We start from the raw sequence: 57,879 nt of genomic DNA, 5'->3' as shown, positions 1-57,879 counted from the left end.
AGATTTCACCTCATGTTCAGAACACGTGTCAAACCGGTTTTTTTATTGCTCAAGAATACTATGAAAACAATGCATTTTTACTATGAGTGGCCTGGCCTCTTCACAGATCTGACCTGTAACTTGCGAGTACCAAGCGTCACTTGTTGGTCTCCATTAAGATACGTTTAATAGCACACTGTGAAACACCTTTAAGGCAAGTTAGGTTTGAGCAGGACTAAACCTCGAGCATTTTGGTTGTAGCCGAGCACTCCAGTCGTCCCAGGTTAAGAAAAGAGTCCTTACAGTTTTATGGGTTAAAATAAATTGAATTAAAACAGACTGAAACAGCAGACGGACAATAGTGTTTGAACAGTCACTTTAATGACAATAATTACAGATCTTAGTCACAAAAATAGGAGTCTTGAGATAATTACATAGCAGAAACATTCAAATACGTACTCTGTATTCTTGCAACGCAATATGGCTCCTCATAAATATTCATGTAGATAAATAAACTCTCAAGAGTATACAAATAATACAAGGAGGTATGTATGTCCATAAAGCAAAAATAAATATGTTTGGTCTTTTGTACCAGATAGAAGCTTTAACATTAGTAGGAGGTGTAAATAACATCTTATCTGATTTGAATTGCTCAAATTAACAAACTATTTACAGTTTTACCATAATTTAGTCCTGGGCAAACAACTGAGAGCGAGTGAAAAAAGTTTTAATTCTGTCAACTTTACTTTGTCGAAGGAATAAATGCACAAATGTTGAACCTGATTGAGGAATTGGGTCCACAAAGACACTATAAATCATGGTAAACCAGGTCAAAACATCTGCATTTTGTCAGTTAAAAAACAAATTCTACCATTACATTTTTAGCAGCCTTTATGTGACGTCATATGTGTATTATTGTACATTAGGGCTGTGTCATGAATTGATTTAGATTCAGATCCAATCATTTCAAATCGTCAATGATAACAATCCTCTGTCAGTGAAAGTGTGTGGTTTGGACTATAGGAGGAGTGAAATGGCACTGAAGTCTTGTTTATGTTCCTGAACTATCAAACACCTTTGCACATGTATATGTCTCTAAGAAGAGAAGCTAGAGTTAAATGGAACAGTTGTACATTGATCCGCTTTACTTCTGCCAAGGCACTGGTCCTAAGTGCCTTGGCCTCTAGATTTCAACAAATGTTTTATTGTACTGCACGCTTGAGCTGAGCCATATATTGCATTTAGATTAGGATCCAATCATTTCAAACCCCCCGTCAGTGAAAGCATGCAATTTGGAGCAGAGTTCAGCTGTGGAGGAATCAAATTGACAGTTTTCTGGCACCGAGTCTCGTTTCTGTTCATGAATCCTATAATAAAAAGCCATTTTATATATGTTTTGGATTAATGCAAACAAAAAATGAATTAAAAAACATTGGAAAACGTATTCAGTTTTTGCCTAGTCCCGTACTACTCATATCGTTTTATTTCATTTGTCAGTATTAAACCCGCCGTGACAGAAATATGCATTTGCTCTTCGATGGGGACCAAATGTTTCCTCAGTTCTCGTGAATTCATCTCCAGCATTTCATCCGTCCAAAGGCCCGCTCAGAAGCCTTGATGTTTTCATAATGGCACCCCGCTAACGCCGCGACATTTAGCTGAAAGAGTTCTTTGTGCACGTGTCCAGTCACCTGCCAGAGTGAGACAACCTGCCCCAGTGCGATAGCCCGACCAGCCATCGCAACGCGCTCGAATAACACCGTAAAGACTCATTTGAGATGTTATTTACGAATATGAGACGGGGGAAAGCGAAGAGCACTTCCTCAATTTGGCAAGAAACTGTTGGACGTGCGAAATGAACTGGGCGAGAATTGGAAAAACATTCAGCAAAACTTTAAGAGAGTTGTGGAGGATTGTAGAGGATTGTAGAGAAGTAGAGCGCTGGCTGTTGAAGCCTGAAGGGCGAATACCACATTTAAAAACGTGAAAACCTGAAAAATGTGATAATTGTTTGAGACTTGGGCCTTGATCGTGATTGGACAGAACAGAATCCATCTGAGCCGTCTGAAAATAGTCCAAAAAAAGGTGCACCACGTCTACTCCATGGAGACGTTATGGAACGCTTCGCAGTACGGCATGTCAAACGTAGGGCATCTGTCCCCATAGCAACAAGCGGATTTATTAACGTCACAAAGCCAAGCACGTTTTTCTTCTTTTTTAGTTTTTGCACTAAAAAAAAAACGTCTGTATTTGAATATATGCTCGACGTTTAATGCCACACTGCGGAACATCCGAGCAAAGCAATAACACCGAACAGCGATGACAAATCTGACAATTTGAGGGAAATATATGAATATAAATGTCACTGGTTAGTTAATTATGTCAATTTGAACATCTTCTTCATGTTAAACTTTATTTATGTATTTAAAAAGTACATAAAATACACTTCTTTTGACTCGATACGTGTTATTAAGCTGCGCATGGCGTGAACTCGTGCTGCACAAAACATTAAAGCAGAAAAAAACGGACTCATTTAAAAGGAGGAAAAGGTTCACAAGAGGCCATTTTGTTGCCCGTGAATGCACATTACATAGGCGTGTTTCAACAGCAGCTCATATATAATTTCAGTCTTTAGCGTTTGAATGCACCGTTACCATGGAAGTGCTGTAGCTCAGTTCTGTCCAATCACAGCAAAGCACCGAGATCTAATTCCCAAACCGCGCCTCTGTTTTTGTGTGTCGTTGTTGTTGTTGTTGTTGCTGCCCTTTACAGAGAAACCAAGAGCTGAAGGCGACCACGCTCTCCAGTTACTGCACAAATACTAAAGGTGACGCTCACAAACTATAAACATTAGCTCAAATGACCTGGACGCTTAATACACTTTTTTCTTTCATTTTCAAGTTAAATCATCTTCTATTAAAAAGCTTAAAAATGCACACACCATTCAAAGTCGAGACTAAATGAATAAGTGTGATCGCAAGTCTTTAATTGAGTAGTTAAAATTGATTTGGTTATGTCTTTATTGATGTATTTTTTCCCTCTTTTAAGCTAAATGATCTTTTAGTAGTTTAACAGGGCTTTATTTAAGGGTTTATTAAAATATATATGTATAAAAAATGACTTAAGTACATTAGAATAACAAACTATTTTAAATCTTGGCAATTGTCTTGGCTACCGTCAAAATTACCGATAAGCAATCAAAATAACTCATTTCTAGATTCAAATTCTGTTTAAATGTTTTTGTTATTCATTAGTCAGTGTGTTTTTCTTACATCATTTTTGTGTTGTTTTATATGATTTTTTTGCGTGAAGCATTGAAAACTTAAACATTGGAATTCTATTTAAAGACAATTATGTTCACGTTGTTTGAACTGGCGTCGATTTTCGCAGCGTTCCAGAGACACACCGGTCGCGTTGAAGTCTAAAGCCCGACGACCGACCGCAAAACTGCAAAAACATCCACCGCGGCCGACTCCACCTCGGCGCCCTTTGATTCGTCTGTCATTACGGCTTCATAAAGGAACAATCCGCGGTCCGGGCGGCGCTCATTGTCCTGTGCGTCTGAGGGGCATTAGTTTGGGTTCACTAAACGCACCTCCGCTTTCATCTCCGCCGCACAGATCAATGGGAGATCAGAAGGCCGGACCCTCCATCTGCCCGGCGGCCGAGCCTGAGTGCGTCTGAGGGCTTCTCGCTCTGTAATTGGACCCGGGCAAAAAGCTACAAGTCCTTTATTGACTGTGGGGGTCCGTCTACAGTAGTTTGGCAAATGTAAACAAGGCGTAGCTGCATGTGATTTATGGATGCACGCGGGAGATATTGAAACATTTGTGATATTGCATTTGTTGCTCAGGAGATGTGCAAAATCAATCAAGCAAGCAATATCATCCAGCCTATATTAAAGAGTTGAGGAGGCTTCACGTAAAGTTTAGTGTTGAAATAAGAGCAGTTTTGCCTCCATAATTGCATGTTTTTCATGTTTTTACAGGCAAATCACACACCTGACACTTGACAGGCTGATCGATTAGTCTGACGATTATTCTTTCAATTAATCAATTTGCTGTTTCGAAAAGATCCTTACTACGTTTGTACATTTACATACGTTTATGGACAAAAGAGCGTTTTCATCAAATGCACTACATTTTCCTATCTTTTCATTTTCGGCTCAATTTGAGTCATAAGACGTGTTCTCTCAGCTCATGGCATGTTTTAGAACCTGTTTCGAGAGCAGTTAATGATTGTTTTATTACTAAATTAGTCGACAATTATTTCAATAATCGATTAGTTGCGATTAATCGGTTCACTTGATCAACCCTCCAATTTGAACAGAATAATTGCACATGTTTTAGAGGGACATGATCTTTTATGGTCGTTGCATGTTCTTCGCAACAGATTGAACATGTTGATATTAAAAGGTGCATGTCCTTATCTCAAACTGCCCAGATACTTTGGCGCTGCAGTTGCTATAGGAACCATACATTACAAACTGTTTACCTGATAATTACTTACTCAAAGTCCATGAAATGTATACATTTAAGCTGTTGATAAATGTTAGAATGGAACAGAACAAACATAAGAAGTTTGATGATAATGAGCTAAAAACAATCACTTTTGATTAAACTCTGTGAAAAAGTCACATTTTGATATAACGACATTAAACTGAGCACAACTTAAGGCCACAGAACACATAATAAACACGTTTTAAAGAGTATTTATAAAGCTCTCACAGGGATTTTGCCTGATTATTTTTAAGTATTGGTCAATGAAGGACATTCTTATTTTACATTCTCACAAAATCAGTCCTGAGCTCCCGGCCAATGGAACGCACCGCAAAGACTTTTGAAATAAAATGATTTTATACCTTTTAATGAATTCAGATCTCTGGTTAGAGACTTTCCACAGAAACCGTTGTTTTGCATGATTTGATCCCATTTAGTATTTGTATGTTTTTTAAGTATTTGTTAATTTGATTGATTGTTTTATTGGATGTGTTTCATTGTTTTATTTGTAGATGAATAAAATAAAGAAAATAAGTTTAATTAGGATGTGCCAAATTGGACCAGGCTCCAAATTGGGTCGTGACAGTGCAATTTGTCCGTTTTCTGGTGGAGGCTTTGCGAGCTGCTCGTCTCTGTGGAGATGTTACTGCTGCGTCGTAAAAGTGTACAGACAAAACACAAACGTGCAAACTTGAGGCTGAATTAGAACAGACTGCTTTTTTACCTTGTTTCTGAACTCGCCGCAAGCAGGGTTTAAGGTCTGCGGAGCGGGCCGCACAGTCCCACCACAGGCTCTCTTTTGTTACATCACGACCTTCCCGTACGTGACATTTGGGTACCTAGGCATGCTTTATAAATGAGACTCTCTCCACTCGCTAATGGTCAAGAATAATAATCATTTGACATGCAAAATACTGTGTTTACAATCCAGACAAAGCATTAACATCTCCATGGAGACAAGCAGTTGAAAGGTTACACGATGCAAGACAAATATGTTGAATTTATGGCTTCTTCAATACTAAAGTGAGTGTTCTTTTTGCCAGTGTGCGTCGTCGTGTGTAAATCCATGGCCCATAGTTAAATTACTAACCACTAAACGGGGAATACCAAAGCCTCAGTTAAATCTATGGAGAAAAAAAAAAGAAGCTGTTTGGCTGAAAATAACATTAATAAATCGGCAATTGGACACATAACAGTCTCTAGTTTGCTGGAAAAGCTTTAGGCTACTTATACTGCAAGAAAACAAACAGATTGGCCAACAGTGCTTTTTGTGGCAACAGAATAACAAGTAAAAAGAAAACATGTAAACCATTCAAAAGTTATATTAGCTTATACCAGTTTAAAACATAAGCTTCTGAGTAAATGTCTGGCGGCGGCAGCTTTTGTAAGGACGTTAATTAAGGGTCGAAGCTGCACAGATTTAACAGTCGAAAGTCTTTATTTCTTGGACAGCAAGTGACCAAACTGTCCAAGTGCGACTAATGCTAGAACCACAAGCTTAGGCTACGATCGCCATGTTTCCAAAGCAATGCTCAATAAGTCACGGACAATCAGGGAAATAAAAGGGTGTAAGGCTCAAAGGCGGTCGGCAGCTTCGTCCCTTTTACAAAGTCGTTCCTATAAAGTCAGCCATTTTGTTGTGTCCAAGCTGTTCACGAGGCAGTGCTGTGCCAAAGTAACGGAGACGTGTGAAGAGAAGTTATTAAACCAGAGCTATAGATGGATAAAGAATCATTTTTAGACTTTCATTTGAGACTTATCTGTAGACAGTGGTGGAGCGTAATGAAGTACAAAAGTAAAAGGACAGGACCTGTACGTTACTTTTACTTCACTACATTTGAGAGCATCTGTGCTTTCTGCACCACGACAATGTGTTTGACGAGTTACATTTCAACCACATTCATGATGACTGGATGAAAGGTTTTGATTTCAAGCTCCAACATTGAGAAAACCATGAATATCTACATCAAATTCACAAGAAAAAATAGGAAATTGACTGGAATTACTTCTGTTGAATAAAGATCGGCACAATTCTTTCATCAAAATCACTATATTTAACACTTTAACAGTGCTCAAAATCTGTAAATTACACTTTTTTACTCTTAAAGTACATTGTTAAACAGATACTTAAAGCAGATTTTGTATGTGCTTCTTTTACTGTGTCTGTACGTTTACTAAACAGACAGAATTGAATACCTTTTCCATTACTGTCTGCAGATCATTCAGAATGGCAGAGCTTGTCTCCAAACACAGATGATTTACCCCTGAACTAGTAGCATAGAATCCGGACACGACCATTGTAAGATCAGAGCAGAGTCTTATGGGTAGAGATCTTAACCCTCCAAATCATTCCACTTGTGACGTCTCCTTCCGGAAACCCTTGAGCACAGCACTGCACTTTCAAACCGGCTTGACACCTCCATCAACTCCAGAAGCCTTTCAACGTAAGTTTTTACATTTGAGAAATTCACCCAAAAACAACTTATCTTCAAAACCTCTACCAGACTCTACACTTCTGCTCCGGGTTCATCCGGCTTCCTCGCGGACACTGGAACGCTTCGGAAAATGCTTCGAAATTCTGGAGCGATCCGAGGACCCTGAGGGGTAAAACGAAAACAGACTGAGAGGACAACGTGGCCTGAGAGATGTTGTGAGGAGGAGGAGGGACGGCGAGGACGGTCCTGATTGCTTTAATGAATTGGCACAACAACAACAGTCTGCTCTGGAGGGAGTTCTGTAATAAAGTGAGTGTTTTCATAAGACAAAGAAGCAGCTGAGGCCGAGGCAGGGAAAGGTGAAGTGGCTCCTCTCCAATGTATTATGAAGGATGTTGTTATGGCTATGCTAAAGTCAAGGATATTATGTATATATATCTATTATGTATATATATCAGAACATTTCAAACACGACCGTGATACTGAGGAAAAGGCCTGACATTCCACACGGATTTTGATGAAATTATAAAACACAATATTTTAGTTTCTTTAATGCACTAGATTTTACTAGATATTTATACACTTTTTATACTTGTTCAAATTAAAATAATGTAGTTTCGATTATTATCTCGGTATTATTATTTTCTGTCAACCCTACACTAGTTAGCAAACTTGTCAAATTTGTTTTTTGACTCAATAACGCAACCATTTTGTTATTTTTTCCACCACTCATGTTGTGTGTTAAACAGGTTAAAACGCACAGCTTCTCGTTCAAACCACTTTGTTGTAGTTGAAGTTGAAATCCACCAAAATGACTTGTTAAGATAAGATCATAAGATGTCACTGTCCCGAAGGAGAAGCCATACACTTAACTGCAACTTATATTGTGTCATTTATGTCACTTGTGATGATCGAGAGGTCATCAGTGATCACATTTGTGCAGTAAAGCTAAAGGCATTTACCTGTATTCTAAAGGACTGTGGGAGTCTGTTTTGATGGACTGACTTGCATACTCCGGTCGATACGCTCCACACCAGACCTGCAAAAGAAGAAGTCAACTAAGTGTAACGTTCAAACTGGGAACTGGTTTCAAAATGCCTTCTTAAATAAAACAGGTATAAGCAAAATAGCAAACAAATCCGTGAATACAACCTTAGGCTTTGGGTCTATAATCAGTTTCCATACAGTTACGATTAAGATGATGAAAGCAAAGGATGGTTGGCTTGGCAGGCAATTTGTATTTTGCCTATTGGAATAATTAGACATCTGAGTTCCATTTAATTTATTGAACGTTTACAGCGGGACATAAATTTAGCTCTACTGGCCCTTGTAAAACCAGAGAGCGCCGCAACAGCAAATGGGCTTCTTGGTAATGTTCCTATAAAATTTTGAACCGTGTAAATCTAATCAGCGTAATTTAGTTTCTTTCTTTCACATTCTGTGGCAGCGAAAGGCTCTTTACTTTGGCACCAGCGATCCTCCTTTCCCCGTCACAGACTCCGTCCTTCCGTCTTCTGAACGTCCACCGTCCTGTCAGTCCACGTTTGACAGGATGTCGTGATGTAATGACAACGGCTTAATTCGGTGAAGCGGTCTTGGCACGGTTTTCAGGTGGTCTCATCCGTATGAAAGTCGTTTTACAAAAGAACTTCAGGTTAGATTCCTGCTTTGGACAAGTTCAGTCAAAGCTCCTTAACGACAGTCAGTGTATCACAATGACTTCTTTCCTCCTGCTGCTGCTTGTGGTTTATTAACTTTACATTATTAAGTTTGTGAAGGTAACAGCGACTATCAAGGCTTTAAACTGACAAATCCTGTGTCAAGTTGACCACATATTGCTCTTTAGTGATCAAAATCTGAATTAAATATGTTTACTCTTTACTCTAAAGGCAACATTTTAAACACAAACTTATCAAACAATAAACAATAAACAATAATTTTAGTTTTTTGTATGTGACGCGTTGACTTTACTTTACAACATTTTGGTTCCTGTATCTGTACTTTTACTTAAGTAACATGACATGGGTACTAAACTCCACAGGAGAAACGAACCTGAGTCAGTGTGATGTCAGTGTGATGTCAGTGTGATGTCAGTGTGATGTCAGTGTGATGTCAGTGTGATGTCAGTGTGACGTCAGTGTGATGTCAGTGTGATGTCAGTGTGACGTCAGTGTGACGTCAGTGTGACGTCAGTGTGACGTCAGTGTGACGTCAGTGTGATTTCAGTGTGATGTCAGTGTGACGTCAGTGTGACGTCAGTGTGACGTCAGTGTGACGTCAGTGTGACGTCAGTGTGATTTCAGTGTGATGTCAGTGTGATGTCAGTGTGATGTCAGTGTGATTTCAGTGTGACGTCAGTGTGACGTCAGTGTGACGTCAGTGTGATGTCAGTGTGACTGTGATGTCAGTGTGACGTCAGTGTGTTGTCAGTGTGACGTCAGTGTGACGTCAGTGTGTTGTCAGTGTGATGTCAGTGTGATGTCAGTGTGATTTCAGTGTGATGTCAGTGTGACGTCAGTGTGTTGTCAGTGTGATGTCAGTGTGACGTCAGTGTGTTGTCAGTGTGACGTCAGTGTGACGTCAGTGTGTTGTCAGTGTGATGTCAGTGTGATGTCAGTGTGATTTCAGTGTGATGTCAGTGTGATGTCAGTGTTATGTCAGTGTGATGTCAGTGTGATGTCAGTGTGTTGTCAGTGTGATGTCAGTGTGATGTCAGTGTGATGTCAGTGTGATTTCAGTGTGATGTCAGTGTGACGTCAGTGTGACGTCAGTGTGTTGTCAGTGTGATGTCAGTGTGATGTCCGTGTGTGATGTCAGTGTGATGTCAGTGTGATGTCAGTGTGATGTCAGTGTGACGTCAGTGTGACGTCAGTGTGACGTCAGTGTGACGTCAGTGTGTTGTCAGTGTGATGTCAGTGTGATGTCCGTGTGTGATGTCAGTGTGATGTCAGTGTGATGTCAGTGTGATTTCAGTGTGATGTCAGTGTGACGTCAGTGTGACGTCAGTGTGTTGTCAGTGTGATGTCAGTGTGATGTCAGTGTGATGTCAGTGTGATGTCAGTGTGATGTCAGTGTGATGTCCGTGTGTGATGTCAGTGTGATGTCAGTGTGATGTCAGTGTGATGTCAGTGTGACGTCAGTGTGACGTCAGTGTGACGTCAGTGTGACGTCAGTGTGATTTCAGTGTGATGTCAGTGTGATGTCAGTGTGATGTCAGTGTGATGTCAGTGTGATGTCAGTGTGATGTCAGTGTGATGTCCGTGTGTGATGTCAGTGTGATGTCAGTGTGATGTCAGTGTGATTTCAGTGTGATGTCAGTGTGACGTCAGTGTGACGTCAGTGTGACGTCAGTGTGTTGTCAGTGTGATGTCAGTGTGTTGTCAGTGTGATGTCAGTGTGATGTCAGTGTGACGTCGGTGTGACGTCAGTGTGACGTCAGTGTGACGTCAGTGTGATGTCAGTGTGACGTTAGTGTGACGTCAGTGTGATGTCAGTGTGACGTCAGTGTGATGTCAGTGTGATGTCAGTGTGATGTCAGTGTGACGTCAGTGTGATGTCAGTGTGACGTCAGTGTGATGTCAGTGTGATGTCAGTGTAATGTCAGTGTGATGTGTGTGATGTCAGTGTAATGTCAGTGTGATGTGTGTGTTGTCAGTGTGATGTCAGTGTGATGTAAGTGTGTGATGTCAGTGTGATGTCAGTGTTATGTCAGTGTGATGTCAGTGTGATGTGTGTGTGATCTGTGTGTGATGTCAGTGTGATGTCAGTGTGAGTTCAGTGTGATGTCAGTGTGAGTTCAGTGTGATGTCAGTGTGATGTCAGTGTGATGTCAGTGTGATGTCAGTGTGTGATGTCAGTGTGATGTCAGTGTGATGTCAGTGTGATGTCAGTGTGTGATGTAAGTGTGAGTTCAGTGTGATGTCAGTGTGATGTAAGTGTGATGTCAGTGTGATGTCAGTGTGATGTCAGTGTGATGTCAGTGTGATGTCAGTGTGATGTCAGTGTGATGTAAGTGTGTGATGTCAGTGTGATGTCAGTGTGATGTCAGTGTGATGTCAGTGTGACGTCAGTGTGATGTCAGTGTGACGTCAGTGTGATGTCAGTGTGATGTCAGTGTGATGTCAGTGTGATGTCAGTGTGTGATGTCAGTGTGACATCAGTGTGATGTCAGTGTGTGATGTCAGTGTAATGTCAGTGTGATGTCAGTGTGATGTCAGTGTGTTGTCAGTGTGATGTCGGTGTGTTGTCAGTGTGATGTCAGTGTAATGTCAGTGTGATGTGTGTGATGTCAGTGTGATGTCAGTGTGATGTCAGTGTAATGTCAGTGTGATGTGTGTGATGTCAGTGTGATGTCAGTGTAATGTCAGTGTGATGTGTGTGTTGTCAGTGTGATGTCAGTGTGATGTCAGTGTGATGTCAGTGTGTGATGTCAGTGTAATGTCAGTGTGATGTCAGTGTGATGTCAGTGTGTTGTCAGTGTGATGTCGGTGTGTTGTCAGTGTGATGTCAGTGTAATGTCAGTGTAATGTCAGTGTGATGTGTGTGATGTCAGTGTGATGTCAGTGTAATGTCAGTGTGATGTGTGTGTTGTCAGTGTGATGTCAGTGTGATGTGTGTGATGTCAGTGTGATGTCAGTGTGATGTCAGTGTAATGTCAGTGTGATGTGTGTGATGTCAGTGTGATGTCAGTGTGATGTCAGTGTGATGTGTGTGTTGTCAGTGTGATGTCAGTGTTATGTCAGTGTGATGTCAGTGTTATTTCAGTGTGATGTCAGTGTGATGTCAGTGTGATGTCAGTGTGATGTCAGTGTAATGTCAGTGTGATGTCAGTGTGTGATGTCAGTGTGATGTCAGTGTGATGTCAGTGTAATGTCAGTGTGATGTGTGTGTTGTCAGTGTGATGTCAGTGTGATGTAAGTGTGTGATGTCAGTGTGATGTCAGTGTTATGTCAGTGTGATGTCAGTGTGATGTGTGTGTGATCTGTGTGTGATGTCAGTGTGATGTCAGTGTGAGTTCAGTGTGATGTCAGTGTGAGTTCAGTGTGATGTCAGTGTGATGTCAGTGTGATGTCAGTGTGATGTCAGTGTGTGATGTCAGTGTGATGTCAGTGTGATGTCAGTGTGATGTCAGTGTGTGATGTAAGTGTGAGTTCAGTGTGATGTCAGTGTGATGTCAGTGTGATGTCAGTGTGATGTCAGTGTGATGTCAGTGTGATGTCAGTGTGATGTCCGTGTGTGATGTCAGTGTGATGTCAGTGTGATGTCAGTGTGACGTCAGTGTGTTGTCAGTGTGATGTCAGTGTGTTGTCAGTGTGATGTCAGTGTGATGTCAGTGTGACGTCAGTGTGATGTCAGTGTGATGTCAGTGTGACGTCAGTGTGATGTCAGTGTGATGTTAGTGTGATGTCAGTGTGATGTCAGTGTGATGTCAGTGTGATGTCAGTGTGATGTCAGTGTGATGTAAGTGTGTGATGTCAGTGTGATGTCAGTGTGATGTCAGTGTGATGTCAGTGTGACGTCAGTGTGATGTCAGTGTGACGTCAGTGTGATGTCAGTGTGATGTCAGTGTGATGTCAGTGTGATGTCAGTGTGTGATGTCAGTGTGACATCAGTGTGATGTCAGTGTGATGTCAGTGTGTGATGTCAGTGTAATGTCAGTGTGATGTCAGTGTGATGTCAGTGTGTTGTCAGTGTGATGTCGGTGTGTTGTCAGTGTGATGTCAGTGTAATGTCAGTGTGATGTGTGTGATGTCAGTGTGATGTCAGTGTGATGTCAGTGTAATGTCAGTGTGATGTGTGTGATGTCAGTGTGATGTCAGTGTAATGTCAGTGTGATGTGTGTGTTGTCAGTGTGATGTCAGTGTTATGTCAGTGTGATGTCAGTGTTATTTCAGTGTGATGTCAGTGTGATGTCAGTGTGATGTCAGTGTGATGTCAGTGTGATGTCAGTGTGTGATGTCAGTGTGATGTCAGTGTGATGTCAGTGTGATGTCAGTGTGTGATGTAAGTGTGAGTTCAGTGTGATGTCAGTGTGATGTCAGTGTGATGTCAGTGTGATGTCAGTTTGATGTCAGTGTGATGTCAGTGTCAGTGTGTTGTCAGTGTGATGTCAGTGTGTTGTCAGTGTGATGTCAGTGTGTGATATCAGTGTGATGTGTGTGATGTCAGTGTGATGTCAGTGTGATGTCAGTGTGATGTGTGTGATGTGTGTGATGTCAGTGTGATGTCAGTGTGATGTCAGTGTGATGTCAGTGTGATGTCAGTGTGTTGTCAGTGTGTTATCAGTGTGATGTCAGTGTGTTGTCAGTGTGATGTCAGTGTGATGTCGGTGTGTGATGTTAGTGTGATGTCAGTGTGATGTCAGTGTGTTGTCAGTGTGATGTCGGTGTGTGATGTCAGTGTGATGTCAGTGTGATGTGTGTGATGTCAGTGTGATGTCAATGTGATGTCAGTGTATTGTCAGTGTGATGTCAGTGTGATGTCAGTGTGATGTCAGTGTGATGTGTGTGATGTCAGTGTGATGTCAGTGTAATGTCAGTGTGATGTGTGTGATGTCAGTGTGATGTCAGTGTGATGTGAGTTTGTTGTCAGTGTGATGTCAGTGTGATGTCAGTGTGATGTCAGTGTGATGTCAGTGTGATGTCAGTGTGTGATGTCAGTGTGATGTCAGTGTGATGTCAGTGTGATGTCAGTGTGTGATGTAAGTGTGAGTTCAGTGTGATGTCAGTGTGATGTCAGTGTGATGTCAGTGTGATGTCAGTGTGATGTCAGTGTGATGTCAGTGTGATGTCCGTGTGTGATGTCAGTGTGATGTCAGTGTGATGTCAGTGTGACGTCAGTGTGTTGTCAGTGTGATGTCAGTGTGTTGTCAGTGTGATGTCAGTTTGATGTCAGTGTGACGTCAGTGTGATGTCAGTGTGATGTCAGTGTGACGTCAGTGTGATGTCAGTGTGATGTTAGTGTGATGTCAGTGTGATGTCAGTGTGATGTCAGTGTGATGTCAGTGTGATGTCAGTGTGATGTAAGTGTGTGATGTCAGTGTGATGTCAGTGTGATGTCAGTGTGATGTCAGTGTGACGTCAGTGTGATGTCAGTGTGACGTCAGTGTGATGTCAGTGTGATGTCAGTGTGATGTCAGTGTGATGTCAGTGTGTGATGTCAGTGTGACATCAGTGTGATGTCAGTGTGATGTCAGTGTGTGATGTCAGTGTAATGTCAGTGTGATGTCAGTGTGATGTCAGTGTGTTGTCAGTGTGATGTCGGTGTGTTGTCAGTGTGATGTCAGTGTAATGTCAGTGTGATGTGTGTGATGTCAGTGTGATGTCAGTGTGATGTCAGTGTAATGTCAGTGTGATGTGTGTGATGTCAGTGTGATGTCAGTGTAATGTCAGTGTGATGTGTGTGTTGTCAGTGTGATGTCAGTGTTATGTCAGTGTGATGTCAGTGTTATTTCAGTGTGATGTCAGTGTGATGTCAGTGTGATGTCAGTGTGATGTCAGTGTGATGTCAGTGTGTGATGTCAGTGTGATGTCAGTGTGATGTCAGTGTGATGTCAGTGTGTGATGTAAGTGTGAGTTCAGTGTGATGTCAGTGTGATGTCAGTGTGATGTCAGTGTGATGTCAGTTTGATGTCAGTGTGATGTCAGTGTCAGTGTGTTGTCAGTGTGATGTCAGTGTGTTGTCAGTGTGATGTCAGTGTGTGATATCAGTGTGATGTGTGTGATGTCAGTGTGATGTCAGTGTGATGTCAGTGTGATGTGTGTGATGTGTGTGATGTCAGTGTGATGTCAGTGTGATGTCAGTGTGATGTCAGTGTGATGTCAGTGTGTTGTCAGTGTGTTATCAGTGTGATGTCAGTGTGTTGTCAGTGTGATGTCAGTGTGATGTCGGTGTGTGATGTTAGTGTGATGTCAGTGTGATGTCAGTGTGTTGTCAGTGTGATGTCGGTGTGTGATGTCAGTGTGATGTCAGTGTGATGTGTGTGATGTCAGTGTGATGTCAATGTGATGTCAGTGTATTGTCAGTGTGATGTCAGTGTGATGTCAGTGTGATGTGTGTGATGTCAGTGTGATGTCAGTGTAATGTCAGTGTGATGTGTGTGATGTCAGTGTGATGTCAGTGTGATGTGAGTTTGTTGTCAGTGTGATGTCAGTGTGATGTCAGTGTGATGTCAGTGTGATGTGTGTGATGTCAGTGTGATGTCAGTGTGATGTCAGTGTGTTGTCAGTGTGATGTCAGTGTGATGTCAGTGTGATGTCAGTGTAATGTCAGTGTGATGTGTGTGATGTCAGGGTGATGTCAGTGTGATGTGAGTTTGTTGTCAGTGTGATGTCAGTGTGATGTCAGTGTGATGTGTGTGATGTCAGTGTGATGTCAGTGTGATGTCAGTGTGTTGTCAGTGTGATGTCAGTGTGATGTCAGTGTGATGTCAGTGTAATGTCAGTGTGATGTGTGTGATGTCAGTGTGATAATAATAATAATAATAATAACTTTTATTTATATAGCGCTTTTCAGTGACCCAAAGACGCTGAACATAATAAAAAAGGGGGGGGGTATTTACAGACAGGGGGGACAACACGTACAGAACACATTAATATACAGATAAAATGAACAAGACAGAAGAAGTAGAGAGAAAAAGATGGGGATGTAACAGGGGGTAGAAGTGTAGGCAATGGGGTAGAGGAGGCTAGGGGTAGGGGAGGTCATAGGCTTGGGTGAAGAGGTATGTTTTTAGGCGGGATTTGAATGTTGTGAGTGAGGGAGAGTGGCGGACAGGTTGGGGGAGGGAGTTCCAGAGTCGGGGTGCTGTTCGGGAGAATGCTCTGTCGCCAAAAGTTTTGAGTCGGGATGTTGGTGCAGTCAGGGTGAGAGAGGAGGAGGATCGGAGAGCTCGGGTGGGGCGGTGGGGGATGAGGAGGTCAGACAGGTAGGGGGGGGCAAGGTGGTGAAGAGCTTTGAAGGTGAGGAGGAGTATTTTAAAGTTTATGCGCTGCTTGATGGGGAGCCAGTGGAGAGAGCGGAGAACGGGAGTGATGTGATCACGGGACCGGGTGTGGGTGAGGAGGCGGGCAGCGCTGTGTGTGATGTCAGTGTGATGTGAGTTTGTTGTCAGTGTGATGTCAGTGTAATGTCAGTGTGATGTGTGTGATGTCAGGGTGATGTCAGTGTAATGTCAGTGTGATGTCAGTGTGACGTCAGTGTGATGTCAGTGTGATGTGAGTGTGTTGTCAGTGTGATGTCAGTGTGATGTCAGTGTGTGATGTCAGTGTGATGTCAGTGTGTGATGTCAGTGTGATGTCAGTGTGTGATGTCAGTGTGATGTCAGTGTGATGTCAGTGTGTTGTCAGTGTGATGTCAGTGTAATGTCAGTGTGATGTGTGTGATGTCAGGGTGATGTCAGTGTAATGTCAGTGTGATGTCAGTGTGACGTCAGTGTGATGTCAGTGTGATGTGAGTGTGTTGTCAGTGTGATGTCAGTGTGATGTCAGTGTGTGATGTCAGTGTGATGTCAGTGTGTGATGTCAGTGTGATGTCAGTGTGTGATGTCAGTGTGATGTCAGTGTGATGTCAGTGTGTTGTCAGTGTGATGTCAGGGTGATGTCAGTGTAATGTCAGTGTGATGTCAGTGTGACGTCAGTGTGATGTGAGTGTGTTGTCAGTGTGATGTCAGTGTGATGTCAGTGTGTGATGTCAGTGTGATGTCAGTGTGTGATGTCAGTGTGATGTCAGTGTGATGTGTGTGATGTCAGTGTGATGTCAGTGTGATGTCAGTGTGATGTCAGTGTGATGTCAGTGTGATGTCAGTGTGTTATCAGTGTGATGTCAGTGTGTTGTCAGTGTGATGTCAGTGTGATGTCAGTGTGATGTCAGTGTGAGTTCAGTGTGATGTCAGTGTGATGTCAGTGTGATGTCAGTGTGTGATGTCAGTGTGATGTCAGTGTGATGTCAGTGTGATGTCAGTGTGTGATGTCAGTGTGATGTCAGTGTGATGTCAGTGTGATGTCAGTGTGTGATGTCAGTGTGATGTCAGTGTGTGATGTCAGTGTGATGTCAGTGTGATGTCGGTGTGTGATGTCAGTGTGATGTCAGTGTGACGTCAGTGTGATGTGAGTGTGATGTCAGTGTGATGTCAGTGTGATGTCAGTGTGATGTCAGTGTGTGATGTCAGTGTGATGTCGGTGTGTGATGTCAGTGTGATGTCAGTGTCTTGTCAGCGTGATGTCGGTGTGTGATGTCAGTGTGATGTCAGTGTGATGTCAGTGTGATATCAGTGTGATGTCAGTGTGTTGTCAGTGTGATGTCAGTGTGATGTCAGTGTGATGTGAGTGTGTTGTCAGTGTGATGTCAGTGTGATGTCAGTGTGTTGTCAGTGTGATGTCAGTGTGATGTCAGTGTGATGTCAGTGTGATGTCAGTGTGTTGTCAGTGTGATGTCAGTGTGTTGTCAGTGTGATGTCAGTGTGATGTCAGTGTGTTGTCAGTGTGATGTCAGTGTGATGTCAGTGTGATGTGAGTGTGTTGTCAGTGTGATGTCAGTGTGATATCAGTGTGATGTCAGTGTGTTGTCAGTGTGATGTCAGTGTGATGTCAGTGTGATGTGAGTGTGTTGTCAGTGTGATGTCAGTGTGATGTCAGTGTGTTGTCAGTGTGATGTCAGTGTGATGTCAGTGTGATGTCAGTGTGATGTCAGTGTGTTGTCAGTGTGATGTCAGTGTGATGTCAGTGTGATGTCAGTGTGATGTCAGTGTGTTGTCAGTGTGATGTCAGTGTGATGTCAGTGTGTGTTGTCAATTCATGAAAGCCCCAGATTTTTTGTCGGTTGAATGTGATGTGAATGTGTTTCACAAATAGATGTTCCTCTCTGAGCTGAGCACATGAAAGTCCGTACGGTCCAGTCTGGTCCAGGCCGTGCAGGAGGAGGAGGTGTCCAGCAAAGAGCTTAAAGAGCTGAGTGTGTGACGACGCTGCAATGTTGGCGTGAGTGGAGAAAAAAACACATAAAATTTGATTGTATTCATTATTCCATCATTTATAATTTGTGTTATCTATGGCCATGACGGTAGTTTTATTATGACTATCTTGTCCATATGTGAACAGTAACACGACTCCAGTGCACAAGTTTTCAAGTTTATTCTGGCCACTCACAGAATACACCAGACCACGCCCTCAGTTTGCGTTACACCACCTCATATTTTGGCATAATCAGGCCTCTTGTTCAGAATTCCACCCCCTGCGCCCATAGTGTGCCCCCTGTCAGCCCCCTGTTGGTGTTTTTGACTGGGTCTCACTAAAAGGAGGATCAGAGACAGAGTAACTGAGCATCGATATGCCATTCACTCCATAAATTTAAATGATGCTATGGCGAGACACAACATAGAAGCTCACTCCACTCGAATGACTCCACCTAAAGGTGTCGGGTATTGAAGGCATCACATTGGATTCCAGGTGGGGATAAGATTCTACACTTAGAACAAAAGGAGGCTCACCAGACTGATGTCCTTAAGGCCACAGAATATCTACTGTATTTGTACTTTTTGTACTTTTTGATGGTGTTTTTTGGGGGAATGATTTAACCATCGTCTCACGACAACTCAAAAACTCTATTAGAGTTGAGTATTGGCAATTGTTCTTTTAATTAGAGATACTTTGAATGCAATGTTTTGCACAGGTCTAATTTCAGTATTTTCCAGAGTAAAATGGCCACGTACTTGAGCAAAATTGAGAAAAAAAAGCTGCTTGTGGTCCATGTCTAACCCAGGCAGCCGAGGTTCCTCCCCCTCCGTCTCGACCCACTTCAGATAGGCCTGTAACAAGCAATGAAAAAAGATACTGCTAATTACACAATCTGCTGTGCCAATAAAACGGTTTTATAATGAAGTTTGAGGGAAATGTCAAACCTTATACGCCTGCCGCACACCTCCGTTATCGGCTATGTTTTCTCCTAAAGTGCTGATGCCACTAACCTAAAACGACCCACACAAAAAGGATGAACATTAAAACTATTTATGCAAATTGATTTTTTATAACAAGCATTTGAAGTTAAATCTAAATGCAAAGAGAACATAAGCTGGAATTCTGACTACAAAAAAAATCTAATTCTAGGGACAAAAATAAAGACAATGATGACATTAAGTTTTAGAGGAGAAAAAATATATAAATCCTTGAAGAAGTTTCAGTTGAGGAAATGTCAAAGTAAATATTTTGAAATAAACAACATTCTGAGTAAAGTTTAGCTTCTTTAAACAGCAATAACAGTTTGCTTTGTTGTTGTGGGATCAAGTTTAATAATTTTTTGCTAAATGTCTCGGGCCCGTCACTTCCTGTGAGTCCAGTTCTGCTTAATCTTATCAAAGCTAAAAAGTACAATAGTATTTTTGGGAATAAATACGGGAAGAAAAAGCTGTGGTATAGACCGCAATACTAAATCTTGTACCAGATCTTAATAGAACAGATCATTATGATGAGATTTTTTCATCTTGAATTCAAAATGAATTCTGGACAAACTTTTCAAAGCTATCAAAATGTAAAGGACATGTACTTATTGTAGTATTGAATTATAAGTACAACATAATTTGACATTTTGTTAATTGTAAACTCCATCCATCCATTTTCTACCGCTTGGTCCCTTTCGGGGTCGCGGGTGACTGGAGCCTATCCCAGTGACTTCGGGCCTTAGGCGGGGTACACCCTGGACAGTGGCCAACTTGTCGCAGGGTCAACACAGAGACATAGACATTACAGACAGTTCACGCTCACATTCATTCACTAGGGCCAATTTAGAGTCACCAATTTTACCTAACACATGCATGTCTTTGGACGGTGGGAGGAAGCCGGAGAACCCGCAGAGAACCCACGGTAACACGGGGAGAACATGCAGACTCCACCCAGAGAGATAATGTGATGTTGGTCTAGTCCGGGAATCGAACCCATGATCTCCTTCTTGGGAGGCAAGAGCGCTATCCGCCTTTGCCACCGTGCACCCTTAATTGTAAACTGAAATATTAATCTTAAATGAATAAGTACATTTTTCATAACACATTTCCTTTATAGGAGACCTACACTATTATGCAAAATCAACTTTTATGAGCTTTCAACGTATTAAGTTGGTTTCCCTTCTCATTTAACCTTCTCCAAGTTGTATTTAGAGTGATTCATGCATATTTTTTATTGGTTTTCTTCTTCGAGCAAATATAAAAAAAAAAGGTCTATTAACAACATACTGTCCTTTTCTTTTGTACCTCTAAATGTTCAATCGCCACAACTCATAAAACCACCAGTACATAACTTACATTCTGTCCGCCTGCCAGTTTCCAGATGAAGTTGCCGTACTGCTGCACCATGCACTGGGACTGATCCTTGAAATGCTCCGCTGAGTAGTTACTCCACCAGTTAAACATGTTTCCGTCCTTGTCAAAATTACGCCCTGCAAGGAACGAAAAGCTGTGTTCATCACACTTACAGAAAACATGTAGAAGTCAATGTAAACGTAATCCAAGCAATGTGCAAAATCGTTCAAGAGTTCTATAAAACAATTTAGAATCAAGCTACTACTGTCACACAAAAGTGAAGAAATCGCATAAACACGACCTAAAAATAAGTCCAAAAAGTCAAACGTATTCCAAAATGTTACATAGATTGTTCAGCGTTAAATAAGATAAGATAATCCTTTATTGTCCACACAGGGGGACATTTCGGTGTTACAACGCAGTAGATACAGAGGAAAAGGACAGATAACAGAAACACACTCTTAATAGAACTCTTATAAACAAAACAAAAAAAAACCTTATTAACAAAACTCCTCTCATATCTTAATAGGGAATGGAGGAAATAAATAAATAAAATAAAAAGTTAAAGATAAAAAAATAATAATAATAAAAATAATAATAATAATACAATAAAATAAAGTAAAGTAACAATAGCTAGCATAAGACTAAATAATACTAATACTAATGGTAAGTAAACAAAACACTCTTATTTACATCAGTTGTATGCACATGAATATGGCCTTAATTGCTTGTGAGTACGACAGTAATTGCACATGAATATGACAGTATTGCACATGGTTAAGTCAGTATTGCATGTCTCACCGTTGTCGTCAAACCCGTGCGTGATCTCGTGCCCGATGACCATTCCAATCCCGCCGAAGTTCAGGGCCTGGTGTTGGCGTTTACTGAAGAAAGGCGGCTGCAGGATCCCAGCTGGAAACACTTCAAACGAACACGTACATTTGTTACACCTTAACAACAGCAGAACCAAAGTGAAATACCTATTTATGACTTTGAAATGCCTGCAAAAGTCATTGTCCAAGTGAGACTGTACATATGAAAACAAAAGCACAATTCAGACCACAATAGACATGAGTAGAACCCTGTCTGTTGTGTGTGTCAGGAGTTTGTTTTGTGGTGATTTTAGGCCAAACTTGTCTAGATGATGATCAAACACTCATGGAAAATAACAGCCTCAATTCAATTTATATTGGATCACATTTTTTCTTTCACTCTTGTAACACCAAAGGAACTGATTTTGCACGGATAAGTCATACTTAGCATTTAGAAACACAACTTAGTATTATTAGCACAGAAGGGAGATGAGTGGATTGGCCTCTTTCTATGTGAAACAGCAAAACAAAACTATTTACTGCGGCCAATATATATAAACATTAAATTGTATTTTTCTTTAAAAAAAAAAAAAAATCGATATCATAAATGAAAACGAAGCAGATTATTGCCATTTGACACAAATAATAGTACAATTTATTCTGAAAAGACTCAAAACCACCTGCTTTTACTGACAGGACTGGCCGTGGATCTCTCGATTAAAAACTCCAAAACTGAACCTCAACTGAAAGGTGGTATGGACGATTTTTTTCAGCAAATTTTTTATCATATTTCCTCGTGGCGTGGATAAATCATTTGTCCTGCCACGTATCAATCATAAAACACACCTACCGCTCACCTGCAGCCGCGTGTGGCTCATCCCCACGTTTTCGCGTGCCTAAGCGCATGGATCTATCGTAATATAGTTCCCTCAGTGTACGGGGCAAAATGAAGACGGAGAAAGACAGTTCGAGCTGACGCAGAAGTGGACGGAAATCTACGGGAGACGAGAGATGCGATGCGATCCGCTAATAAACAAACGCACGTGTGTGTTGTATCAGTCCGCACGGGGGAGTGGCATGCGCACTTCCACCTGCGTTCTCAAATCGCCGAAAAATCGTCCATTGTGTCTTTAAATTAAAAAAAAAAAAGATGAATTGCCCAGCTGGAATAAATATAAGGGTCAATTGTAAAATTTCAAATGGGATTTTGATACTCCGATAAAGGCCCAATTTCAATCCCACAATGGAAAAAACAACATAAAACGACTCTGAAATGAATAGTATGTAATATTAACATTATTATAAAACAATTCAGAAAGTCCAACTTTGTCCTTTTTGTGTCATCTAGTTTCAATACTAAATATGTATCTGGGTTCCAATACTTTTAACAACGCTACTAAATACATAGATTATGGATTGAAATCTTAATCTGGTCCAATTAAGCATGTTTGTGGAAATGGTAGATAGGGAAGGGTACAAAACCTTTAGAAAAACACCTTGTAATGTAATTTTGTTCTTAAATGGTTTTCACCCTGCCGTCCCGGTTCACCTAAGCAGAATTATTGAGGGTATGACAAGATCAAAACAAGTATGATTCAGACACTTACCAATCTGATTTCTGTTTGGAGAGTAAAAGGCATTGACCTCAGCAGCACCAATGATCCACCTAAACAGACACTACGCATTAAAGTAAGAACAAGCGAGCTCATATTTGGCTTGTCACGTTAAACTGGGGAACTCCACATCAAATCTATCCCAAGGACAAATCCTCCATGTTGCCCCTAACTACAGGTCTGAGTCTTACAGATCAGGGTCCACCGGCTCCCGGAGTTTCTTCAGACTCTTGTGGGCCTCTGAGCGAAGGTTTTCCAGGATGTTTTCGAAATAATGCTCCATGCTGAAGTTGAACTGAAATCACATTTACGTTGTGTCATTAATGCGTTTAATCTGTGCTGTAAAAAACTAAAGTACACTGAAGCGGGATATTTGGCATTTACATGGGAGTATTCTTGATCAAGTTTCTGGTTCTCTTCTTGTAGGATATGGTCGGGATATCCAATGTGTTCCTTTATTGACATTGCCTGGAAAATATTGAAGTGTCAGATGAATAAGCAGATGAATAATTAATAGAGACAAAACATTCTTGAGAAATGATCAACAAATTGCTTGCTGTCCTCTCCATTCTCTTCTCTCTCACCAAAATGTACCAGGTTTGAGCCGAGTTTAGTCCTAATACAGACTTAAGCTTGTTCTAGTCCAGGTGTTGTCATGAGTTTACTCTCATTTTAGTTCCAAAATGGATGTGTTGAGGTAGTTTGAATGCATCCTTATTAACATTGTCTTCATTTCAGCTTTCTGCCATATGTATTCACAATTTCACTTAGAGGTAGTCCAAAGAATTTGAATGCTGTTTTGAAGATATGCAACAATAAAAAAGCAGCAAAAAGAGCTAGTAAAACATAAAAATCTTATGTTGTAAACTTTCAAATAAGGTACAAAGTGATATTTCTGGACTTTTGTGGTGCATGTCGCATTTGCCTGATAATTTAACCTCAATTAATACGTTTAAAGACACAATTTGACGTCTGACTATTGATATTGAGACATTTTGTCACTGTCGCGCACCCTTAAATCCACAATTCCATCCCGATCTGGAAACTTTAACTTTTTTTTGACTTTCTCATTCCTAATCCTTTTCAATAGTTCCTGTCTGTACCAAACAATATTAGTAGTTTCACCATGTAATTGTACAACTTCACCTTTTCTCGCGCCTTCTCTTTCGATAGCGTGTCCATCCAGCTCAGCTCCTCCAGCATCTCCACATAAGCTTGTTGGATTTTGACAATAAGATCACTGACCTAAAAACAATCATAATAACTGTACGGTGAAATCGAAATTGCATGACGGTCCGTATACTCCACTGGACTTTTGGACCTCACCATCCTTTTGCTTTCTCCTGCAAAGGTCTCCCTCACGTACAAGGCTCCCACTGCGTTCACCATGCTGCTCTGGACGTACTGAACGCACTCACGCCACCAGGCATCCTCCGATGTCGTGCCATAAAGGGTCTGACAAATGAAAACACACCTATGATTGCTTTGACAATTGGCACCATTTGTCTGATCATTCATTCTGAGGCAAAAGAAGTTATTATGTTGTCGTCTGCGTTTGAGGGAAATCCATTCATTTTGATGTAGAAGAGATGTTCTAGCACCTGCTGTTTAATAAATACAGACACGGAGACGTGAAGAAGAATAAAGCCGTCCGAATTTGTAGAAATATCTGCGTCTACAGAACAATCCGTTCACTTTTTGGGGATAACATCAAGTCAACAACGTTTGTTAAGACTCAGTTGTGATTCGACTTTAATTAGTTGTGCTTAAAATACACATAATTTGTAAGTAAATGTAGTGTAAATGTGCAATTCCCCGTGTTCTTCTGTGTTTTTTGGCCCGTTTGGTTTATTTAACAGGCCGACTGTATGTGTTTGTTATCTTAAGTTCGGGAGCAGGACCACACCCCCTTCACGCCCCTTCTTGCAGCTACACTATTTAAGCATCCAAGTGTACTTCTAACTTCTAAACTTGAGATAATGGTGCAGTTCTACACGGCCATCATGGAGGAGGTGACTCCATCCTCACCTCCTCCATCACCGTGTGGTACGCTGGAGCCACAGCCAGGGACAAACAGAGACTACAGCGCATTGAGCACTCTGCTGAGAAGGTGATCGGCCGCAAACTTCCAGCTCTGCAGGACCTGTACGTCTGCAGGGCTCTAGGACGAGCAGGTCCGAACACAGCCGACCCTTCTCACCCTGGACACGGACTATTTGAGCCACTCCCCTCAGGCAGGAGGCCACGCCCCTCAGGCAGGAGGCCACTCCCCTCAGGCAGGAGGCCACTCCCCTCAGGCAGGAGGCCACTCCCCTCAGGCAGGAGGCCATTCCCCTCAGGCAGGAGGCTACGGTCCATCCGGACCAGAACCTCCCATCACAAGAACAGTTTCTTTCCCTCTGCTGTTGGACTCATGAACACTTCCTAAGCACCTTGCACTCACTGCACTGTCCACTTTTATTGCACTACATATTTTATTTTATGTACATATCATGTCTATTTTTAACTCTACTTACCCATTTCTAATACCCGGTTGTTATTTATTGTCCTTTGTTTTTGTATTTATTGTTCAGTGTTTGATGTTTGTGTTGCACCGAACCGCCAGGACAAGTTCCTATGTCCGTGAATCCTGTTCATTGATAAATGGCAATAGCTGAATATGTATGGTATTTTTCTACAATTTAGTGACTGTATGATGAGTACGGGTATCGGCAGGCCAAGCGAGCCGCGGCTCGTGCTGTCGCAGAGGCAAAAACCCGGGCCTGGGAGGAGTTCGGGGAGGCCATGGAGGAGGACTATCGGTCGGCACCAAAGAAATTCTGGCAAACCGTCCGGCGCCTCAGGAGGGGGAAGCAGTGTCTCACCAACACCGTTTACGGTGCGGGTGGAGGCCTGCTGACCTCGACTGGGGATGTCGTCGGACGGTGGAAGGAATACTTTGAGGATCTCCTTAATCCCTCAGTCACGTCTTCCGAAGAGGAAGTAGAGACCGGGGACTCGGAGGCTGGCTCATCCATCACCCAAGCTGAAGTCACTGAGGTTGTTCGCAAACTCCTCGGTGGCAGGGCTCCGGGGGTGGATGAGATCCGCCCTGAGTACCTAAAGTATCTGGATGTTGTAGGACTGTCTTGGTTGACACGTCTCTGCAACATCGCGTGGCGTTCGGGGACCGTGCCTCTGGACTGGCAGACAGGGGTGGTGGTCCCTCTGTTCAAGAAGGGGGACCGGAGGGTGTGTTCCAACTACAGAGGGATCACACTCCTCAGCCTCCCGGGTAAGGTCTATTCCAAGGTACTGGAGAGGAGAATCCGACCGATAGTCGAACCTCGGATTCAGGAGGAGCAGAGTGGTTTTCGTCCCGGTCGTGGAACACTGGACCAGCTCTATACCCTCCATCGGGTGCTCGAGGGTTCATGGGAGTTTGCCCAACCAGTCCACATGTGCTTTGTGGATCTGGAGAAGGCTTTCGACCGTGTCCCTCGGGGTGTCCTTTGGGGGGTGCTCCGGGAGTACGGGGTCCGGGGCCCTTTGCTCAGGGCTGTCCGGTCCCTGTATGACCGGAGCAGGAGCTGTGTTCGCATTGCCGGCAGTAAGTCAGACCTGTTCCCAGTGCATGTTGGACTCCGCCAGGGCTGCCCTTTGTCACCGGTTCTGTTCATAATTTTTATGGACAGAATTTCTAGGCGCAGTCAGGGGTCGGAGGGTGTCCGGTTTGGGGACCACAGGATCTCATCTCTGCTGTTTGCAGACGATGTTGTCCTGATGGCTCCATCAAACCCGGACCTGCAACATGCACTGGGACGGTTTGCAGCCGAGTGTGAAGCGGCTGGGATGAGAATCAGCACCTCCAAATCCGAGGCCATGGTTCTCGACCGGAAAAAGGTGGCTTGCCCTCTCCAGGTGGGTGGGGTGTCCTTGCCCCAAGTGGAGGAGTTCAAGTATCTCGGGGTCTTGTTCACGAGTGAGGGTAGGATGGAGCGTGAGATCGACAGGCGGATCGGTGCAGCGGCTGCAGTGATGCAGTCGCTGCATCGGACCGTTGTGGTAAAGAGGGAGCTGAGCCGAAAGGCAAAGCTCTCTATTTACCGGTCGGTCTACGTTCCTGCCCTCACCTATGGTCATGAGCTTTGGGTAGTGACCGAAAGAACAAGATCGCGGATACAAGCGGTCGAAATGAGTTTCCTCCGCCGTGTGGCTGGGCGCTCCCTTAGAGATAAGGTGAGGAGCTCGGCCACACGAGGGGAGCTCGGAGTAGAGCCGCTGCTCCTCCACGTGGAGAGGAGCCAGCTGAGGTGGCTCGGGCATCTGTTTCGGATGCCTCCTGGGCGCCTCCCTCGGGAGGTGTTTCAGGCATGTCCCACCGGGAAGAGGCCCCGGGGAAGACCCAGGACACGCTGGAGAGACTATGTCTCTCGGCTGGCCTGGGAACGCCTCGGGATCCCCCCGGAGGAGTTAGAGGAAGTGTCTGGGGAGAAGGAAATCTGGGAGTCCCTGCTCAGACTGCTGCCCCCGCGACCCGGCCCCGGATAAAGCGGCAGAAGATGGATGGATGGATGATGAGTACCTTTCTGTATCGCGCTCGGGCATCTCTGAACCTGCGACTCAAACCGTTCAATCTGTCGATGATGAGCTGCCACGTGAGGTAGTTCTGGATAGTTCTACAACCATAAAAATCACTTTGAATGAGTTGCGTGACACGTGACACATCTCTTTTACCGTCATACTGTACTTAACCCACCGGACGCTGTGTCGACTCAACACTTCGTTCATCTTCTCCAGATAGGGGGCGCTGTAGACCACCACCTCCTCCTCCGACTGGATTTCCACTGACACGCTGGAGAGGACGCCCTGGATAAATCTGGTCCAATTAAAACCCTACAAAAAAAGAATTTGATTTTTTGAAAACGGTGCTGCCACACACTGTTCAAATCCAGCAAACAAACAAACAAACAAACAAACAAACAAACAAACAACACACACTTTTATAAGATATTGACAGATTTGAGGATGCTAAAAAACATTCTAGATTACAACTTCAGTTTGATATAAATGTAGCATGTTGTGTTAAAGCAGACATGTCCAAACTACGGCCCGGTGCCCAAATGCGGCCCGCAGACCAATTTTTGTTGGCCCTCCAGTTTCCTGCTAAGTTGGTCCAAACAACAAAAAGTAGTACCGGTACTTTTTACTGTAAAATTGGAAAAAATCAAGCATTTTGATGTGATAATAACCTATTATCAATGTTCCAAGTATTAATAAAGGTGCGGATGCTCATCGATTCACTTTCAAATTCAACATTACCGGGTTGTTTGGGGCCCTCTGCTCCATAGAAGTTTCAAAATGCGGCCCTCGGTGAAAAAGGTTTGGACACCACTGTATTTAAGCATCAGTTTGACTTTTTAAATAATTTCAATATTTTATGATAAATAAAAAAGCTACTGTACAAAAAGCTACTGTACAAACATGAAACATAAAGGAACAAGACCAGAAAGCAAAACAAAGATACCGGTAATAATAATATTAAAAAATAATAATAAAGGCACAATGACAGAAACAAAATCACGACATAAAAAGTACAACATATGAGTCCTATTTAGTCCAAAGCTCCTGATATCTGTCTTTTTAAAAATGAAGTATGAAAGTCATTTTTTCCACGTGTCTCCTTCCACATTTTCAGTGTAGGAGTATTGGTCTACTTCCACATTTTCACCAGTCCAGTACTTATTGCTATGACCACAGGTTTGCTCAGATAAGGCACATTTTTGACTTCTTTCAAGACGATTTAGCTAGACATTTACAACATTTCCTGATCATTTAGTCAGAACATCAAGAATCAAGCTAATATTTCTACACCAATGAACTTGAGATTCCTATTGGAAGGTTCTTGTCTTTTTTGCAGATGACAGATGGCCATACGACAGGTCTTAAAATGGCCTGAGTGGTCTTAACATTGCCAGGCCAATTCCAACATCAATCATTTACATTCAGAATATGAACAGGTCATTTTCGTAGATCTGACTAAGTAGTTCATCTAAATGTAAAATCAGCAGTGCTCACGTTGAAGCTGTAAGTGCTCTGCAGCTCGCTCAGGGTCATCTTGTTGTAAAGGATTGTGACGTCTTGGCGCTCCTCGGCCGGAGACGTGGCCTGCACAAAACCAGAGAAGCGACGTTTACATTTACATAGCCACATCCATTCATCAAATCCATGCATCCCTCTGCACACAACAGCTGCAGACTCGGGCTGAAAGCTTGGCACTCGGGCCTGGGTTTACATAGCCAACGTGCCCCCAGATGCCCATTTACTGGAAGCTTTGACAACGCGCCCATACGTTTCCCTGGGTTTCGTCTCCTGTGGCAGGCAGTGGCACTCACGTTTGCGATGTCGGTCTCCAGCTCCAGCACTTGCATCATCTCTTCCCAAACGCGCTCGTCGTCCTGAGTCAAGTTCCTGTCCTCGCGAATGATTCTGGCGATAGAAGCCATGAAGTGGAGGTACGCCTCTCGAACCTGCGGGGCAATAAAAGCAACATCAGTGAAACGCAGTCGCTGACAGTCGTTCAGTTGTTCATTAATGCAAACGGCTTGTCAAGCAATTACAGAGCAGCGACTCTGATGAAGATTCATTGTCAAAGGAACTATTTCTTCAATAGTGATTTTACAAGAACAGGACTTGGACTTTTAAATCAGGACTTGTTTCCATTAGTGTCAGTGTGTCCCAAGCAACCAGCCGTTTCACCAAATAATGTGACTGAGATCGATTAATCGTGTGACTACTCGACTATGAAAGATAATCATAGTTGAACTGGTCTTTACAGACTCTAAAACAAAATACAAAAATACCTTTTTATAACAAAGACAGCAGCATTATTAAATCAAAATGTCAAGAATAAACTATTGATATTTTTTTATTAAATCAATAATACACTTTATTTGTAAATATCATCTTTCTAGAAGCCTTCAGCCACTATATTTTAACTTTTCTTTGGTTGAAAATGGATTTCAAAAGACTAGTTTGAATAGTCGACTAATCAAAATAGAAAATAATAGAAAATAATCGTTGCAGCTGCGAATAAAAAATTAACACATAAAAAGCTTGAACTTTCAGCACCATAATTTATCACAGTTGTTCTTATTCATCATAATAAGGCAGGTTTTATACAGGTCTAACGCTCACTCAAGCTCATACAGCCAGTGTGTCCCAATTCCTATTGTCAACTCTACTGACTAAACCCTGTGACGAGCTGGCCCCTGTCCAGGGTGTGCCCCGCCTAAGGCCCAAAGTCACTGGGCTAGGCTCCTGTCACCCGCGACCTCGAACAGGAACAAGCGGTAGAACATGTATAAATGTCCACTCCAGCAAAAATACATATGAGGACACATGTCGAATAATGCTTGTAGCAAACTGTTGCAGACCAGACCGAACAGTTTAATGTAGCTCAAAGTTGTACCCAATAAAAAGGCCTATACTTTATTTGTGTTTGTATTTCTGTCACTAGATATAAACAAAGTATAACCTTTTTGTAGTTCCCATCGTTGAAGTAATAGTCTCTCGATGGCATTCCCAGTCCTGGCTGATCAATCTGGACATGTCCAAAGAACAAAATGGTTAAAAGTTGCCGAGGCTTCAGACGCCTTTGCTCTGGTCTTACATAGATGATATGTTTCTGCGAGTCGCGGTCGTCTGTCCACACGTACATGTCCAGCACAACCTTCTTGTGAAAGCGAGCTGTGAGGACGGCGAGAGTGTCCTCCAGGCTCCAAACTTCCTCTGAAAATGACACCAAGAAGCAACTTTAAACCCTCCTGAATACCCCAGACCTATTGCTTCTCTTGCACTTTTCACAGCGGGTAAATCCTTATGTTGAGTAATTCTGTTTAATCTGCAGGCAATGATTACATTTAATTAAAGTGGAGCTGGAGCCGGAGAAAGTGCTGCGTGGGCTTTATTATTAAGGCACTGTCACTTGAATGAGAATACCTGTCTCCAAGCACAAAGCTGTAAAAGGAGGATTCCACAGGGCAGAGGTGACTATATACTTCAGGAACATATACTTCCAAACAATATGACTCAAGTAGAAGTACAAAGTAATGGTCCAAGAAATGACTCAAGTAAGAGTAAACATATTTGGGGAAAAGTCACTGTAAGAGGAACTATCTGAAAGTAACAACTCATCTATTATTTTAAGTTATATAATACAAGTTACTATAAAACCTTTTTTTTGCTTAATTCCTACTATTCCTAAGACTATTCAGTGCATAGAAAACCAGATAACAGCCCATGACCAAAAATATGAGTTAAAACGTTGAAATTGAAGGATGTTTACATTTACACACACAAAAAACCCTGATCTGCTCTATGAGAAATAGAATATCAGATCCAACACGTGTAAAGACAAAAGGCTGTGAGTTATAATCCAGACTTTACCAATCAAACTCTTGATTTATTTAAAAATTTATGCTTTTCAGCGCCATTACACAGTTTACAGTTGCAGCGCTGATGGAAATAGCAAATTAAGACTCTAAATGTGAAAAGTTACATTTTTTCCCAGATTTAGTTTCGTACCTGTTGGGTTGTTCCAGTCATCGGATGCAACGGGCCAGTCTCCGATACTCTCGATGAGCTCGAGCAGAGGCTGCGAATCCCGTTGCTCGATGAGACCTGAGAGTAAATGAAAAGAAATACATTAAAAAACACGTCGACTGTTCATTTTACGCCAGACTTTTTGAATCGTTAGTAGTTGAGTCTCACTTTCATTCATGCAGGAGCTGTAGAGCACTTTGGCCTTCCTGATGGCGTCTCTGTCTGCGTCGCTGGGTGTTTCCAGAACACCTGCAGAAATAAATACATATATAAAAAGGGCTTGAACACTGGTGATGTTTAAACTGTCTGGAACTTAATCATGGTCAAATCTGTTTTGTTTTGGGGTTCTTTTAAATTAACATTTTAATTAAATGGTAGCTGTATGAAAACAGGAGGAAAAAGTTTGCCCATCCCTGGACTAGATGAAGAAACACACTAGGAAATACAGGATTATATTGGATTAAATTGGATTAAATTGGATTAAATTGGATTAAATTGGATTAAATTGGATTAAATTGGATTAAATTGGATTAAATTGGATTAAATTGGATTAGCAATAGCAACGAATTTAGTTTCCATCCGATTTCTGATAGTAACTTTTTTTTTGTAAAATGCTAAAAAAAAAAAAGGAAACTTCTATACTATAAATAATTACACCTTGGGTAGAAAAAAAAGTTATTAATGTCAGTGTAACAACATTTTAATATAAATGAATCTAAAAATGTGATAAATATGTTATTAACAAAAGCTGTAATTTACGCTTTTTTGTATTCATATTTTTTGCATGACAATTGTGACTTGTCAATACCTTTTGGCATCAATCCATCCATCACTACTTTCTAAAATATTGTTTCATTTTCAGAGCAGACGGAGCTAAAGTGAGACTAGCTTTAGCGGTCAGAATGAGCACTGACCTTTGAGGACGATCTCCAGTTTGTCGCGGAGGATGTCAAAGACGCTGTGCCTGGAGCTGGTCTCAGGGATGACGTGCCGCTCTAACCAGCCGCCACAGGCAAACTGGTAAAAGTTCTCACAGGGTTTCACCGAGTTGTCCATGTTCTGCAGCAGCCGCGCAGCTTCAAGAGAAACAGGAAAGGTCAGATAAAAGCCATGTTCCTCCTTCATATTGTACTGAACTATACTTACACCTCTTGTTTATTACATATTCATCATTATGATTAAGTCCTGCGCATTGGTACCTATACTTCACTAACTTAATGCTAATGTTTTACCACTATTTTCTTAGTTTTTTGTTTGCTTGTTTTGTTTTTCATGCACAACTGAACAACTATGGCCAAGGAATTTCTTAAATTTTTGTTAATTATGGTGATAAATAATCAACACAAAATAGTGTTTTAAAAATATTATCATATGGCCTCATACTAGTTTTGTCCAATATATTTTTTTTTTAAACCCAAAAAGTGATAATGGTTACTGGTTTGCAACTACACCAATGCAATGCAGAAATTACAGAGCAACGGTTTGTACGTTATACTAATTTTGACTTCTTTTGGTGGGAGAATATCTGTAGTGAACACAAAAGATAATTTACACCTATCAAGTAGCAGTATGTGTTAAAAATGTTGAAAATGACATATTTATGACATCACACTAGGAAAACCCAGAATGCCATTTAAATGTATAGCACAATTTAGATGCAAATTACTTAATTTTGGTCCAGTGTAACATGGTTGCTAGGTAACAGTTGTGGAATTTCCTTGTGTGAAATCAAAGTAAAATTATATATTTAAAAAAAAAAAAAGAAAAGCCAAACTGGGATAAAATATGTAACTTAATCACAAATATTCTTACATCTTTATGGATACTAAAACAACATTTGACTTGTTCTATTGAAATAATGACATATATGATCACTTACCTGCAGTAACACAGTCAGCGGTGGTGCAAACACTTTCTAAGCTGGAGTGATCCTGCTGGCCTGGAAAAACAGACACTTTTAAAGTCATTACTGAGAAGACAAAGTGTAAAAATGTGTAAATAAACTGTGCTGTAAAGTTTCTGTCAGCAGCTTCTGTCAACCATTTCACATCGTCATGAAGTCAGAGAGGGGCAGACTTCAGTATCTGACCCATGCCAAACTATTATTTTGTGTTGTGTCCAAAAGCTGTGGAGCTGTACCTTCAAGTGTGGAGCCCCTGGACCCACTCGTCACACTCGGCCTGCTAGATTGCTCTGGAGAAGAGAAGATTCGCACGCAGACGGAGGTAATGTTACAAGTAAATAGCTGTGATTAGTGTTTTTGAAGACGCAAGGTCAAGACAGACTGCAGGCTCCTCTGAGGGGGCTTCAAATTCAGTGTAATCATAGGTTATTCAATAGTGTGTTCTGGTATAAAACAGAATGCTATTTTTTACCACCAAGCGTCACAAATGGGCCTCAGACTGTCAGAGAGGTGTGACATAACTTTGATGGATACAGTGAAAACAGTGAATTAGATCTCAACATGTAATGCAATGAAAGCACATCATCTTTGTGAAATAACCGGAGACTATTTAAGCCCAAAAGTGACAAAACTGTGACCTTGCAGAGGAAGTATTTATGAAAACAAAACAACTCAAAATGTTACAATTCAGTTTACGGCTCAAGGTAAACCACAATTACAGGGTGTTCTTCTTTAAATCATAAAAAACACCACAAAAAATCGTGAAACTACACCAATAGTATTTTTGTTGTAAAAGGAAATAGTCAAAACATGCCCTCCTACTTTAAAAATGGCAATAAACATATAACTGGGTGTCATTAACTGTCCTCAATAGAGATCTGGATTAAGGGCCAACTGCTTTTAGCCATAGCAACTCAAAGTGAAGCTCATTCTGTTCATCAGTTTAGAACCAAAACACAACATGGAAACAGAAACATCTTTTACATCATGTCAAATGCTTTTATAATTGTGAATACATCAAAATTATAGTCATTATCAGCTAAATCAACACTTGGTTTGAACATGTTTTCCTCATACTTGAGAATTAGTATGTAATGTTTATGAAATATTTAAGCAAAATACTACCTATAACTAACAATTTATGGGCAATGATTTTGACACCGAGCAGGCAAAGTCTAAAAGTGTGTCCTAAAAAGACTTAAGATAATAAAGCTGTCTATTCCACACGCCTGTAATCTGCTCAGGCCCATGTAGTTGTTCGTAGAGTTTTACCTTTCACTGCCGACGTGTAGAGGACCACGAGTCCAGCCAGGGCACAGCTGACCAGCAGCAGCAGCACGGACAGCCCGATCTCAGCCGCGGTCCAGCGATGTTTCCCAGGTTTACTCGATTTTTCCATGATGTCCATTTGGCTTTCAGATTTGCCCATTCTCCTGAGCGTGGACTGAGAAGCAGATGACACCGAGTTAGAGTGGGATGGATCCACATTCGCTCTGTATTTTAGGTGTCTCTGTGCTCGAAGCGTACAAGGTCAATATATTGTGTCCATGGATTCCTTTTACGTATAAAACTTTTCAGAAATACAGTTCCTATTTCAGTCTTCTCAGAAATGCTAAAACCCCTGGAAAGGTTGGAAATCTGTGCTTTGAGTGCAGTATAACTTTTCTGGTCTTCAGAAACGTTGCAATCAGACATCTTTCCAAAAATCGTTCAGCCCTAGTTTTGCCAATCTTAATTTCAGGACGGCACTTAAACCGGATCAGAGAGTTAATAAATGGAACCTGTTTCTGTCTTTGTTTGGTTTGTTTACTGCACTGGCCCCTGTGGCTCAGATCAGAAAATAGACTTTAAAGCAGCTCTGCTTGTGTACAAGTCTCTCCATGGCCTAGCACCAAAGTACATCTCACACATGTTAGTGCCATATGAACCATTTTGACTCTGAAGACCTCAGGGACCGGCCTCCTGCTGGTGCCCAGAGTCAGGACTAAACATGGTGCCTTTTATGTATAGTGCTTTGAATTACTTTGTGTATAAACGTGGCTGGCCTAAACATGTTTGTGATGAGCTATGTGTCAGGTCAGGCTTTTGGTCAGTAATAAGTCACCCTAAGGTTAAAGTTAGGGTTAGGAAAATGAATATTAAGTCTATTTCATGTCTGCAATGTCTCTGTGTGTAGCTGTATGTGTGAGTGGGCCGATCCATCTGCAAACAGGAGGCAGCTGAACCGCAGCGAATTCCCAACTCCTACAACTTCAGCGTTTCGCGTTATCGCACAGTCTGCAACAGTCTGTCACTTTTCACACGTCACTCTGACATACTTAAAGCTGCATGAAGTAAAATATACTTAGCCAAGCTTACAAGCACTGAACAAAGTGACCAGCATTTGATTTCAAATCTTTGAGTCAATAATGAATGCTCTATAGATCTTAAAACTTGAATGTCCAGTATTTTAATTTAGCTCCCCTTTACTTTTGGTGCCATTTCTGTCAAGTGATTCAAAACTACAGTTCAGTCTATAATTTTAATTCAAAATTGCCAATATAAACACATAGATGCCCTTTTCTACGACCAGAAATTGTTAAGACATTACAGGCTTAATTACCCAATAACATAGAACCGAGAATCCCAACTAAATTTACTTTGGCAAGGAGATTTGAACATAAGAAAAAAAATATTGGAATACATTATATTGTTGACAATCTGCCTAGACCAACAACAACAATAACCAATGGCGTTACTCAAGGTAAATTAAAGTTAATAATAAAATATTGCTCTCTACAAAAGCAGGTGTTTGTCCAAAGCAGTGACATCATATTCTCATCTATGAAAATCCTTGATAATGAAGCATTATTCCTTAAATGCAAGAATAGTTTGTAGATTAGATTGTGCCTCTAAAATAAAGGTTTGAACTTGGAAAATATAAAAAGAAAAAGTCCCTGGAGTCTGATGTTGTCTGTTTGAAATGCATTAGTGCCATAAAACAGCATTGGCATTCAGGAAGGACGTGTGATAAGGACACTTAAGGTCACTCTGTTCTGAGGCTGACACATCGTTCTTAACTGCAGTGCTTTGTTCGACTCCACTTTCTGAAACACCACCGACTTTTCTCTGAAGTAGCAGCTCAAACAACAGTTCAAAGTAATAAGTAAGTAAGTAAAGACATTATCAGAAAAAAATAAAAAATCCCCGAACATGTTATAGTTAGACTTTTAAAGGTCCAATAACATGCAAATTCGACTTTTCAGAGCTTTTAACCTTCTTACATTGCTATTTGTGCTTCATATATGTACCCAGAGTGTTTTTTTGATTGATTCCCGCAGTGTTTAGCTATAGTACAGACTATCTCCTTTCCTTGAATCTCCAAACTGACGGGGCGTGTTCACAAGACCGCGTCATAATCACAGGCACGCGTCATCATCCCCCCTCACCCTCCCCTCTCTCCACCCGCCTCCCCCTCCCGCCCCCCGCCCCCTTCCCCCCGGCTCCGCGCAGTCTCCTCATTCAAGCCCCAGAGTTTTTCTGCTTCGATTTACGAGGAAACACGGCTCAGTTTTCCAAAACTTCATTAATGATATCGCACTCTTTACTATTATCACAATGGTGAAGGTTTATGTGGCAGTTGATGCAGCAACCGGGAAAATAAACGGAGAGAAGTTCTATCTGATACCGAAAAACCAGGAAATAAGAGCGCGATGGACATAAGACATTTATATATATATATATATATATATATATATATATATATATATATATATATATATATAGATCTATAGATATATCTGTTCTGCGCACGCTGTAGAATAAACACCAGATTTATTTCGGCTCAAAGTAATGTTGATCTGAAGTTCTATCGTTTCTCACTCACTCCGCGCTGCTCCACGGAGCTTACAGCAGACAGCTGTGGGGCTACGTCACGGGTGGGCGGGGCACACAGCGCTCTGAGACTACGTCACGAGTTGGGTGGGGGAGCCAGATCGCTCTTCGCAAGGGTGGGGGCGAATCATGGATGTATTATCATATCTGGATAGGGTACGCCCCCTCTGCCTCTGGCTCCAAATTGAGTAGTGGCCACTTCGCAGAATGCAGCCTTTTGGTTTGACCATTTCAAGAGTTCGGCCTCTAAAATTACCTAACATGCTAAATTGTTTTTAGTCTAAAAATAAAATAGAAGGAATTTCACTCTTCAACTGTTTCTAAAATACTTTAAAAATAAATTTTTGACCTTCCGGTGAACGGTGTACGCGCACCGAGCGCGCACGTAACACTCATGAACAAGCATCGGGAGAACACGTGACGGAAACTAAACACAAGCAGAAGAAAGTGACGAGACCACGATACACGTAAGTCGTGTTTGTATGTCATTCCTCACGTTTCACACATCGTTCCATGTGAAGTGTAAATCAACGATTACACAGTTAACACAAGTTAACACGAGTTAACACGAGCCAACACGAGCTAACGTAAGCTAAAGTTTAGCTACACAAAGATGCAACAACACGTCATGATGGCTTGAGTTCTGCAAATAAATAACTAATTATTTCTCTTACTAAATGTTCTAAGAGACAAAAGGTTATGCACAGATCAAGGAAAACTAGAGAAAGAAGGGAAATAAGTGATGTTTGTATTATGTGCTATAAAACACAACCAATAATTCAAATATAACTTGTTGAAATGGGTCATATCTTACACATATAAATGTAAACGTATGTAAAAGTTTCAGTGCTGTACTTACAGGGGCTGAGACTACATTTGAGGTTTTATTACCCATTTAATAATGAAGTGTGATGTGTTTACACAGCAAAGCACACACTTGTTTTCTATAGGAATGTCATGGATTTACTTCCATGGAATATGTAGAGATTTAGCAAACATGTCAGTTATGTTCTAACTTCTAAGGTTTAAACTTATGCATAAGTAAATGACTTTTGGTTCTAGCTTTAAAAATGAATGTGAAAAGAGGAACTTTTGTGTTACAGAGCGAAATGTAAATCTGTCAATAACATATTCCAGCTTTTCTCTGTTAAATGTGCAGAATATATCAATGTTCTAATGAGTATCTTTCTCATCTTCAGTGCTGACCAGTGAGTTTAGTCTGTCTGTGCTGACCAGAGCTCTACAGGTCACTATAGGTCACTGCAGGTCACTACAGGTCACTGCAGACACAGAGTCATCTCAAGTAAACTCCTGACGACTCCAAAGCAAAAGCTATTTTAATAATAACTTGTTAAAAGTAAACAGTGTAGAATCAGTACTTTGAATTTATAAAATGTCTGTTTTGCTATGACCAAAAAAACTAAATGATAATTGTTCTTCAAAAGAGACACTGATGTGTCACATGTGTCTGTGACGCAGCTTCAGGACAAACATGTGAAGTGTATGTTATATGACTTGTATAATCTAAACATGTGAAGTGTATGTTATAAGACTTGTATAAATCTAAACATGTGAAGTGTATGTTATATGACTTGTATAATCTAAACATGTGAAGTGTATGTTATATGACTTGTATAATCTAAACATGTGAAGTGTATGTTATAAGACTTGTATAAATCTAAACATGTGAAGTGTATGTTATATGACTTGTATAATCTAAACATGTGAAGTGTATGTTATATGACTTGTATAATCTAAACATGTGAAGTGTATGTTATATGACTTGTATAAATCTAAACATGTGAAGTGTATGTTATATGACTTGTATAATCTAAACATGTGAAGTGTATGTTATATGACTTGTATAAATCTAAACATGTGAAGTGTATGTTATATGACTTGTATAATCTAAACATGTGAAGTGTATGTTATATGACTTGTATAAATCTAAACATGTGAAGTGTATGTTATATGACTTGTATAATCTAAAACATGTGAAGTGTATGTTATATGACTTGTATAAATCCAAACATATGAAGTGTATGTTATGTGACTTGTATAATCTAAACATGTGAAGTGTATGTTATATGACTTGTATAATCTAAACATGTGAAGTGTATGTTATATGACTTGTATAAATCCAAACATATGAAGTGTATGTTATGTGACTTGTATAATCTAAACATGTGAAGTGTATGTTATATGACTTGTATAAATCTAAACATGTGAAGTGTATGTTATATGACTTGTATAATCTAAAACATGTGAAGTGTATGTTATATGACTTGTATAAATCTAAACATGTGAAGTGTATGTTATATGACTTGTATAATCTAAAACATGTGAAGTGTATGTTATATGACTTGTATAAATCTAAACATATGAAGTGTATGTTATGTGACTTGTATAATCTAAAACATGTGAAGTGTATGTTCTATGACTTGTATAATCTAAACATGTGAAGTGTATGTTATATGACTTGTATAAATCTAAACATGTGAAGTGTATGTTATATGACTTGTATAAATCCAAACATATGAAGTGTATGTTATGTGACTTGTATAATCTAAAACATGTGAAGTGTATGTTATATGACTTGTATAATCTAAACATATGAAGTGTATGTTATATGACTTGTATAAATCTAAACATGTGAAGTGTATGTTATATGACTTGTATAATCTAAACATGTGAAGTGTATGTTATATGACTTGTATAATCTAAACATGTGAAGTGTATGTTCTATGACTTGTATAATCTAAACATGTGAAGTGTATGTTATATGACTTGTGTCATCTAAACATGTGAAGTGTATGTTATATGACTTGTATAAATCTAAAACATGTGAAGTGTATGTTATATGACTTGTATAATCTAAAACATGTGAAGTGTATGTTATATGACTTGCGTCATCTAAACATGTGAAGTGTATGTTATATGACTTGTATAATCTAAAACATGTGAAGTGTATGTTATATGACTTGTATAATCTAAAACATGTGAAGTGTATGTTATATGACTTGTATAATCTAAACATGTGAAGTGTATGTTATATGACTTGTATAAATCCAAACATATGAAGTGTATGTTATGTGACTTGTATAATCTAAAACATGTGAAGTGTATGTTCTATGACTTGCGTCATCTAAACATGTGAAGTGTATGTTATGTGACTTGTATAATCTAAAACATGTGAAGTGTATGTTATATGACTTGTATAAATCTAAAACATATGAAGTGTATGTTATATGACTTGTATAATCTAAAGCTGTGACATGTTCTGTTTGTGTCTCAGTCATACGATGGAGCTGAACGGAGGAGTTTACTGAAGTTCTTTTCACCAGAAGACTGCGTAGCCATGGAAACAAAGTCTTGTTAAATACTGAGATATTCAGTATTTAACGCAATAATGTCACATTCATGTGCATACAACTGATGTAAATAGTGTTTATTTTACCATTATCATTAGTATTATTTTGTCTTACGCTGTTTTTATTTTATCTTTATTTTTCCCCTCCATTCCTTATTAAGGTATGAGAGGTTCTGTCTAAGGCCCGAAGTCACTGGGATAGGCTCCAGTCACCCGCGACCCCGAAAGGGAACAAGCGGTAGAAAATGGATGGATGGATGGATGGATGGAGGTTCTGTCTATAGGAGTTTTTGTTTATAAGAGTTCTTCTATTAAGATCGATCTATTAAGAGTGTTTTTTAAACTTCCTATAAGTTATCTGTCCTTTTCCTCTGTATCTACTGTGTTGCAACAACGGAATTTCCTCATGTGTGGACAGTAAAGGAATATCTTATCTTATTCAGTTTGTTCTATTTGACTTATACAGGTTGTTTTATCATTGTTAATATTTTTATGTTGCACTGAATCACCAAAGCAAGTTCCACTGTTTGTGAATTCTGTTCTTTGACAATGGCAATAAACCTTTTCTGATTCTATTAATGATGATAATAATAATGAACAGTACACAGACTCCAAAACTCCTTAATAAGGGACTCCCACATTGTAGCTTTAAAACTCAACTAAAACTGGCTAAAATCAATTTATCATTTGTAGTTATAATCAGATTTGCATTTATTGAACAAGTTCATTCATGTTCATTATTATTATTAAATACATTAATAAACAAATGTGTTTTGTATTTATTAAAGAGTGACATGATAAAAAAAACGACACAAAAGGAAACTGAATATAATTAAATACTGCTTAACTCAATTATGTAACAGAATCGATGATTATATTTTATATTTCTTCTCATCTGATTAAAAAAATGCATATTGGCCAAATTATATTATGTAAATAAATAACTGAAAAGTTAACAACAAAATAAATACCCAAACCAAAAACTACAGAAAATGATGAGGACGTTATTAAACCTCTAAATGTAATTTATTGTCATTAAACCAGACTTTTTATCTTAACACTTCTTTATAATTCTCTTAAATATCAGAGCTTTACAACATGATACATGTATATTTATAGATGGATATAACAATCCATCATTATACGTTACGTAAACAGACTATTTCAAGCCGAATTATTCCAAAAGTCCGTGTTGACTCTTCTCAGTCTGTCGCACTGCTGTCGACGTGCGCGCTCCCGACGCCAAAGCCTCACGGCGATGACGTCACAAAAGTGGGAGGAGATATACCAGTGTTCAGGAAGTAATGCGGAACTAAAAAACTTTTTTGGAACCATGCGCCAATGAGCAGCTCCATAGGCTTCAATGGCGGCCATCTTGGCTTCCGGGGGCTTGGGGCAAATATCAAACCAAGCCGTCTGCATTTCCGGGTTGGTGAGGGGGTCCAAGGTCTGGGTGATATTTCTTAACTATTATGTTAAGGGTGTTGCACAACCCTTATTATTATCAATTATACACTTAGGATAGACTACGAAACGTGAAAAAAAGCATGTTATGGCACCTTTAATCATTGCCATCCAACACAAAAAGTAACCGTTATTCCTCCAAACTCTGCTCCAAACCACATGCTTCCATCGCTTGGCTGAGAAACTTCCGATTAAAATGAGCTAAAAAGAACCAAGCTGATGATTAGAACCGACTGAACCTCACTTAAAATTCAACACTGAGTTAAAATGCACTGATTTGCACAGACCTGTAGTGAAATAGGAAGTTTCTCAATATGTGAAGTATCAGCAGCATTAAACAAAAACATATTTATGCCTGTATTAACCAAATAAAATGACACAACACAGAAAACGGCCTGAATTTGACATAAAATACTGTGATCATTTTGTGTCAATGATCGTGGTCTCTGTCTATGCTTTTGTGGCAGTTTGATTTTACTGTACTATATACGGCCAACTGTTGTGCTTTTTAATTTAATAGCATGCACACTTCTTTTATTTTGTATTTTGTATTATTTATATATTTTTATTAAGAGCAGCTTTTACAAGTCAATTTCATAAAACAATCTCCAATTCTAGTGACAGCCAATCTTTGCTCAATGTTGTATAAAGTCTCACCATATCTCAAGGATTTGAATTCAGAACTTTACTGGAATTACTCTCTAAATGTTACATAAATATTTAAGAACTAAATCAGTAACAGAGACGCACAGATTAAATTAAAGATAATACTCCGACTTAGTGAGACGGTAAATACACCAGAAGTGTGTGTGGTTCTTCCTGCTGCCATTGTTGTTATAGTAACGGGGTTATCAAGGGTTATAGTAGTTCAGTTATGACCTGAACTATGGGGGTTCATAAGCTTTTGGTTTGTGACTCAGTAATTTCAGGAGTTCTTTACAGAAGTTCTCCCAAGCTTAGTGTTCTTTTGGTACAGAAAATCAATACAGTTGCAAACTATAGCATCTGTTTTGAACTCTCACCAATCAATCATCCCCGCTGCTTCCAGAATTTCCATTTCTCCAACTTAAGCAAAAGACAAAAGTCCTACTTACAACTTATACAACGCATTAATCGCATTAAAGCAGCAATAAATCCAGAATTTTTTATTACAACTTAGCTATGTACTTTTGTGTCTTTGTTAAGAGCTGGCTTTTATGTTATTTTATACTGAGTGGAAATTAACAATAGGTGTGTAAAAGGGAAAAAGGCGGGTCCATGCTCTACTGAGGGACCACTGAACGGTTCCCCTGTGATTGGTTTCTTATTACCTCCCGCTTTAAGAACAGTTTCTTTCCCTCTGCCGTTGGACTCATGATCGCTGCTAAACACCTGCCACTTTAACAACAATTTAATCAATCACTCACTGCACTGTTCACTTTTGCACCACATTCAATTCAATTTAAATTTGTGACGCCCAAAATCACAACAGTAGTTGCCTCGAGGGGAGACATCTGTAAATTTACCTGTATATTTTCTGTCAAAGTAAGCCTATTTTTATCTTATAGTAGATTTAAATTATTTTCCACAACGCCTCCCTCCTGTAGACGGACCCATCCCCGTCCGAGATGAGCCTGATGAGGGTGGTGTCGTCCGCAAACTTGATCAGTTTTACAGAGTCGTGGCTGGAGGTGCAGCAGTTTGTGTACAGGGAGAAGAGCAGAGGAGAAAGTACACAGCCCTGTGGAGCTGCTGTGCTGATAGTCCGAGTGTCTGAGACATTCTTCCCCAGCTTCACGCACTGTCTCTGATCCGTCAGGAAGTCAGTGCTCCACCTGCAGGTGGAGTCAGGCACATTGAGCTGGGAGAGCTTGTCCTGGAGCAGAGCAGGGAGGATGGTGTTGATGCAGAGCTGAAGTCCACAAACAGGATCCTGGGATAGGTTCCCGGGGAGTCCAGGTGCTTCAAGATGAAGTGCCAGGTTGATGGCGTCGTCCACAGACTTGTTGGCTCTGTAGGGGAACTGCAGGGGGTCCAGCAGGGGGGGTGAAAGACTTGAGGTGGGGAAGGACCGGGCGCTCCACCTAATGTCAATCAACTTGAACTCGGCTATTGATCTTTTTCTGCATGTGAACAATTATAACAATATTTTTATGGTAAATGAGGTATCATCTATTCTAAAATGACTAAATATAATGTCAACTTTGAAAAAAGTGTGAAAACTTACACCCACATTTGAAAGAAGCAGACAGCAATGCCAGTGTCTGGGGTAGGATGCAGCAATTGCACAAGGAGAAATATTTCTAGCTTTAAAATTAACATTATTTAGGGCGCGGCCGATGTTAAAATACAGATACACACACCTTTTGATGAACGGTGAGCTGTTTCCTCACAGGACTATAATAAAACTCTTTTTTTTCTCTGCTCCACAAAGTAAAAAATTTTCAAGCATTTGTATGTCCTTAAAAGTTATTCCTTCATGCCGCAAACTATTTAAAATGCTTTATCACTTTCCCCCAGAGACCCACTGTGTTTATTGAACGTGACAGCTAGCGTTCAAATCCTTCACAAACCCTAAATTATCCATTACTGTCATGTCTCCTAAAATATTCAGACCCAGAATAGTCTCTCCAGTTCAAAAGGGTGATTTCTATGCACAATAATTATGAAGGCCTGAGCACAATATTGCAAATGAGGATTACAGGGAACATTGACAATCACTGTTGGCTTTCAGTAGCATAGCGCTGCATCCATTCAAATGGCAGCACCTGTTTCTGAACACGCCAGTGCCATTGCCCTATCATTAGGCTTGACAAGGGAAGCTCTAAATCACAGGTTCACACTGCCCTGGTCCATTAGCCCACACTGATAAATACTCGCAAATCTGGCAACGCAGTAAAAGCAAGTGAAGAGAGGTTTTTAATGTTAGCTGACAGAACAGAAACAAGCAAAGAGGTAAATATCAGTTAGAGCAGTGCAGTGGAGGCAAAGGGGCACTAACTTTTCTGCTGAGGGGTCCACCACCTGTGTGTCTTCATGGAGATGTGATTGGATATTGTCTGGAAATATACACAGTATGATATCAAACCAATCAATGTTGCATTTATTCCATAACAGCTTTTTTTGCTGCTAGAAAAAACACTTAACGTTATGTAATTGTAAGTTTGGTAATCGTAAGTGTAAGTTGGCCTGGTGTTAACTGCCATTCTTCATGGGTTTAATGGGTAATGCTTTTACAAGTTTTTGTTAATGGCTTATTAACATTTATAAAGTAAGATAAGATAAGCCTTTATTTGTCCACACAACGGGGAAATTCCAGTGTTGCAACACAAAGTAGGTACAGAAGTAAAAGAACAGATAACTTATAGAACACTTTTAAAAAAAACACTCTTGATAGAAAAGCTCTTATAAAAAACCTCTTATATTCTTAATAAAAAGTTTAAACAAAAATCGTAACAAAAGTAACACTCTTATTTACAGCAGTTATATGGATGGGAATGTTGCACCAATATGATTGACATTATGTCAGAGTATTGCACATGAAAGTATTATACGGCATCTACAAACACAAATGCTAGTAAATGTCTGATAAATGTATAAACAAATAACTAGTGAATAGTTCACTAAGGAACCTTATTCTAAAGTCTTACTGTTTAATCCTGTGAACATATAGCATTAACATTTACATGGAGATAAGCAGGTGGTGGACCTTCAACCAGAAATGTTACGCATTGCACCTTTAAAACGGACAATGCAAGGGTTTTATCAAATGGTGATGGGTTCATTTCTACAGCAACAGTGCAAAATGTACATCAATTTGAAATAGAAAACATAACTTTGAAATGGGGGTAATATATGTATCATATAAATGCATTAACAATCTGGACAATCCATCAAATATAATAAAAATAAATGGGAAAGAGAAGAACATTTTAACGTCAGAACTATGTGTCTAGGCCTCACAACTCCTGCCAAGAAATGGATGGCACAAACTCAAGCAGCAAACAAGGAAAGACACAATAATTAACATTCGAAAAATGTAGATGTCATGTTTAAGACTTTGTGGATGAGTCATACAGTGGCTGGCTCTTTCTTTTGCCTCAAAACAATAAAATCCAGCGTTCAGGGTCATTTGAAGACTTTCTGTGTGAAGTTTGCATGTTCTCCCCATTCCTCAACTTGAAGTGTGCACTATGGACAAACACTTGAGCTCTAAAATGGCAAATGGAGTGATCACATCATATTTAAAGTAGGCACTGTAACGTTTGATTATTTTGTATGGTATAGTACTTTTTTCACCTGCAAGCTGATAAATGGAGTACAGATGTTGAATTATTATTATGACAGTTCTTGAAATTTAACTTGAAATTGACCTCACAAAGACACAGAAATCCTCACAAACAAGATGAAAACATGATGCATGACAAAAGTTACAGGGCAAAAAGTTGAGGTTTCTGTGAGCTACGTTGTTTGACCACAAATATTTCTGACATGATACAATTATTGTCATTTTAAGCTCAAAGTTGCAGCCACAATGGCATCATAATATGTGTTTTGTGGAATTAGACTTTCCATTGTATTTTGAAAAGCCACAGTTTATTTCCAAACCAAAGTCAAATCTGATGGATTTATCAAGCTATTATGGGCTAACCTTAAATATAATTGCATTGCCTGGCTCCTATTAGACCATTTTGAAAATATTGTTCAAACAAAAATATTGCTGATGTTTTTTATTATAGTTTGATCTGGAACAAAACCCCACCACAAAAACACAGCAAGAGTTGGCTACACTTTGTTATACTACAACATTAAAGTCACATCATATTTATACTGAGCATCAGTTATATAGTCATAAAAAATGGAATGGACATTACCATAACAAGTTTACATTGGAATCTTTCTTCAACACAAGATGTAGTCGTAATTGTCTTGGTTTGAATCTTCTTTTTGGATCAGAATCAGAATCAGAAATGGTTTATTGCCATTGTCAGTGAACAGAATTCACAAAAAGGATAATTTGGTGCAACATAAAACGATGAACAATGAATAAGTCAAAAAGAGAAACAGTTTAAATTTGCTATGGAATAAAAATAACAATAGGCTATAAGATAGAAAATAAGAATACAAATAAAAAATAGGCATAATAAGTAGACACATTTACAGTTGAGTTTACATAAATTATGTGGGAGTGAACAGTGCAGTGAGTGATTCAATGATGGTTAAAGTGAATCCTCAGTGGATCCTCAGAAGAAATAACTTGATGTTTCTTTCATTGTAACAAAATATGACATTTGCTGAAGATAAAAAAATACCTGGCACATGAAATGTTACAACAGTTGTGGTGAGATGAGGCTGGAAAACTCATCTTGGGACGACTATAAACAGTGGGAGAGCTTCATAGTTTTGTGGGAGAACTTATAAAGTAAATGTTGTCAATCCATTATTTAAGTCAAAGCTTTTCAATTGGCAGAACACATTACAATGAAGCCTCAATTTAATCAGATGTTATAATGCCATATATTATATTATTATTTTTAAGATCTTAAATATCCTGGTTCAGATCATGTGGTCTAGTCCTGGTTCAGATCATGTGGTCTAGTCCTGGTTCAGATCATGTAGTCTAGTCCTGGTTCAGATCATGTGGTCTAGTCCTGGTTCAGATCATGTGGTCTAGTCCTGGTTCAGATCATGTGGTCTAGTCCTGGTTCAGATCATGTAGTCTAGTCCTGGTTCAGATCATGTGGTCTAGTCCTGGTTCAGATCATGTAGTCTAGTCCTGGTTCAGATCATGTGGTCTAGTCCTGGTTCAGATCATGTGGTCTAGTCCTGGTTCAGATCATGTGGTCTAGTCCTGGTTCAGATCATGTAGTCTAGTCCTGGTTCAGATCATGTGGTCTAGTCCTGGTTCAGATCATGTAGTCTAGTCCTGGTTCAGATCATGTGGTCTAGTCCTGGTTCAGATCATGTGGTCTAGTCCTGGTTCAGATCATGTGGTCTAGTCCTGGTTCAGATCATGTAGTCTAGTCCTGGTTCAGATCATGTGGTCTAGTCCTGGTTCAGATCATGTGGTCTAGTCCTGGTTCAGATCATGTGGTCTAGTCCTGGTTCAGATCATGTGGTCTAGTCCTGGTTCAGATCATGTGGTCTAGTCCTGGTTCAGATCATGTAGTCTAGTCCTGGTTCAGATCATGTGGTCTAGTCCTGGTTCAGATCATGTGGTCTAGTCCTGGTTCAGATCATGTGGTCTAGTCCTGGTTCAGATCATGTGGTCTAGTCCTGGTTCAGATCCTGTGGTCTAGTCCTGGTTCAGATCATGTGGTCTAGTCCTGGTTCAGATCATGTGGTCTAGTCCTGGTTCAGATCATGTGGTCTAGTCCTGGTTCAGATCATGTGGTCTAGTCCTGGTTCAGATCATGTGGTCTAGTCCTGGTTCAGATCATGTGGTCTAGTCCTGGTTCAGATCATGTGGTCTAGTCCTGGTTCAGATCATGTGGTCTAGTTCTGGTTCAGACTCTGTGGTCTAGTCCTGGTTCAGATCATGTGGTCTAGTCCTGGTTCAGATCATGTGGTCTAGTTCTGGTTCAGACTCTGTGGTCTAGTCCTGGTTCAGATCATGTGGTCTAGTCCTGGTTCAGATCATGTGGTCTAGTCCTGGTTCAGATCATGTGGTCTAGTCCTGGTTCAGATCATGTGGTCTAGTCCTGGTTCAGATCATGTGGTCTAGTTCTGGTTCAGACTCTGTGGTCTAGTCCTGGTTCAGATCATGTGGTCTAGTCCTGGTTCAGATCATGTGGTCTAGTTCTGGTTCAGACTCTGTGGTCTAGTCCTGGTTCAGATCATGTGGTCTAGTCCTGGTTCAGATCCTGTGGTCTAGTCCTGGTTCAGATCCTGTGGTCTAGTCCTGGTTCAGATCCTGTGGTCTAGTCCTGGTTCAGATCCTGTGGTCTAGTCCTGGTTCAGATCATGTGGTCTAGTCCTGGTTCAGATCATGTGGTCTAGTCCTGGTTCAGATCATGTGGTCTAGTCCTGGTTCAGATCATGTGGTCTAGTCCTGGTTCAGATCATGTGGTCTAGTCCTGGTTCAGATCATGTGGTCTAGTCCTGGTTCAGATCATGTGGTCTAGTCCTGGTTCAGATCATGTGGTCTAGTCCTGGTTCAGATCATGTGGTCTAGTCCTGGTTCAGATCATGTGGTCTAGTCCTGGTTCAGATCATGTGGTCTAGTCCTGGTTCAGATCATGTGGTCTAGTCCTGTTCAAGATGCCTGATGTGACCAACACCGTGTTTAGTCTTGGTTCAGGACCAGGTCTAGTCCTGGATCTGCTGCTATGCTTTGATTGACACTGGGTTGACTTTGCTTAGTCCTGTTTTAGTCCTATTTTATGTAACAGAAAAACATTGTTTTAAAAAAAAATGTAATTTAGTGAAACATTCGATTTCTACTGAAAAGTACTATTGCAAGTTGTTCGTGGATATTGGATAAAAATAATAAAATTGATGCAATTTTATAGTCTGGCCCCAAGACAAAAGCCCTTCAAAAAATCTGGGCCCATGGAAAATATCATTGAATAGTCAATTCAATTCAAGTTTTATGTAACACTCAAAATCACAACAGCCTCGAAGGGCGACAGTGAAAAACAGATTACACAATGTTCATAGGAAATTAGCAAACGTCCCGATCTCCCCTGTCCTTAGACCCTCCTTCTTCCTTCTCGCCAAGGAAAAACTGCAAAACCCTTTGGGAGAAAGTCAAAACCACAGGAGAGATCATCCTGACATGGACGGACAGGCTGACACACAGTCCTGATCTGCGTCATGTCCCAGTCTCATTTAAACATGATATTATAACATTAAAATATTGACATTTTGAATATTATTTAAAGGTTAATTGGTAACCCTTGGAATTATCTGGAACTGCTTGTTTTTCCCTTAATCCAAACAAGATTACACGAGGTTTCTCGTTCAGTGACTGGTACAGCGCTTTGAAAACAAATCTAATTAACAGTAACTATGCAAGTAATTTGGACGGATAATCTGATTGTTGTTACAGACCAGTCAACTATAACTCCACATTATTGACACTGGCAACACATATCGTTTTAAAGATGATCTGTCACAAAAAAGAAAACCCGAAGTCACTCGAAATGGAAAAAGCTCATTTCCGCTAATCAAACCAAATTCAATCATTTACTACTAAAACAAAAGCCATTAAACAATAGTTAGTGAAGTGACGATGTTATGTCTTTGAAAGTGCGCGATGTAAGGTACTTGCTTTTCCTGGAATGTTCTGTCTGTCATTAAATGTAAGTATCTTTATGGAGACAAACAGGTGACAGTGTGGATCTGTGGAGAGGCGAGCCCGCTTACAGTACCAATGCAGGTTTTTCTTTTTTGCAATAAAACGGGAACATTCCAGGCAAAGCAATAACACTAACAATCAAGCTCCATGGAGACAAGCCGCTGGCCGACCCCCACCAGAAAATGACATAGTGCACCTTTAAAATCACAGATGATTCTTGTATATGAAGTGACAAACTTTAAGGCAAAACAAGAACCAAAGCATAATCAAATTCAATTCACTCAAAAAGGGAAAATTTTGAATAATATCACCTTTAACCTGAACTGTTTTCAACTATGGCCACATGTGGCTTTTTGAACTAGAAATGGGCCTCTGCTGCGTCAAATTCAAATAACATTCTCTCTGGCCTCTTATACAAGCTACGCTATGGATTTATTATGCATTTGTTTTGACTAAAAATGGGCTTTATCAAATTTAAGCATTGAAATAAAATGACAGATGTAGAAATTCATCATATTTTTATAACACCAGCACATCAGTCTCAAATATTCTATGCAGTCATCTTATCTAACTGACCAAAAACAACAGTAGCTCTCTGATATCTGAAAAAGTTGTGTTACTGTATGTAAAATCAGCTCCAGACATGTCCAATGATACATATGGCCAATAAACAGCTATAAACACAAATTATTCTCAAGTTTAAGCACAAATCAATCACGATATACTTTGATTATTCTAAAACTCATTTCAATCAATGCAATTGTACCAGAAATATCATTGCAACAATCACAAACAGATTACTACATGTCATTTGTAATGTATTATGAAGTCGTCATCGCCCACTTTCAACAAAATTAAATTAGGTCAAATAAAGCAAGATACAAAGAAGTCATGAAAAACAAATAACTAATACATTTATTTTGAGAAAAAAAAACTTACAAATTTCAAAAGGTGCAACAAAACGGGTGTTGAGGTTGGAATAATTATACTCAAAATATAACTCACCTCAAATTGATTTAGTCTCCAATTACTGATGTTAATAAACACCAGAAATTAGAGCATCTTATTTGAGTTAACCAACAAATTTGAGTGCAATATAAGTTGAAACATCCGTCTGAGCAGGGAAAACTTTCCCATCTCATCCATAATATGTGAATTCCCTGGTTTACCTGAGTAGGAGCACGGTGGAGGTCCCTGGGGCGGTCTCCCACAGGCGCTGGTACCTCTCACACCCCGCTGAGAGCCTCAGAGCTGGTGTGAGATGAACGAGAGAGAGCGCTGCTGCGGCTGCTCCGGTCCAACGCTCGGCTCCACCAACGACTGAGGCGGCAGTGACCGGGAGCGGAGCAAAAGAGGAGAGAGAGAGGGAGGGAGAGGAGAGAGAGAGAGCGGCGAGGGAGGCGACAGCAACACAAGCACCGGTTCAGCAGAACAGGGCGAGTGTGGGGGAATGACTGTGGGATTTCTCTCCAAAGAGGCGTTTGGGAGTCACTTCAAGCCTGGGAAAAGGAGAAAGTTGATCAACTATTTCAAAATATATTTTTTTACAAAATTCACAAACTTAGAATTTATTTCAGCAATATGGTGCAACGTAACATATAAACCAATGGATACATTAGTAGTAAATCTAAATGCCAAAAAAATAATATCACACAATTTTCTTGGGGCCAGATCACAATTTCGATGTTATAAAAGTAGGAGGTAGCACAAAATGAATCACATGGTAATATTAGGTATTTAGTGATATTTCTGCACTTTTGGAGTTAATTTTATGGTCCATTCACGTTTTGCGTAGTAGTTTAACCACCACCAAGAAAAGTACAGACGCATTTTGAGCAGAAAAAAGAAAACTGAATCACAATATGTCGATATGACCAAAATGGCAGATTGTCACAGCAATAAGATCATGAATGATTTGATTTTCATCACCATATTACCCAGTTCTAAACAATGGTAAAATGAATATATATACTGTATAAAATATAGGAAAAAATGTCAAGATTCTTAGGATAATAATAACAGTAGTTGACTGAATATACATTTCTATATTTACCAGAAACTAATGTTGTCACTCAATTTCAAAACAAAGGAAAATGCTCCACCAATTTACCAATGATCATAACAATTTTTACACATTAGATTTTCAATACAAAATAGTACTTTCTTAATGTTACGATGTGGTCTTGTTCTAGTTCTGAGCTTAGGAAAGGTGACATTTGTCCTTTTTATGTAATTTATTTAAGTATAAATGCTCAAATGAGTATCTACTGTAGTTCCAATATTAGTTTTAGTATCAATTAGTATCTGATTTTGGATACTTTTGACAACCTTGCCAGAAACAATGCTGCCTCTTTGTAAATTAATGCCAATCTGGTTAATGTTGTTGAAATAAATAAATAAATAAACTCAAGTACCGGCAATGCTGAATATACAAATAATCAAAGCTTGTACCAATAGAGTGCTTGATGTGGATCACAATTAATCTGCAAAATCAAAGAAAACCTATTTAACTTCAATCACTTCACTGCAATCACTTACTCAAACACCACTTTCATACTTAGGCAATGTGAGTGAAGTGTCTTGCTCACGGACACAATAACACTGGCTGGAGTTGGGATCAAACCTTTGACCTCCTGGTTAGTGGGCTCTCCGTCCACTGAGCCACTGCTGACACTTCATCAAAGCTGGAGAAACAAACAGAAATGACATATTCCATCTTGCGTCATACATCAAAATATATCGGCATTTCACATTGTTTTACTTCTCAGTATTTCATCATATATTGTTTCTATTTTTTGTAAATTCAGCCGATCTAGACAAGGACATGTGTTTTGTTAGATTATTTCTCTTGGTTAATGTTGTAACTTAAGTGTAAATCAGCACTCAAAGCCAGTAACTATAGCGATCCTCAAAGTGTCAAAGACAGATTAAGTTACACATGTTACTAAAACATAGTAGTGAACATGATTATAGGCTATTTACAATTTTACCAAAAGTGTTAGTGATGCAAACAACTACGGTTTCCAACTGGCTCAACCCCAAATGAGGGACACTTTCTTCCAGGCGCCAACAGCTGACCAACAATAATGGAAACTGCATTCATTAGCCATACTATAAACCGACTAATTTCAGTGTAATTTTGGCCAACCACTACTGTACTTGCTTGGATGTTCAAAACTCAAAATTGAAGACAATTATCACAAGTTTCTGTCAAATGTCATGTTAGCATTAGACTATAACCATGTGCTGCAGACACTGAAAAGCTTTAGGCCTAAACCAACCATTGTCAAACTAATTTATCCCAGTTCTGAGCAATACATGGGAGGCCATATCATATTGAAGGGGGGGGGAAAGACAGACATTTATGTAAGTTATATATTAACATTTTTATTATAACTCTGACATTTAAAGGCGCAATGGACGAATTTTCGGCGATTTGAGAACGCATGTGGAAGTGCGCATGCGCCCTCCCCCGTGCGGACTGATACAACACACACGTGTGTTTGTTTATTAGCGCGACGGAGCGCATCGCATCGCTCGTCTCCCGTAGATTTCTGTCCACTTCTGCGTCTTTCTCCGTCTTCATTTTGCCCCGTACACTGAGGGAACTATATTATGATAGATCCATGCGCTTAGGCACGCGGAAACGTGGGGACGAGCCTGACGCAGCTGCAGGTGAGCGATAGATGCGTTTTATGATTGATACGTGGCAGGACAAATGATTTATCCACGCCACGAGGAAATATGATAAAAAATTTGCTGAAAAAAATCTTCCATACCACCTTTAAGCTTTTAAAACATGTAATTTAACGGGTGTAGAACTTTTTGTTACTATCTCTCATGCATAAAATGTATTGGTGTTGCTCTTCTAACCTGTTTCTGTTGTTTCTTACACTGTATTGTCTTCTTGACCTCTGTGTCTCTGTTGTTATCCTCTGTTATCTGTGTCTTTGCTGTCTGTTTCATGGACCTCCTTTTACCCTGCAGTAAATGACAGTAACAAATCATTATTAGTTTGAGAAATACTGCCCCAAACCTATGAGCTTATGTGTGGGGCATAAATAAGAATTTCAGATTAACAAAGTCAAAAGAAGACTCACCATCTAAGTTACTTTATTTTCTATTTCTTGCTACTCTTGACTGATTCAAGCATTTTCTCATCCTTCTGTGAGGCGAGGTATTTCAGTTCAATCTAACCTCGGATCAGAGCGAGCAGCCGCTGTTCGGCTGCTGCGCGCTGATTGGCTGAGACGCGCGTCTGTTACGGTAATTCCAGGAAGTGGAGCTCTGAGAGGCGCGTGGTAAATGTACGCGTTAAAGCCAATACATCCATGGTTAAAGCTCAGTGACGCTCAGCAACGGGTAGGCACGATTCCTAAGAGTGGTGGTAGTGGACATAGGAAGCGGGTGCCGTGGTGGACTGAAGCATGTGGTCATGCTGTTAGGGCGAGAAATGCGGCGTTTCGCCGGCTAAGGGTTGCCCACACTGAGGGTGCCCTCATTGACTACAAGAGGGCCCGCGCTGTTGTGCGGAAAACTGTGAGAACGGCCAAGAGTGCCTATTGGAGGCAGTATTGTTCCTCAATTGGGAGAGAAACGCGTCTCGGGGATGTTTGGGGGATGATTAAGCGGATGCATGGGGTTGAGCGCCGTCATGGGACCCCGGTCCTAATACTGAATGGTGTTGAAGCAGTCAGCGACGTTGACAAAACTGAACTGTTGGCCAGCACCTTTGTGTCGGTGCACAGCTCTGACAATCTCTCACCTGCGGAAAGGCACTACAGGGAGAGTACTTTGGCCCAGAATTCTGAGCTGATTGGGCACCAGCCTTCGACTCAAGATGACCTTGACCTTCCGTTTAGTTTGTTTGAGCTAAGGAGAGCACTTTCTAAGGCGAAACAGACAGCCCCGGGTAAAGATGAGGTGTGCTATGACATGCTCTCTCATTTGACTGATGACACGCTTGGGCTAGTCCTGGGTCTCTTCAACCGTGTTTGGGATTCAGGTTGTGTTCCATCTGCGTGGAAACAGTCTACGGTGGTGCCGGTTCTGAAGCCGGGTAGGCCAGCGTCTGACCCTTCAAGTTATAGGCCGATTGCCTTGACGTCGCAGCTCGGGAAAACGATGGAGCGCATGGTTACCGAGCGGTTGGATTACTTCTTGGAGAGTCAGGGTTTGCTTCCCGCGCACCAGAGTGGTTTCCGTAGGGGCAGGAACACCATGGATTCCGTGTTGTGTTTGGAATCTGATATCCAGCTGGCCAGGGCTCAGAAAGAAAAGGTTATTGCGGTGCTCTTTGATGTGGAGAAGGCGCACGATATGGTTTGGAAGGATGGGCTCCTCATTAAGCTGCGGAAGTGTGGTGTGAAGGGTAAACTGTTTAACTGGGTCCGGAGCTTTCTGTCTGGCCGGCGTATCCAAACCAGAGTGGGCGCTGCTTACTCTGGGGTCTATGGGGTGGAGAATGGGATCCCGCAGGGGAGTGTGTGTAGCCCTATCTTGTTCAATGTTATGATTAAGGACATCTTTGACGACGTGGATGGGTCTGTTGGGAGGAGCCTTTATGCTGACGATGGCGCTCTATGGGTGAGAGGGAGGAATCTCCGGTTTTACGAGGCGAAACTGCAAAGGGCAATACAGCAGGTGGAGCAGTGGACCCTGAAGTGGGGGTTTAAACTGTCCGTACGGAAGTCTCAAGTGATCTGTTTCTTCAATGGGCATAGGGACGTCTCCCTTCGACTGCATGGGCAGGTGCTCGAACAGGTCAGGGAGGTGAGGTTCTTGGGGGTCACCTTTGACGAGAGGCTTAGTTGGCGTCGGCACATTGATGAGGTCAGTGGTAAATGCAAAAGGGTGAATAACTTGCTTCGTTGTCTATCCAGCCAGGACTGGGGGGCCAGCAGAAGGTCGCTCCTGGGTATTTATCGGGCCGTCATGAGGGCGGCTATTGATTATGGCTGTATAGCCTACATGTCTGCGGCTGAGGCCTTGCGCATCTGCTGTAGGGCTTTTAGGACCTCCCCTGTCTCGGCGCTGCAGGTTGAGTTGGGGGAATTGCCGTTACGGCTCCGGAGGCTAGAACTTCTGTTGGCTTACTGGGTGAATGTGCAAGGTCATACGAGCTCTCACCCGGTGAGGGACTTTCTCAGGGTTGATGGGGGGCAGAGTGAGGCTGGCGGTATGATTTTCAGCCAGGTAGGAAATGCGAAGGCGCGGCTTGCGGGGGTTGGTGATCTGCGTGTGAGCCCGTCGGTGGCTTTGTCTGCTATAGCTCCGTGGAAGTTTGTCCCGGCTCCTGTTGATGTTAGCTTGCATGGCAAGCTTAGAGGAGTCGCTGGGAGGGCACCGCAGTTTGCCGTTCAAGCGCTCATCGATAAGCACTCAGGTGATGTGTTTATTTATACCGACGGGTCTAGGGATCCTGAGAGTGGGCGTACTGGCGCCGCTTATTTTGTGCCTGACCTGGGGCTAGCGGTCAAGAAGAGGTTGACAGATCGCCTTTCTGTTTTCACGTCGGAACTTATAGCGATACGGTTGGCGTTGGAATGGGCGGAATCTGCTTTGCAGTGTTGCGGCATTGTGGTGGCCTCTGACAGCCTTTCTGCATTGCAAAGCATTAAATCTGGGAAATCGGATTGCAGACAGGATGTGTTGAATGGCATCTTCTGTCTGATGCTCTCCCTGTCCAGGAAGGATGTGAGGGTTTCCTTCATTTGGGTCCCTGCGCATGTGGGGGTGGATGGTAACGAAATGGCTGATGCACTGGCTAAACGTTCCCTTCGGCGGCCATCAATTGATGTGGCGGTTGAGTTGGGCAAGTCTGAAATCAAGCCCGTTATCAAGAGTCATGTGGTCGGCCTTTGGCAGGAATTTTGGAGCCACTGTGTTACTGGACGGCATCTCTATCACATACAGGGTAGTGTGGGTCCTTGCGGGTCTATGGGCAGGAACGCGTGGGAGGAAAGGGCCTTCGCCCGCATGAGGATTGGCCATACTGGACTCAATTGGTCACTGAGTAGGATAAGCAAACATCCGACCGGTCTGTGTGGTCACTGTCGGGTGCCAGAGACTGTCGAGCATGTGCTGATTTGCTGTGAGGCTTATGATAGGGAAAGGGCCGGGTTGGCCTTGTTTCGGAATAATGGGCGGGAGTTCAATCTGCGGAACGTTCTGGCGATCCAGTCACAGGGTTTGTGTCAGGCTGTGGTTGCTTACTTATGTAGCACAGGGCTGGGTAAACGTTTATAGAGGTGGGGGGTGTTGGAGACTGAGCCGAGGATGAGGAGCAAGAGGATGTTCTAACGCGCTTGGACTTCATGGGCCTAGAAACGCCAAAGTGATGGAAGAAGGACTTCTAAAGGATAAAACGACAAAGACGTCCCATGACCTCATGGGCTTTGTAAAACAACAAAGACGTCCCATGATCTCATGGGCTTTGTAAAACAACAAAGACGTCCCATGATCTCATGGGCTTTGTACTTCCAAAGCACCGAACGTCAAAGAGGGAGAGGAAGGTGAAGAAGAGTCTCCCTGGAATAAAGCCGGTTGGTCTCTGACACAACAACTATTCTAGTCACAAAAACACATCATGACCTCATGGGCTTTGTAACGCCAAAGCAATGGGAGGAGTACTTTTACGGACTACGACAGAGTCTGAGGACTACGAAACGTCTGAGGAATAAAGTCTGGCGGTAATGCAACACTCGGATGCCAACCGCCATAAAACAACAACAACAACAACAACAACAACAACAACAACGGTTTCATACACACACACCAACAAGC

The 57,879-nt window shown here is 41.0% G+C and overlaps 1 protein-coding gene across 1 annotated transcript; it reads right to left on the bottom strand.

Moving 5' to 3' along the window:
• Positions 1 to 6,825: 6,825 nt before the first annotated feature.
• Positions 6,826 to 51,410, bottom strand: mmel1 (membrane metallo-endopeptidase-like 1). Its single transcript, XM_072452629.1, has 24 exons — positions 51,264 to 51,410; positions 34,382 to 34,553; positions 33,346 to 33,399; positions 33,086 to 33,145; positions 32,121 to 32,282; positions 31,375 to 31,455; positions 31,189 to 31,284; positions 30,275 to 30,393; positions 30,140 to 30,205; positions 28,998 to 29,132; positions 28,681 to 28,770; positions 27,362 to 27,498; positions 27,188 to 27,281; positions 23,950 to 24,078; positions 23,770 to 23,868; positions 23,008 to 23,091; positions 22,815 to 22,918; positions 22,618 to 22,676; positions 21,000 to 21,119; positions 20,202 to 20,335; positions 18,810 to 18,875; positions 18,621 to 18,716; positions 7,876 to 7,952; positions 6,826 to 7,075 (listed from the first exon to the last, which is right to left on the bottom strand). The coding sequence occupies exons 2-24, from the start codon at positions 34,536 to 34,538 to the stop codon at positions 6,976 to 6,978; spliced, it is 2,319 nt and encodes a 772-aa protein (XP_072308730.1). The 5' UTR covers positions 34,539 to 34,553; positions 51,264 to 51,410; the 3' UTR covers positions 6,826 to 6,975.
• Between the last annotated feature and the right edge of the window lie 6,469 nt (positions 51,411 to 57,879).

The sequence above is a fragment of the Eucyclogobius newberryi genome, unplaced genomic scaffold (genome assembly GCF_026437365.1).
Source record: "Eucyclogobius newberryi isolate DKJ021-1_F unplaced genomic scaffold, fEucNew1.0.hap1 SCAF_19, whole genome shotgun sequence".
NCBI lineage: Eukaryota > Metazoa > Chordata > Actinopteri > Gobiiformes > Gobiidae > Eucyclogobius > Eucyclogobius newberryi.
The sequence above is the reverse complement of the archived record's forward strand: the minus strand, read 5'-3'. Positions and strand labels throughout refer to the sequence as shown.

Coding starts and splice junctions, on each gene's coding strand:
- mmel1 (XM_072452629.1), bottom strand. CDS start 34,538: ATGGGCAAATCTGAAAGCCAAATGGACATCATGGAAAAATCGAGTAAA. Junction 33,146..33,345: donor CAGGGGCTCCACACTTGAAG/GTACAGCTCCAC, acceptor CTGTTTTTCCAG/GCCAGCAGGATCACTCCAGC. Junction 18,876..20,201: donor AACTGGCAGGCGGACAGAAT/GTAAGTTATGTA, acceptor GGGTCGTTTTAG/GTTAGTGGCATCAGCACTTT.